Genomic DNA, 72,089 nt, shown 5'->3' with positions numbered 1-72,089 from the left:
AATAAACAGAGTCTTCCATCAATACCTAGACCAGTTCGTTATTGTTTTTATTGATGATGTACTAGTCTATTCGAAGAGCCATGAGGAGCATAAGACGCACTTGAGGCAGGTTTTGTAGACACTTCGAGAAAATAAGTTGTATGCCAAGTTCAGTAAATGTGAATTCTGGCTTGAGAAGTCGTGTTCTTGGGGTATGTTGTATCTGGAGACGATATTTCTATGGATCCTAGTAAGGTTGAGGTTGTAGTGAATTGAGCTGGACCGAGGAATGTCTAGGAGATCAGGAGTTTCTTGGGGCTAGCTGTGTATTACCGTCGTTTTGTAGAGGGATTCTCAGTGTTATTGGGGCCTTTGACATGACTGACTAAGAAGAATGTTATATTTGAGTGGGACGATAGCTATGAACATATTTTTCAAGATTTGAAGTAAAGGCTAGTCACAGCGCCGGTGCTAATCATCCCGTCAGGGGGTGAGGGTTATACTATCTACAGTGATGCGTCTTTGAATGGACTTGGCTGTGTATTGACGCGACATGGCTGGGTGGTGGCGTATGCGTCTGGATAGTTGAAAGAGTATGAAAAGAACTACCCTACCCATGATCTTGAGTTGGCTACAATAGTACACGCATTGAAGATTTGGAGGCATTACTTGTATGACGAGCGGTGTGAGATCTTTTCTAACTACAAGAGTTTGAAATACTTTTTTACATAGAAGGAACTGAATATGAGGTAGAGAAGGTGGTTGGAGCTAATTAAATATTTCCATTGTACCATCAGTTATCACCTAGGGAAAGCGAACGTGGTAGCTTATGCGTTGAGTAGGAAATCGCAGGAATCAGCATTAACGACTATGGAGATCCAGTATCCGATCATGATGGATCTGGAGAGACTCGGCATTGAATTAGTTGAAAGTGGTTCTCAAGCTCACATTTCCAGTTTAGTGGTGCAGCCTACTTTGTAGGAGAAGATTAAAGCTGCTCAAAAAGAAGACCTAGATTTAGTAGAGGTGATAGATAGAGTACAGAGTGGTTAGGGGGAGGAATTTAGTATTACAGATGACGAAACATTGCGGTTCCGTTCCAGATTATGCATTCCTGCCGATACTGAGATCAGAAAGACTATTTTATTGGAGGCTTATAGATCTTTGTACATAGTCCATCCCGGTAGTACGAAGATGTACAGGGATCTGCGAGAGTTATACTGATGGAGTGGTATGAAGAGAGATATCGCCAAGTATATAGCGCAGTGTTTGATGTGCCAGCAAGTAAAAGTTGAGCACCAAAGACCGGTAAGTCAGTTGCAGCCGTTATTTATCCTAGAATGGAAGTGAGATCATATATCCATGGACTTCATGTCAGGATTGCCGATGGCGTTGCATGGTTAGCATGTCGTCTGGGTGATTGTTGACCGTTTGACTAAGATTGCCCATTTCTTACCTATCAAGATCAGCAACTCCCTTAACCATTTGGTAGAGATTTACATTCAGGAGATAGTTCATCCTCATGGGGTGCCAGTATCTATTGTGTCAGATTGAGACCCGTGTTTCATGTCACGTTTTTGGAAGAGTCAGTAGGAAGCACTAAGGTCTCAGTTGTCTTTTAGTACGACATTCCATCCTCATTCAAATGGGCAGATTGAGAGGACGACACAGATATTAAAGGATATGCTCCAAGCGTGTGTATTAGATTTTGGGGGTAGTTTATAACGACCTCTAATTCTTAATATAAAATGTAGCATAATAAATAGAAAAATCAACCCCAACTCATGGGTAGCGGGGATAGCCTGACATAAACAACGGAAACATAAGCAGTAGTAAAAATAAAATCTCAATCATCCAACCATAAAACATAATACCAGAGTTTACTACATCATCAAAATATTGTATATATATACAATCTCCAAAAAGTCAAAATAACACTAGGATCATACAACAAAAATCTTCTGATCCTAGTTCAACGCTTACCTTTCTAGTAGGGAAGCTAAACCCACTCAACGGCGGCCTTGACTCGTCGGTCCCTCTGGGTATCCTAAAAATCATTTAATGTTCGAGGGTGAGACACTTCTCAGTAAGGGAAAATAAACTAAATACCATTGTGTGGCAACATGAATATATATAATGCAGTTATACATATACAATACATTTCATATATCTGTGAACATACATCATAACATACTGAATCATCATATACTTTCATATTTTTATAGTAACTCATATCATTCATAAATCGTCTGTTATATCTGATAATACTAAAAACATACCCAAGATGAATAGCTAGCTGATGTCATGTATTACCCCCCATGATGGGTTGCGCAGCCCCAAGGCAGGACACGACAATGGCTGGCTGACCACTTCCGAGTCAAGAATGTCTATAAGTACGATGGGCCCGCCACACCCTGGTCCGAACTGTCTGGTGGACGTCTACAACTTTACACTGAAAGGCACATCGACTATTTATCTCCCACCCCCTCGTGCGGTGGTTAGCACAAGTCTGAACATAGATATCTGATTTATATAGCTACGGTACTAAGCTTCTGAAATTGAACTAAATTAACATCCGAGTTTTGATAACATACAATACATGATATTATAGCATTTTTTATAAATACGGCCTCGTGCGAACATTTCATAAATACGGCATTGTGCCAAAATCATTTCATAAATATGGCCTCGTGCCGAACATTTCATAAATACAACCTCGTTTCGAACATTTCATATATGATATTCCGAAAATAAATCAATTATCATGCAATTCAAAATTATCATATACTGCATCATTACGTGATTCCTGAAAACATACTTTTCTCGTAGAATTTCCATATCATAATACATTCATGCAAAAATAATATTCATGCCACACATTTGTTGTATAAAACCATACATTGTATTCTAAAAATCATGATTTCTGGCATCTCATACATATATACACGTTTCAATATAATAGCAGTACTTTTCCCAAACGTGCATTTATTCCATAATATTCAAATATCGTACATATTTTCAGGAAATCAACTTTCTCATAAATAATAGTAATTTGCGTGAAAAATAACTGCTTTAGTTATTCCCTTACTTGACTACTGAGAAAGCCCTAAAATATCCTGGTCTAACCCCCGTATGATTTTTTTATCAATACCCTGAAAATGAATACTCCCAGTATTAAACCTTAGTATTTTCACGTGTATAACATTTCCTATAACAACCGCAAGACCAAATTTGGCTTAAAAGGCCTTACATCAACTCAGCAATGATTTCTAACTTACTTTCACCAATGATTTGCTCCGGAAGATTTGGAGAGAACTTCCCCAGGAGCATCGTGGGGGTTTCAGGTTGTCGATCCGGCATAAATTTGACCCGAACTCGAGGAAAGAATGAGAGGGAGCCGAAGGGAGAGAGAGAGGATGAGAGTTTGCTTAATTGTGAAGTTAAAATCCAGATTTTCAGTATTTATAGGGCTCAATTCGTTGATGAGCCAACTCATCCCATCAACGAGTCCTTTAATAATTTTGTCGACAAAACCCACTCCTCGTCAACGAAATTCAGACTACTCAAAACCTCTCTCAATATTTTCTCGTTGACGAAATTTGGCTTCGTCGACGAGGCCCTCTTATGCCCTCGTCAACGAATCCCCTGTGTTCGTCGACGAGGCCTCTGATAATTCTCCTTTCTCTTTATTATTTTAAATATCATTTTATTCAGGTTGTTACATTCTCCCCTCCTTATAAAATTTCGTCCTTGAAATTTACTATTCATGTAATTTATCATCCCTTAGTAGGAAAAATGGTCTACTTATTTTATTACTTACCCTCACTTATGGTGGAGGAATACCATGGTTACATTTCAAGTTCTAGGAGATTACATATATCAAAAGAAAATTTCCCCCAAAACTATAATACCACTTACTACCTAAAACATTACATGTACCTGCGAAAGAAACTTCACATATTTACTCACATTTCTTAATTATGTATGGACTTCTTGGAACAATTGTGGGTATTTCTGTCTGATCTGTTCCTCAAGCTCCCAAGAAGCTTTTTCTACTGCATAATTCCTCCATAGAACCTTTACCAGAGGAATTTTCTTATTACGTAGTTCCTGTTCCTTTCGGTCCAGAATCTGCACTAGTACCTCCTCATATACTAACGAATCACTGAGCTCTAACTCACCATAGCTGATAATATAAGAAGGATCTGGGATGTATTTCCTCAACATAGATACATGGAATACGTCATGCATCCGGAATAGTGTAGGTGGCAAAGCTAGCCTATAGGCCACCGGCCCCACTTTCTCTAAAATATCAAATGGACCGATAAACCTAGGGCTAAGTTTACCCTTCCTACTAAATCTCATAACTCTTTTTAACAGAGCTATCTTCAAAAATACGTGATCACCAGTATCAAATTCAAAATTTCTGCGGCGATTATCAGCATAACTCTTTTGTCAGCTCTGAGCTGCACTGATTCTTTCCCTGATAAGCCAAACCTTATCATAAGCTTGCTGCACCATCTCTGGACCCACAACTTGCTGCTCACCCATCTCGTCCCAATACAAAGGAGATCGACATCTCCTACCGTACAGTGCCTCAAATGGTGCCATACCAATATTGGACTGGTAATTGTTATTATACGCGAATTCCACAAGCGGCATGAATTGAGTCCAACTACCCCCAAAGTCTAAAACATATGCCCAGAGCATATCTTCTAGTATCTGTATCATCCTCTCAGTCGTCCCGTTTGACTGAGGATGGAATGTCGTACTAAACGATAGTTGAGACCCTAAAGCTTCCTGTAAGCTTTTCCAGAACCGTGACGTGAAACGTGGGTCTCAATCTAACACTATGGATATTGGCACTCCATGAGAACGAACTATCTCCTAGACATAAATCTCTACCAATCGGCTAAAGGGATAGCTGATCTTGATAGAGAGAAAATGGGCGGACATAATCAACTGATCTACTATCACCCAAATCGCATTATGGTCATGCGATGTCGACGGCAGCCCTGAAACGAAGTCCATGAAGATATGATCTCACTTCCACTCTGGGATAAATAGTGGCTGCAAATGACTCACTGGCCTCTGGTGCTCAGCTTTTACCTTTTGACACGTCAAGCACTGGGTTACATACTCGGCAATCTCTCTCTTCATACCACTCTACCAATAGAACTCTCACAGATCCCTATACATTTTCGTACTACTGGGATGAACCGTATACAAAGATCTGTGAGCCTCATCTAAAATAGTCCTCCTAATGTCAGCATCAGCAGGAACACACAGTCTGGAATGGAACCGCAAAGCTCCGTCATCTTAAATGCAGAATTCCTCTCCCTGACCACTCTGCACTCTTTCCATTACCTCTACCAATTCTGGATCTTCTTTCTAAGTAACATTAATTCCCTCCTGCAGATTAGGCTGCACCACTAAACTGGAAATGTGAGCCTAAGAACCACTCCCAACTAATTCAATGCCAAATCTCTCCAGATCCATTATAATCGGATACTAGATCTCCATAGTCGCCAATGTTGATTCCCTGGACTTCCTGCTCAACGCATCAGCTACCACGTTTGCTTTCTCTAGGTGGTAACTGATAGTACAGTAAAAACCCTTAATCAACTCTAACCACCTTCTCTGCCTTATATTCAATTTCTTTTGAGTGAAGAAATATTTTAAGCTCTTATGGTCGGATAAAATCTCGCACTACTCGCTGTACAAGTAATGCCTCCAAATTTTCAATGTGTGTACCACTGCAGGCAATTCAAGATCATGGGTAGGGTAGTTCTTTTCATATTCTTTCAACTGCCTGGATGCATATTCCACCACCTTGCCATGCTGCATCAACACACAGCCAAGTCCCTTTAAGGATGCATCACTGTAAATAGTATACCCTTCACCCCCATACGAGATGATCAGTACTGGCGCTGTGACTAGCCTCTGCTTCAGCTCTAGAAAGCTCTGCTCACAGCTATCGTACCATTCAAATTTGATATTCTTTCTAGTCAATCATGTTAGAGGCCCTGATATAGCTGAGAACCCCTCGACAAAACGACGGTAATAACCAGCTAACCCCAAGAAACTCCAAATGTCCTGGACGTTCCTCGGTCTAACCCAATTCACTACCGCCTCAATCTTACTAGGATCAATAGAAATTTCGTCTCCTGAGATTACATGCCCCAAAAACACAACTTGCTCGAGCCAAAAGTCGCATTTACTAAATTTTGCATACAACTTCTTTTCTCTGAGCATCTGCAGAACCTACCTCAAATGTATCTCGTGCTCCTCAAAGCTCCTCGAATAGACCAGTACATCATCAATAAAAATAACCAAAAATTGATCTAAAAATGGATGGAAAATCCTATTCATCAAATCCATAAATATCGCAGGAGCATTTGTTAGACCAAATGGCATCATAAGAAACTCCTAATGCCCATACCTGGTCTTGAAAGCTATCTTCGATACATCCTCTGCTCTCACCTTTACCTGATGGTAACCTGATCTGAGGTCAATTTTAGAATATACCCGTGTACCCTGGAGCTAATCGAATAAGTCATCTATATAGGGTAGAGGATGCTTTTTCTTGATAGTCACTTTATTAATATCTCTATAATCTATGCACATCCTCATAGACCAGTCCTTCTTCACGAATAGTACTGGAGCTCCCCACGGAGATACACTAGGTCGTATGAAGCCTTTATCAAGTAAATCCAGTAACTGATCTTTCAATTCTCCCAACTCTGCTGGCGCCATTCGGTATGGTGCTTTAGAAATTGGCGCTGTACATAGAAGTAGATCAACAGGGAAATCTACCTCACAATCAGGCAGCAAAACTACTAATTCATCTGGGAACACATCTGTAAATTCCTTCACCATAGGTGTTTTGATAAGCTTCAATTCATTTTCGGACATTTCTTTCACAAAAGCCACGAATCCCAGACAGCCACTTTGGAGCATTTTCCTCGCTTGGATAGTTGAGACCATCTGAGGTAAAGATTGCATTCGTGACACTATAAATCTGAATTTTGGTTTCCCTGGAGGTTTGAATATCACTTCCCTTGCACGACAATCTATAATAGCAGAATTAGCTACTAGCCAATCCATGCCGAAGATGATGTCAAACCCGTGCATATCCAGCACCACCAAATCAGTAGAAAAAATCTTCCCCTGAACATCAACTAGACAACCACGGAGTATCCTACTACATCTCACCGCTGACCCAGTCGGTGTAGCCACTAAAAGTTCAACATCTAATGATTGCATTTCCGTCCCACATAATTTAACACACCCTAAGGACACAAATGAGTGTGTGGCACCATAATCAAAAAGTGTAGTAACTTTAAATAAAAACATATTAACCGTACCTGTCACCACATCTCCGGCCGCCTCAGCATTACCCAATGTCAAATCGAAAACCCTAGCTAGGGCCATATTCCTCTGCTGGCCTCCACGTGGCGCCTGGTAGCCTCCTCGAGCAAGTCTAGGAGCAGGAGCAGCACTAATCTGAGCCTGGATATCCTCCATCACATGCCTTGACTCCCCACATCGATAGCAAACATCTCGCCCGGCACTACACTCCTCGAGGTGCCTCTTCCCATAGGTCGGACAAACTGGAGGTGGTTGTACACACTAAAAACTGCAATTCCCAGTCTCCTTCCTTTGATCTCTATAGTAGCCACCTCTCTTCCACGAACCATGTCCAATCCCCTGCTAAGAACCAGAAGGTGTGGATCTCTTCTTCTGCCTCTGCTCCTCAGCCTCCAACCGCTCCTCAATCTCCGCTATAGTGGCTCTATCCACTAGTTCAGCAAAATCCTGCAACTTCAATATCGATACCTGCTTGTAAATTTCCCTCCTCAGACCTCTCTCAAACTGTTGTACCTTCTTCACCTCATCTGGAATAATGTACGGGGCGAAACGGGATAGCTCGATGAACCTCACCGTATACTGCTGTACTAACAACTGTCCCTGCTTCAGATTTAGGAACTCCTCAATCTTAGCCTCCTTAGATGAGGCTGGAAAATACCTGTCGAAAAATATTTCTTTAAATCGCTTCTACGTCATCTCCACAAGAATAGTCCTCTGCTGCTCCAATAATCTCACCGTCGACCACCAACTCTCGGCCTCTCCAGTCAATTTATATGTGGCAAATAGTACCCTCTGCTCCTCTAAACACCGCAGTACTGCAAACACTTTCTCTATCTCCTGCATCCAATTTTCAGTCACTGTAGGATCTGTCCCTCCTGAGAAAATCGGAGGACTCATCTTTATGAACTTCTTTATCAAGCTACCGTGGCCTGTTGATGGACCACCCTGTTCCTTCGAACTCCTGGCAATTTCTGCTATAACCTGCTGTGCCAAGCTGTGTAAAACGGCATCTAAATCACTACCTGCAATGCCTGAGGGTCTAGCACCGTCACTCTCACTAGTGTGGGCACTGTTGCCACCAGGGTTCATCCTGAAAAATAATTAACTTAACTCAGAACCCCTTCACTATACATATCACTCAACTCATATAGTATATTCTCCTAATTAATCCCTCTTTCTTGATCTTAATTCAAGGTTCAATCCAGCAACCTAGATACCCAACCCGACGATAGTTTATAATGACTTTCCTAAAATCGTCACCCTAGGAAAATCATACAAACCACCACGGAAGTCCTGCATCTAGACTACAAAACCAGACCTCAAATTCTCTTATCCTATACTCTGGTATTATTACCGCTGCACTCTAGAGTCTACAGAACCTAGTATCCTAGGCTCTAATACCAAACTGTAACGACCTCAAATTCTTAATAAAAAATGTAGCATAATAAATAGAAAAATCAACCCAAACCCGTGGGTAGCGGGGATAGCCTGACATAAAGAGCGGAAACCAAAGCAGCAGTAAAAATAAAATCTCAATCATCCAACCATAAAACATAATACCAGAGTTTACTACATCATCAAAATATTGTATATATATACAATCTCCAAAAAATCAAAATAACACTAGGATCATACAAAAAAAATCTTCTGATCCTAGTTCAACGCTTACCCTTCTAGTAGGGAAGCTAAACCCACTCAACAGTGGCCTTGACCCGCCGATCCCTCTGGGTTTCCTGAAAATCATTTAATGTTTTAGGGTTAGACACTTCTCAGTAAGGGAAAATAAACTCAATACAACTGTGTGACAACATTAATATATATAATGCAGTTATACATATATAATACATTTCATATATCTGTGAACATAAGTCATAACATACTGCCTCATCATACACTTTCATATTTTTATAGTAACTCATATCATTCATAAATCATCAGTTATATCTAATAATACTTAAAACATACCAAGGATGAATAGCTAGCTCATGTCATATATTACCCCCCATGATGGGTTGTTTAACCCAAAGACGAGACCCGACAATGGCTGGTTGACCACTGCCGAGTTAAGAATGTCTGTAAGTAGGATGGGCCCACCACACCCTAGTCCGGACTGTTAAGTGGACGTCTACAACTCTACACTGAAAGCCACATCGACTATCCATCTCCCACCCCCTCGTGGGGTGGTTAGCGCAAGTCTAAACATAGATATCTGATTTATATAGCTACGGTACCGAGCTCCTGAAACTGAACTAAACTAATATTTGAGTTCTGATAACATATAATACATGATAGTATAGCATTTGACATAAATACGGCCTCGTGCCAAACATTTCATAAATACGGTCTTGTGCTGAAATCATTTCATAAATACGGCCTCATACCGAACATTTCATAAATACGACCTCATGCCAAAATCATTTCATAAATACAGCCTCGTGCCGAACATTTCAAATATAATATTCTGAAAATAAATCAATTATCATGCAATTCAAAATTATTATATACTGCATCATTACGTGATTCCTAAAAACATGCTTTTCTCGTAGAATTACCATATCATAATACATTCATGAAAAAATAATATTCATGCCACACATTTGCTACATAAAACCATACATTGTATTCTAAAAATCATGATTTCTGGCATCTCATACATATATACACGTTTCAGCATAATAGCAGTATTTTTCCGAAACGTGTATTTATTCCATAATATTCAAATATCGTACATATTTTCAGGAAATCAATTTGCTCATAAATAATAGTAATTTGCGTGAAAAATAACTGCTTTAGTTTATTCCGTTACTTGACAACTGAGAAAGCCCCTAAAATATCCTGGTCTAACTCCCGTAGGATTTCCTAATTAATACCCTGAAAATAAAAACTCTCACAATTAAACCTCAGTATTTTCGCGTGTATATCATTTCCTATAACTATCGCAAGACCAAATTTGGCTTAAAAAGCCTTACCACAACTGAAGGATGATTTCCAACTTGCTTTCACCAATGATCCGCTCCGACAAATTTGAAGAGAACTTTCCCAAGAGCGTCGTGGTGGCTTCAGATTGTCAATCGAGCGTAAATTTGGCCCAAAATCGAGGAAAGAAGGAGAGGGAGCCGAAGGGAGAGAGAAAGAGGATGAGAGTTTGCTTAATTGTGAAGTTAAAATTTGGATTTTTAGTATTTATAGGGCTAGATTCGTCAATGAGCCACGTCATCTCATTGACGAGTCCTTCAATAATTTCTTCGACGAAACCCACTCCTTGTCGATGAAATTCAGATTACTCAAAACCTCTCTCGGTATTTTCTCGTCGACAAGGCCCTCTTATGCCCTTGTCAACGAATCTCCTGTGTTCGTTGATGAGGCCTCTGATAATTCTCCTTTCTCTTTATTATTTTAAATATCATTTTATTCGGGTTGTCACATAGTTGAACTCATTTCATGCCCCTAGTGGAATTTGCGTATAATAATAATTATCAGACCAGCATTGGCATGGCACCATTTAAGGCTCTTTATGGTAAGAGATGTTGTTCCCCTTTATTTTGCGATGAAGTGGGTGAGCGGTGAGTAGTGAGTAGTGGGACTGGAGCTTGTTCAAAAAGCGTGTGACAAGGTTCGGCTTATCAGAGACAGAATCAGTGTAGCTCAGAGCGGACGGAAGAGTTATGCTGATAATCACCGCAGAGATTTGGAATTTGATGTTAGGGATCATGTATTTTTGAAAATAGATCCGTTAAAAGGGGTTATGCGATTTGGAAAGAAGGGTAAACTTAGTCCTAGGTTTATCAGTCCATTTGAGATTTTAGATAAAGTGGGGTCAGTTGCCTATAGGCTAGCTTTGCCACCTGTGTTGTCCAGGATCCATGATGTATTTCATGCTTCTATGTTGAGGAAATACGTTCCAGACCCTTCTCATATGAGGAGGTACCAGTACAGATTCTGGATAGGAAAGTACAGGAGTTACGTAATAAGGAGATTCCTCATGTAAAAGTTTTGTGGAGGAATCATATAGTTGAAGAGGCTTCTTGGGAATCCGAGGAATAGATGAAGCAAAGTATCCGCACTTATTCCAAGAAGTCTAATCGAGTAAAATGTAAGTATTAGATAGTATTTCTTTTGCAGGATCATGTAAAAAGTTTAATTTGGGAGAATTTTATTTTGTATATGTAATTTCCCAGGACTCGGAATGTAACCACAGTATTCCTCCGCCATAAGTAAGGGTAAGTAACAAAATAAGTAGACCCTTTTTCTTTTAAGGGATGATGAGTTACGTGAACAGTAAATTTTGAGGACGAAATTTTATAAGGAGATGAGAATGTAGTGACCCGAATAATTATAATATTTAAATAATATTAGAGAGGGAGGAAATAGAAATTGGAAGGGATAAAGAGGGGCAACAGGCCTCATCAACGAACGCGAAGAGTTAGTTGACAAAGTTACAATTGGGCTCATCGACGAGAAAATACTGAGAAAGGATTTTTAGTGATTCTGAATTTTGTCGATGAGGAGAGTGTTCATTGATGAGTCTTCTTCTTGGCCTCGTCGATGAGATGACATGGCTCGTCGACGAAGGCCAGTGTATAAATAGTGGTTAAACACAATTTTCAACTTATTTTGGCCGCAGAATTCACTCACTCTCTCTCTCTCTCACTTTGGTTTCTCCTCCTATTCTCTAAGTTTATAGGTCGTAGTTATGTTGGTTCGATAATCTGAAGCCACCACGACACTCCTGGGAGAGTTCTCTTCAAATATGTTAGAGTGGATCGTCAGTAGGGCTGAGTTGGAAACCATCCCAAATCCAGGGTAAGGCTTTCTACTCAGTATTTGGTTTCTTGACAGTTGTAGGAAGTGTAGTACGCAAAGAAATATTGAACTTTAGTTCTGAAAAATATCATTTTCAGGGTGTTGAGCGGGGAACCCTACGGGTGCAAAGCTGTTTTCTTAAGGGGTTTTCTCAGGAATCAGGTAAGGGGATAAATTAAGTTAGTTATTTTATGACAATGTATGTATGTTATTACAATATCTAATAATTGAATATATATATTTATATATGGTTTATATTTGAGAAATACTGCTGAAAATGATGGTATGTTAAATATACGAAAAATCTGTTTCATGTGGCATGAGTAGAAATTATTATGAAAGACTGTTTTTTGGGAATATGATAAAGATATGGATTTTTATAATGGAAACCAGGCGTACGGGCCAATATTTTTATATGTTTGCTGGCATAGAGGCCGAGCTATGTATATGATTTCTCGGCATATGGGTCGAGCTATGGATATGTTTTGTCAGTGTACAGGTTATACAATAGATATGTTTTGCCGGCGTACGAGCCATGCTATGTATATGATTTGCCGATGTATGGGCCGAGCAATGGATATGATTTGCCAGTGTACGGACTGAGCTATGGATATAATTTGTCGGCGTACGGGCCGATGATTTTCATGATATATGTATATATGTAAAATGATATGATGATATTGATCCAGTAATTAATGGTATGAAATATCCATGTATCACAGTTTCATTATATGTTATATATTATCAGAACCTGGTTGGCTTGATCTAGCTAACACTTGCACGATACCAACGTTATGTGTTCATGATTTATCATGATATTTGTGTTAACGCTGTTGTACAGAGTGGTGTGAGATTGGATGGTTGATGTGGTTTTAAGAAGTGTAGCAAATTCATTACACAAGTCTTCATGAGTTGCTCCAAATATAATATCATCAACATAAATTTGTACTATAAGCATATCATTTTCTTTCGTTTTTATAAATAAAGTGCTATCTATCTTTCCTCTTGAAAAATTGTTTTGAAGTAGGAATTTGCTTATCGTACCAAGCTCTAGGAGCTTGTTTCAATCCATATAAGGCTTTAGTTAGCTTAAATACATGATTTCAATTTTTAAAGTCTTTAAAACCTGGAGGTTGTTTAACGTAAACTTCTTCATTAATGTAGCCATTTAGGAATGCACTTTTTACATCCTTTTGGTATAATTTGAAGTCTTTATTAGCTGCATAGGCAAGAAGCATCCTTATTGCTTCCATCCTTGCTACAGGAGCAAAGGTTTCTTCATAATCAATACCTTCTTCTTGATTATAACCTTGTGCTACAAGCCTAACTTTATTCCTTACAACTACCCTAGTTTCATCCTTTTTTATTTATAAACACCTATTTAGTTCCTATGATTGACTTATCTTTGGGTTTAGGTATAAGTTCTCATACTTGACTTCTTTCAAATTGATTTAGTTCCTCCTGCATAGCCACAATCCAAGAATCATCTTTTAAAGCTTCTTCTATATTCTTGGGTTCATCTTGAGATAAGAAAGCATAATGGCTACAAATATTTTTTAATGAGGCTCTAGTGGCCATTCCTTTTGATGGTTCACCAAGAATTTGGTCTTTTGGGTGACTTTTAGCATATCTCCATTCTTTAGGTAGTTCTAGATTTTCAATGGTGTTTTCCTTTGAAGCTTCATTATTATTTTCTTCTTTTATTTCAGTATCTTTTTCTTTTTGTGAATTATCTTCTTTTTCATCAATCTTAATTTTGTTGTCGTGATCATTTGATTCATCAAACGTTATGTGTATTTATTGAATAATTGTAAGAGTTCTTTTATTGTAAACCCTATAAGCTTTACTATTTGTTGAGTAACCTAAGAAAGTTCCTTCATCAGATTTGGCATCGAACTTTTCTAGATCATCTTTAGTAGTAAGTATAAAGCATTTGCATCCAAATATATGAAAGTAAGAAATATTGGGTTTTCTTCCTTTCCGTAATTCATATGGTGTTTTGTCTAAACTAGATCTTATAGATACTCTATTTACAATGTAACAAGCTCTATTCATAGCTTCTGCCCAAAAGTATTTAGGTAGACTATTTTCGTTTAACATAGTTCTTGCCATTTCTTGTAAGGTTCTATTTTTTTCTTTCTACAACTCCATTTTGTTGTGGAGTCTTAGGTGCTGAAAATTTATGGTTTATTTCATGTTCATTAGAGAACTTTTCAGCATTTTTGTTTTTAAACTCCCTACCTTGATCACTTCTGAAGTTTGTTATATTAAAGCCCTTTTCATTTTGTAATTTCATACATAAACTGATTAGCATGTCACAGGCTTCATCTTTGTTTGCTAAAAATAATACCCAAGTGAATCTTGAATAATCATCCATTATTACAAAAGCATATTGTTTACCTCCTAGGCTTAAGGTTCTAGTTGGACCAAATAAGTCTAGGTGTAGTAGTTCTAGAGGTCTTTTAGTAGATATATATTTTTTTTTATTTTTGAAGCTTGTTTTGAATTGCTTTCCCTTTTAGCATGCATCACACATCTTGTCTTTTATGAATTTGGTATTTGGTAATCCTTTTACAAGATTTTTCTTTGATAATTTGGATAATAGGTCCATGCTAGCATGTCCTAATTTTCTATGCCATAGCCAACTTATTTCATTCATTGCTATTAAACAAGTTACGTTTTGACTTACTAGATTCTCAAGGTTTATACAATAAACATTATTTATCCTATTGGCTATAAACAAGGTTTCATTGTTCTTACATTTTGGATAACACATTTTTCTTTCTTAAAGGTTATTTTGAGCCCTTCGTCGCTTAGTTGGCTTATGCTTAAAAGGTTGTATTTTAATCCTTCTACCAATAACACATTATCAATGGTAAAAGAAGGTTCTTTACCTATTTTTCCAATGCCAAAAATTTTACCTTTGGCATTGTCGCCGAAGGTGACATATCCCCCATCCTTTTGTCTTAGTTTGGTAAACTGGTCTTGTCACTGGTCATATGCCTTGAACATCCGCTGTCCAACTACCATTTATCCATTGACGGTGCAGTCTTAAAGCATACCTACAATGAGGAATTCATTGTGTTAGTCTTTGGAACCCAAATTATTTTAACTTTCTTTGTGTTGTATTTAGTTCCATTATTGACTCTCCATTCTCCTTGAATTTTAACATATTTTCTTTTTAATGGGCAGTTGAACATTATATGCCCTTTAGTTTTGCACATATAGCAAGCGGTGTGTTCATGTTTGTTGTTTGATGAGGTGCTAGCATAGTGCTTGGCTTCCTTGACGAAGTATCACATGTACAATTTTTTATTCTTTTTATTTGTTTTACCATTATAACCTATCCCTTCTTTATTTCCATGTAGCCTTTGCGGTCCAATCATCTTTTCAAAATTTTCTTTACCTTTGGTAAAGTTATATATAATTTCATGCTAATTCTCTACTGATTTCTTAAGTTCATTTACTTCTAAATCCTTTTTATTCAAATAATCTTCATTAGTTTTGCCTAACTCTTGAGTTACTTTATTTACTTCCTCTTTTAACTTCTTAATACAAGAATCTTTTTCTTTTTTAATGGTTTTGAATGAATCAAGTTGCTTCAATAGTTCTTTATTTTGATCCTTCAAGGTTATATTTCATTTGGAAATTTTTATAAATCCCTTATGTAAAGAAACCAACTCAGCTTGTAATACCTTATAGGAAGGCAAGCTGTCACATGACTCATCACACGACTCATTGTAAGATTCTGTAGAGGAATATGAGGAGTTTACCTCTTCATTATTAGCCATGAAGCATATGTTTGTCATCTCTTGTCCACTTGATTCACTTTCTATCTCCCTGAAGTTAGAATCATCCCATGTGGCTTTCATCGCTTCCTTCTTATTTTTCTTGTCTTTCTTGAGCAACGGGCAGTCCGAGTTGATATGACCTGGTTTCTTGCAGTGATAGCATATCGGAGGTTCAATCTTACCTTTATTTTCTTTTCTGCTTCTCTCCTTTTTCAGTTTTCTTTTTGTTAAATTTTCTAGGAAACCTCTTATTTTTCCTATAGAGCTATCCTAGTCTCTTAGTGATAAATGCTAATTCATCTTGATCTAAGTCACTTGATTCACTTTCTTCTTCACTCGAGTTGTTACTAGAGGCTTTTAATGCTATGGATCTTTTCTGTTTGGGTTCAGGATTCCTTTCCTTTAGAGCTATCTCATAAGTGAGTAATGAACCAATGAGTTCATCTAGATAGGTGTTCATAAGGTTTCTACCTTCTGTAATGGCTGTAGCTTTTCGTTCCCATATGAAGGGAAGGCCTCTTAGAACTTTTCTAATCATTTCATAGGTAGTATAGGTTTTTCTTAAGGCACTTAAGGAATTTATTATGTGGGTAACTCTAGTGTACATGCTCGATATTGTTTCATCTGAATTCATCTTAAATGCTTCATATTCGCTTGTCAACATATCTATCCTATTGTCCCTAACATCTATAGTTCCTTCATATGTCACTTCTAATTTGTCGCATATTTCTTTAGCCATCTTGCATGCCATGACCCTATTAAATTCGTTAGCATCTAAGGCACAGTATAAAGCATTTTTAGCGCTTGAATTAATTTGAAGCATTTTATAATCTGAATTGGTCATATCCATTTTCTCTTTTGGAATCTGTTTTCCATCTACTATTTTAGTGGGAATAAGGTCTCCATCCATAACTACTTCCCATGCTTTCCAATCCATGTGTTGGAGATAGATTTGCATTCTCTTTTTCCAAAACGTGTAATTATGTCCAAAAAAAGTTGGTGGACGGGTTGAGGATTGGCCTTCATCGAAGGGTGCTACTCCTATATTTGCCATTTGATCTTTTTATAGTTTCTTATTAGGAATTACTATAACTGGGCTCTGATACTAATTTAAATTGGAATAACTTCCCAAGAGGGGGGTGAATTAGGTTTTAAAACTTTTATTCCCCATAGTCTTAGTTATTTTGACTTGTAAGAACAATCAAAACTTAAACACAATCACAATCAACACAATAAGATCAATCACTCAATCTTTGTAACAATAGCCCTGTATAAATGTGAAAATTTGTTGAACTTGTTAAAAGCCCTATATCACAATTATTCTTCTTCCTAATGTTCAACTTTTAAATAAACTTTCAAATTAATAAGTCAAGGATGATCAACCAACGTAGTCCCTTTCGGTTTCCGCAATCAATGCTGATCAATCCAAAACGAATTACCTTTTGGTCTATTTAACAACCAAACATTCATAATTGAATTTTTTAGTGTCTAAAACAATCATCCTTGAGGGTATTTATAGAGATAAAAAACCTCCTTGCTTGTTCCCCAAGTGTACTTAGAGTTGTTTCCAATTTTTAAAATTATTTAAGCTTCAAATAATTTGAATTTCAAAAAATATATCCGCTGGAAATTTTAAAACTGCCGCAAGCCAGACGACTGTGAAGTTTTGGCAGTTGTCTGTCTATATATTATAACTATAAAATTCATAGGCAGAGAGGTGACAGTCGTCTATCACTTGATTGGCCGTCTTCTATCACCAGGATAATTTAGTTTTAATACAACATAGTAGGGTGATAGTCCTCTGTCCATATGGTGACAGTTTTCTGTCCTTGAACAAGTCAATTTTTTCAATATACACAGAAGGTTGACAGTCATCTGGCAGAACACTCACAGACAGCTCACTACTCACTGACAGTCGTCTGTCCATTACATGACATTCGTCTGTCAGTCTTCTGACTTGTATTAAAACACTTCAAAACATGTCAGTCGTCTATCTCTAAACAAACAGTCATCTATCAGACAGATTTTCATCAGTTCAACATATTTTTGAATTCTCTCTTCTTTTGCTCAATTAATCTTGGAATATGAGTTTGTTTAACTTTGAAAAACGTGTTCCAAGATTTATACTAATGTATCTAAGTCTCCTTGCCTAACGAGCTTCAAAATGAAAGATTCATATTTGAATATACTTAGAAGTACTTACAACGACTTTGTCCTAAGCTTATTTTGACACTTTCTTTGCTTCGAGTCCTTTCAATGCTGCTTATTCAATCTTTCAGTCTTCTATGAGCTTTCATTGTGAATCTTTGGTGTTCTTACATGACTTTCCTTGTTCCTTGATCCTTGTAAGCTTTCATGTCAAGGTATATGTAATTTGAGCAAATCATTTTTGCCTATAGTCATATCATTTGAAAATGCATTAAATAACTTTACTTTGTTATCATCAAAACTAAGAATTTGTAAGCCTAAATAGGCCAACAATCTCGCCCCTTTTGATGATGACAAAGAATGAGCAAAGATATTAAAATTAATGCTCCCCCTATAAATAAGCATAAATTTAAAATAATGTCATTAAGACACATTAAGGCATAAGTTCCAAGATTCAAAGATTTACAAAACTCTTCATAAATCATACTGGAAATACAAACGTAGTACATCATACTAGAAATAAAACCATACATAAGCAAATACATACATAAGTTCATATATTTCGCTCAACACACATACTCCCCCTTTTGATATCAACAAAAAGTCATAAAACATTCAGAAACTGAGCATGTGTAGCAAAAGTGTTAAAATATTATCTTATGTATCAAAAGTCATACATAGGCATTGGCTGCAGCAATTCCTTTGCCTTTGGATTGCTGTAAACCTTCTTCTTCTTCTTCTTCTTCTTCTTCTTCTTCAATTTTTTCTTCATTATCCCCTGCATCTTCCCCTAATTCTTCAGCTTCTCCTTCTTCTTCCCCTTCTTCACTCGCAACTTCTTCTTCATCATCATTGTCAATTTGATTACGCGCCGAAACTGCGTAATTGAACGTTTAACCCGAGCTTTACGGTTTATATTTTTAATTAAATGTCAAAAATTGTCCAATATTTTAATAAAGTGCCAAAATCATCATTCTTGAACTTTATTGCACTATTTATGAAGTTTGGTAATTTTTTGTCGCAGGAAAATTTCCGGGAACCAAAACCGATACCTGTTCGTATTTCATGCATAACTTTTCGTACGAGCTTCGATCGAGACGATTCAAATTTTTGGAGAAAGAGAAAAGGATTATCTACAACTTTTGTGTTTTGAGTTTTGTGAGATACGGGCTCCAGAAGAGTCAGATTTGCGATGAACAGAGAATGAAAAAAATGAAAAAATATAGCAATTCGGGTCAACTCCAATTGGGTCAAGTTGCCGGGTCGGGTCTCCTATCCGGGTCTAGGGCTTTCTTCCCTATCCTATTTAAGCTTTCTCTTCCTCTTCCTGCGTAGGCAACCCCCAGGGCTCCCCATTCTTCTCTTCTCCTTCTTCTTCTCCTTCTTCTTCTTTAGTTTGTTTTTTTTTTTTTTTTTTCTTTTAAATTCTGCTTTGCTCTCTTTCTCTTTTCTCTATTCTCTGTTCTCCTTCCCTTTATCCCTCTCTCTCTCTCTCGCTCAAACCTCTTTTGCCCATTATTGCCACAGCACAAAAAGCTCCTGCTGCACTTTGTTGCTCACTCCGGTGGCCGCCAACAGCACCAGCAGATCCATGAGCCACTCTCCCGCTGTTCCTTGCTCCATGCCACAGCTGCGAACCAACCCACACACAGCCGCAGCTGCTGCCACGGCTCCGTGGATTTGTTTCTCGCTCTCTCTCTCTCTCTCTTTTCCCTTCTTTCTTTCTTTTATTTACTTTTCTTTGAATCTTGGAATATTGAAGAAAGTTTAGTTTTTTTTTAATGTTATTGGAGTTTTCTTTCTTTTTTTTTTAAGTTGAGTAATGTTGGGTATTTCATTATTGTTAAATTAATCTCTTTGTTTATCTAATTCATAGTTATTTTAATTTAGCATTCTTAATTAAATTCAGATATATTTTTTGTCAAAATTCGATTTAGTTAGGGTCTATGATTAGTAAAGGTTGTGTTTTTATTGTGTTTCGTTATTGTTTACGTTTTTTAAATTTCCGTTGAATTCATGTTTGCATTTAAATTGTGAGTCTTGATTTGATCTCTTAATTGTGCTAAAGGTTCGATTTTTAATAGGTTCGGTTTTTTTTTAGTATGTGTCTAGTTTGTGTTTTTAATTCCATGTTCTAGGTTGCCATTTTTAATTAACGCGTGTCCCAGTGTTTCCTTAAGTAGACTAGGGTTTTCATTATTGTTATTTTAATTCCATGTTTAAAGTTTCCATTTTTAGTTAGTATGATCTAGTGTTTCCTTAAGTAGACTAGGGTTATCATTATTGTTATTTAATTCCGTGCGTGATAGTTTAAGGACTTTAATTTGTGTTTTCATTTAAGTCTCCGCAATCTTGAAAACCCGAATCCAAACTCAGTTCAGTACCTTTTTAATTTCGATTGGAAGAAAGTAAAATCTAAGATTAAAACGCATTCCCTGAGGAGACGATCTAGCCCTTGGGCTTAATATTACACGATAGAACTCCTATACTTGGGATAGCTTTCGAGCTGCTCATTTTTTGAGTGAGTCAAGTTTTTGGCGCCGTTGCCAGGGAATGTCGGTCTTAGTCTCCAATTTGCGTTTTTCCCATCATTTTTATTAGTTTTATAAAAACAGAAAAAAAAATAGAAAACAAGAAAAACAGAAAAAAAAAAAAAAAAAAATTTTGAGTTTTGAAAAATGGCTACACCTGCACCGCGCACGATAATGGATTTTTTGCAGCTTGAATATGCCACTGCATCCTCTTCCACTATTTTGCCTTATGACGAGCTTAATTTCATGATGCAACGCGGAAGGACGTCATTGCTACCCGAGTTCTACGGGATGGAATCTGAGTGCCCATATCAGCACTTAGCAGAGTTTGAATTAACCTGCAACATGTTTTTCTCTCATGCTAAAACTGATGAATCTATTCGACTGAATTTATTTCTTGCTACTTTGCAGGATAGGGCACTGATCTGGTTTCATTCCTTGAGACCTCACTCTATCATTAATTGGGTTGATATGGAGCGTGAATTCCTGCATGTATTTTGTCCCTCACAGAAAACTGAATTTTTTCAGGAACAGATTCTTAATTTTTTGCAGCAGGATGACGAGACATTTCGGGCTTGCTGGAAACGATTCAAGGATCTGCTAAGTACTTGCCCACATCATGGGTTTGACTCATGTAGGTTAGCTGATTATTTTTATACTGCTCTTACCCCTGATTGCAAGTGTTTTGTCCAGACTATGTCTAACGGAGAGCCCGTCAGCGAGGATCTAGATCAGGTATTATCATTCTTTGATTACTTAGCTGACAATGTCCCACAGTGCAACACACGATACACTTAGGCACCCATGACTGCACACCCTATCAGCACAATTAGTGGTGGTGATGCAAATGAACCACCAAACTGCCCAAACAACCCTCCGCCTCAATATCAACCATAACAGATCTCTCCGAGATGTACGTCGTCAGACCTTTTCGAGGATAGCATAACACAAATGGCAAACATGCTCCAACAATTCATGTAAACTCAAGTCGATCATAATAATGAATTGCGGGATACCATTAATGTGATAAGCACGCAGTTGGACATCTTAGAAAACGATGAATTGCCCGTGGAACCTCAGCCTAATCCTCAAGAGTACCAGCAGGCACACCAACAAATACACGATGTTTCTTTTGAGACAGCAGCGGCCACCACTACTTCGAGAAGCGAGAAAGAATTTCCCCAACCTGAGATGCTCATCGTCGGACAACCAGTTGTCTCAGAACTAGAAGTCACGGCTGAACTAGAAGAGGTCAAAGAAAAATCAGAGGAAACGGGGCTAGAAGCGGAACAGTTAGTTGATAAGGAGACTGATACTCATACAGAGTACCAACCTGTGGTACCTCACACTCCGAGCTCAGAAATCATGAAACCGTCACTCCCGCCTGAATCAGATGTTAAGGAGCCTAATGTGGAGGCAAACTTCTGCAGTGGTATGATGATATGTACACCTGATAAAGAGGGTGACCAGTCTGGTGAGCATATAATTTTCAAAGAACCAGGTAAAACTTTTAATGTTAATGCTTTTGAAGAACTACAGGTAATTGCTCCAATAACTTCCCATCGCACGTTAGTTCGTAAAGAAGCACACTTCCTGGACCCAATGTTGAATAAAGACCCTTTCTTGTCCAGACATGAGGGTCGACCTGCACACGTATTGTTTGGTATTTTGACACGCATTTATTTATTTGAGGTTGATTTTCGTGCAGGTATGAAGACTGGTCCACTGTGGCGGCTCAAATTTGGAGACCCACCGATGCAATTTATAGACCTGCGGCCACCAGACGAAATTCCTCCTGAGCCTCCGCCAGACAATTGTGATGTTTTTCTTTCCCTTATTTTCCTTTTATTTTATCTTATTTTATTTTTAGTTAGTTTTCAGGTCTATTTTCTCGTAGTTCGATCTTTGTTTTCCATTATTTCGCCACTCAAGTACGCCTTACTTTTCCCGTGCACAGTATTTTCTACTTCCCCTATGCTTTCACATTGAGGACAATGTTCCACTTTAGTTGGGGGGGATGAGCATTTGCATGTGACACTGTGCACATACACGTACTGGGTTTTAAAAACAAAAAATCAAAAAAAAAAAGATAAAAAAAAAGAGAGAGAGAGAGAGAGAGAAATAAAGGAGGAGCACTGAGGAATTACACTGCACTATGTCATGCTTAACACTTTGTATACCCTTCGCATACTTGCATATAACTTATGAATGACACACTTGAGTCAATCATGCGTAGTTTCTCTCTATATGATCTTATGACTCCATGAAAAATTGATTGGTAGTACATTTGTGTTAATTTGACTATATAATTTCCTGTATTTATACGGCATCTCACGAGGCTGAATAAACACATTCACGTGATTCATTGCACTTAGGGTTTCTTGTGAGCACTGAGAGAGCACCCAGGGAGACTATGACACCTTGTGAGATATCCTTGAGCTATTTATCGTCCTTTTGAGCGTTAATATCAAATCAGAGTTCATGGAACTCAATTCTCTTTTTCTAGATGATTCCTTTGTACACTAGTCTATGTTTTGATTTGTTAGCCTAGAGGTGACACCTAGTGGGGAGATAGAAACCTAGGTCTTGTAGCCTACTCAAAATGTGAAGGCTGAGCCACCCCTAGAGATAGACTTAATTCATGAACTTCTATTCGAGCTCAATTCCTATTGATGGTATGAAGATTACAAAAGAAATGTTAATATTGTCCTTATTGCTCAAGAAAAGATAGAAAATAAAGAATGAGCAGAAAAAAGAATAAGCAATACACATGCGCATGAAATGAAATGTCAATGCCGGCCCAAATACATATCACAAAAAGTCAAGGACGACACATATTTTCCACGTATGAAGATTCTTCAACCGATTAATGCCTCAGATGTATTCATGACAAGTTTGTGAATGAGTTGATCTAGGGTGGTCTCAGTCGGATATGGCAAGTAGGTGAGAAGATGCTAGGGTGAAGGACCCGACACCTCATAAATAGGCTAGATCCTTTCCAGACTAGTCCACTCCATATACTTAGCGTTGTTCTTTTTAGTATGTGGGATGTTTGATCGCGACACTCCTCCTCACATATGATGAGTGAACCCATTTTTTTTGAGTGTTCTTGAGGGCATACCAGTTAGGCCGAGTTAAAGCGACCGTTCTGTAGGTGTCCACTAGTGTCCTAGGTGTACTAAGTCACACACATCACACACACCTCGAGAGTTTACCTGTTTATACTCGAACTTATATGATTGCATTAACTCTAAATGTGCCACTAATTAACTTCATGTGAGTATACTGCTCTCAAATCACATATAAACGATGAAACTTGCATGAGTGACGTGCTTTGGAGTCGTGTGTATTGAATATGAACGAGCTTGTGTGAAATTCAGTTATGTTCTTGTATGTGAAGTGGTATAGTTATATCGCATGTGCATTGATTTCATGATCACCGGAGTATTTAGTTTTAGACACCACCCTGAGATTCATTCACGTCATTTGCTAAAGACTAGCAAAACGTTAGTTGGGGGGTGTGATTACGCGCCGAAACTGCGTAATTGAACGTTTAACCTGAGCTTTACGGTTTATATTTTTAATTAAATGTCAAAAATTGTCCAATATTTTAATAAAGTTCCAAAATCATCATTCTTGAACTTTATTGCACTATTTATGAAGTTTTAGTAATTTATTCTCACAGGAAAATTCCCGGGAACCAAAACCGACACCTATTTGTATTTCATGCATAACTTTTCTTTCTAAGCTCCGATCGAGACGATTCAAATTTTTGGAGAAAGGGAAAAGGATTATCTACAAATTTTGTGTTTTGAGTTTTGTGAGATAGGGTCTTCAGAAGAGTCATATTTGCGATGAACAGAGAATAAAAAAAATGAAAAAATATAGCAATTCGGGTCAACTCCAATTGGGTCAAGTTGCCAGGTCGGGTCTCCTATCCGGGTCTAGGGCTTTCCCCTCTATCCTATTTAACCCTTCTCTTCCTCTTCCTACATAGGCAGCCCCCAGGGCTCCCCATTCACCTCTTCCCCATTCTCCTCTTCTCCTTCTTCTTCTTCTTCTTTAGTTTGTTTTTTTTTTTTTTTTTTTGTTCTTTCAAATCTGCTTTGCTCTCTTTCTCTTTTCTCTATTCTCTGTTCTCCTTCCCTTTATCCCTCTCTCTCTCGCTCAAACCTCTTTTGCCCATTGTTGCCGCAGCACAAAAAGCTCCTGCTGCACTTTGTTGCTCTCTCCGGCAGTCGCCAACAGCACCAGCAGATCCATGAGCCACTCTCCCGCTGTTCCTTGCTCCATGCCACAGCTGTGAACCAACCCACACACAGCCGCAGCTGCTGCCACGGCTCCGTGGATTTGTTTCTCTCTCTCTCTCTCTTTTCCTTTCTTTCTTTCTTTTATTTACTTTTCTTTGAATCTTGTAATATTGAAGAAAGTTTAGTTTTTTTTTAATGTTATTGGAGCTTTCTTTCTTTTTGTTTAAGTTGAGTAATGTTGGGTATTTCATTATTGTTAAATTAATTTCTTTGTTTATCTAATTGATAGTTATTTTAATTTAGCATTCTTAATTAAATTCAAATATATTTTTTGTCGAAATTCGATTTAGTTAGGGTCTATGATTAGTAAAGGTTGTGTTTTTATTGTGTTCCATTATTGTTTACGTTTTTTAAATTTCCGTTGAATTCATGTTTGCATTTAAATTGTGACTCTTGATTTGATCTCTTAATTGTGCTAAAGGTTCGATTTTAAGTAGGTTCGGTTTTTTTTTTAGTATGTGTCTAGTTTGTGTTTTTAATTCCATGTTCTAGGTTGCCATTTTTTAATTAACGCGTGTCCCAGTGTTTCCTTAAGTAGACTAAGGTTTTCATTATTGTTATTTTAATTCCATGTTTAAAGTTTCCATTTTTAGTTAGTATGGTCTAGTGTTTCCTTAAGTAGACTAGGGTTATCATTATTGTTATTTAATTCCGTGCGTGATAGTTTAAGGACTTTAATTTGTGTTTTCATTTAAGTCTCCACAATCTTGAAAACCCGAATCTGAACTCAGTTCAGTACCTTTTTAATTTCGATTGGAAGAAAGTAAAATCTGAGATTAAAACGCATTCCCTGAGGAGACGATCTAGCCCTTGAGCTTAATATTACACGATAGAACTTCTATACTTGGGATAACTTTCGAGCTGCTCATTTTTCGAGTGAGTCACATTTCTCTCTTGATTTTTTGTGACATGGCATTCTATTATGGCAATGCAATTATCTAGCAAAGTGTATTTGTCATCAATGTTTGAAATCTTATCCTGAAGAGAAGCAAAATTTTTCCGCATTTCAGAACTAAAGCTGGTATAATTTTAATAAAACGGAACAAACCAAGGTGGCATATCAGCTTCTTCAGGAGCTGGACCCCTTTCTTCTTGTGCTGGCCTTGCCGGTCTATTGCCTCTAAACATCCATCCTTCAGTATACTTTTTGTAACCCATTATTTTTAGTGTAGTAGTGGAAAAGACATGGTAATGGGTTCGCTTTACTATTTTTGAAGATGGAGAGAGAACTTGAAAGTGAGCGAAGAACAAGGAAAGAATGCCACCATATGGAAGCCCAATTCTAGGAGATTCGAGCTTTATAACCATCCATTTCAGTATAATGCTGGCTAAGTCTAATTTCTTCCCTTTTAGTAAGCACCACATTATGAAACAATCGAAGAACGACACATGATCAAAGGATTCGAACCTCGGAATTATATTATACGCAATGATCTTGTGCAGGATTTGTGCTTGAAGATTTAGCTCTTTGTATGGTGGAGGATGTCCAAAATAAACGGGTGCATTGTTCATTACCAGGGGCAAAAATTCTTGTGGTGAAAATCCTTGCTCCATAGTCCACTACTTTTCTACTGGAGTACACTCAAAATCCCCATGCTTGATGTGAAGAATTTTCCGGAAAGAGTGTGGGGTAAGTGTTATTTTTTGGCCAAAAATTTCAGCAGCAATTCCAACTTCTTTCTCTACAAAGTTTGAGTAAAAAATCTTAATCTGATTTGGGTAATACCCCTTAACTTGGTGAAAAATGAACTTATCTCATCCTATATTTTTTAACATTTCAACGATTTCAGGGAAGTTTTCTTCAAAGAAAGTAACATCTATTACCTTGTAGAACATTGGATCAATTGCCGAGATATGGTTTTGATATAATGCCCTCGCATGCGATGAAACCAACCATTTTTCTATGTCATCGTTGCTTATAGGCTTTGAAGAAGACGAGGAGGCCTTTTCTTTTCTTCCTATGGTTTTGGTACGAACCATTTTGAACCAATTGAAGTTTAGAAACCTTAGATGTGTATGGATTAGGGTTATGATGGATGATCGTTGGGAGAAGTTTAGGAGAGAAAGAATTTTGAAGAGAGTGAAGAGGAGTTGATTTAGAGAAGGGGAGACGAATGGACAAACGTCTAGGGGGGTTTAAAAATAGTGTTTTTAAGTGAAATAAACACTACATGACACGAGACAGTCATCTATCACTAAGTTGACAGTCGTCTGTCCACTATCTTTTTACATAGACAGTAGCCTGCCAGTCACTTGCCAGTCTCTTGCCAGCTATCCGGCAGTCGTCTGCCCTGAACAACTTTTCTTTTCTTTTTTTTAGTTAATTTTTCTTATATGTAACATGCCTAATTCCCGTCTGATAAATACAAATTGATCTTTAGCTAATGGTTTTGTAAAAATATCAACCAATCGATCGTTGGTATTAACAAATTCAAGTACTATTTCTTTCTTATCCACATTATCTCTTAAAAAATGATGACGTATATCAATATGCTTAGTTCTTGAATGTGATACTGGATTCTTTGAAATATTTATCACACTTGTATTATCATATTTTATGGGAATGGTTTTGGTATTGAATTTTAAAATCCCTCAATTGTTGTTTCACGTATAAAATTTGAGCATAACAGCTCTCAGCTGCTATGTATTCTGCTTCAACTGTAGATAATGCTACGAAATTTTGTTTCTTTAAAAACCAAGAAACTAGTGAGTGTCCTAGGAAGTGACAAGTCCTACTAGTGCTTTTTCTATCTATTTTGCACCCCGCATAATCTGCATCTGAATAACTTATCATTTCAAAATCAGTTCCTTTTGGATACCATAATCCTAAATCTAGTGTGCCTAACAAATATCTAAGAATTCGTTTTACTGCTATTTGATGTGATTCCTTAGGATCCAATTGGAACCTAGCGCACATACACACACTAAACATGATATCTAGTCTACTTGTTGTTAAGTAAAGTAAGCTTCCCATCATGCCTCGGTAATGCTTGGCATCTACTTGTTTCCCTTTTTCATCTTTGTCAAGACTAGTTAAGGTGCTCATGGGAGTTCCTGTAGGTTTACTTTCTTCCATATCAAACTTCTTTAACATGTCTTTAATATACTTAATTTGATTTATGAAAGTTCCATTTTTAGCTTGTTTGATTTGTAATCCTAGAAAGTAATTTAACTCTCCCATCATGCTCATTTCAAACTCTCTTTGCATAGTTGTAGCAAGTTCATTACACTAGTCTTCATGAGTTGCTCCAAATATAATATCATCAACATAAATTTGTACTATAAGCATATCATTTTCTTTCGTTTTTATAAATAAAGTGCTATCTATCTTTCCTCTTGAAAAATTGTTTTGAAGTAGGAATTTGCTTATCGTACCAAGCTCTAGGAGCTTGTTTCAATCCATATAAGGCTTTAGTTAGCTTAAATACATGATTTCGATTTTTAAAGTCTTCAAAACCTGGAGGTTGTTTAACGTAAACTTCTTCATTAATGTAGCCATTTAGGAATGCACTTTTTACATCCTTTTGGTATAATTTGAAGTCTTTATTAGCTGCATAGGCAAGAAGCATCCTTATTGCTTCCATCCTTGCTACAGGAGCAAAGGTTTCTTCATAATCAATACCTTCTTCTTAATTATAACCTTGTGCTACAAGCCTAACTTTATTCCTTACAACTACCCCAGTTTCATCCTTTTTTATTTCTAAACACCCATTTAGTTCCTATGATTGACTTATCTTTGGGTTTAGGTATAAGTTCTCATACTTGACTTCTTTCAAATTGATTTAGTTCCTCCTGCATAGTTATAATCCAAGAATCATCTTTTAAAGCTTCTTCTATATTCTTGGGTTCATCTTGAGATAATAAAGCATAATGGCTACAAATATTTTTTAATGAGGCTCTAGTGGCCATTCCTTTTGATGGTTCACCAAGAATTTGGTCTTTTGGGTGACTTTTAGCATATCTCCATTCTTTAGGTAGTTCTAGATTTTCAATGGTGTTTTATTTTGAAGCTTCATTATTATTATTTTTCTTTTATTTTAGTATCTTTTTCTTTTTGTGAATTATCTTCTTTTTCATCAATCTTAATTTTGTTGTCATGATCATTTGATTCATCAAACGTTATGTGTATTGATTCAATAATTGTAAGAGTTCTTTTATTGTAAACCCTATAAGCTTTACTATTTGTTGAGTAACCTAAGAAAGTTCCTTGATCAGATTTGGCATCGAACTTTCCTAGATCATCTTTAGCATTAAGGATAAAACATTTGCATCCAAATATATGAAAGTAGGAAATATTGGATTTTCTTCCTTTCCATAATTTATATGGTGTTTTGTCTAAACTAGATCTTATAGATACTCTATTTACAATGTAACAAGCTGTATTCGTAGCTTTTGTCCAAAAGTATTTAGGTAGACTATTTTCATTTAACATAGTTCTTGCCATTTCTTGTAAGGTTCTATTTTTTCTTTCTACAACTCTATTTTGTTGTGGAGTCTTAGGTGCTGAAAATTTATGGTTTATTCCATATTCATTATAGAATTTTTTAACATTTTTGTTTTTAAACTCCCTACCTTGATCACTTCTAAAGTTTTTTATATTAAAACCCTTTTCATTTTGTAATTTCTTACATAAAGTGATTAGCATGTCACAGGCTTCATCTTTGTTTGTTAAAAATAATACCCAAGTGAATCTTGAATAATCATCCACTATTACAAAAGCATATTGTTTACCTCCTAGGCTTAAGGTTCTGCTTGGACCAAATAAGTGTAGGTGTAGTAGTTCTAGAGGTCTTTTAGTAGATATATTTTTTTTTCTTTTTGAAGCTTGTTTTAACTTGCTTTCCCTTTTGGCATGCATCACACATCTTGTCTTTTATGAATTTGGTATTTGGTAATCCTTTTATAAGATTTTTCTTTGATAATTTGGATAATTGGTCCATGCTAGCATGTTTCTAATTTTCTATGCCATAGCCAACTTATTTCATTCATTGCTATCAAACAAGTTACGTTTTGATTTACTAGATTCTCAAGGTTTATACAATAAACATTATTTATCCTATTGTCTATAAACAAAGTTTCATTGTTATTAGGATTTTGGATAACACATTTTTCTTTTTTAAAGGTTATTTTGAACCCTTTGTCGCTTAACTGGCTTATACTTAAAAGGTTGTGTTTTAATCCTTCTACCAATAACACATTATCAATTGTAAGAGAAGGTTCTTTACCTATTTTTCCAATGCCAATAATTTTACCTTTGGCATTGTTGCTGAAGGTGATGTATCCCCCATCCTTTTGTCTTAGTGTGGTAAACTTCGTCTTGTAACGCCCCGACCCCTTAAACTCAGGTCTGACGTGTTATACCTGATAATCCATAAATCAATATATACGCGGCGAAAAACATTAACATAATCTCCATATAACATAATACCAGAGTTAAATAATTCTAACTATAATCCATAATAAATCATTCATCACCTGCATTTCCATAAATCTACGTAACTCCCAAAACATTTCAGTATTCTCACAATCCATCATTTCTCAACAGACTTTAAAACGTATAGACATAAAATATAAAATATTAACATTCCCAAAAGCATCATTAAAATGTTTATACCATTTTTTTCTTATATCTCCCAAAAATATCTTGAGAAAATTCTGAAAAAAATAAGTTCATATTCAGGTGAGACACATCCAAATAAGGGAAGAAACCATATATTAAAATAGCGTGTGGCTAATATAAGGTATATAAATATCATCTTAATAACATTTTTCAAATCATTAACATAACACTGAAATCATTTTCTGAACCTAATCAATCATATGCAGAGATTTAACCCACGAGATTACTTAAGGATAGGGGTGATTACCCGCCCATACAAGTAGCACCCCTCTGCTCAGATATTTAGGTAACCCTAAGGTCACTACTAAAGCATACCAAGGCACTCACCTTGCTCAGTAAGCCCTCAAATGTTAACTTGATCTCATACTCACGCATTCAACAATAGTTTACAGGCAAAGGCCCTAACAATAGGGAAATCTACCTACCCATACAAGTAGGTTCCCTCTGCCCTAGTACGTTATGCAACTACTACCACATCTGAAGCTTCTAGTGCACTCGCCTTTCTCAGCAAGCCCTCAGGCGAAGAGTACGCCCTGCCCAATCACATCATGTTCTACGTACATAGGTACTTCTAATATCATAATACTTTATTCCTTTCCGTCATTATTCAATTATACACATATGTTCATGTTTATGGCTTAAACACTGCATTTCATTCCACTTTAAGTAACTCTTTCCCATTTTACATTGTTCACATTTCACATTTCATTTATATTTCATTCATTTCCATTTTCATTTCTTTTCATTTCATATCCAGCATCTTTCAGCTGTTTTACCCAACATCTTTCAGCTGTTTTACCTAGCATTTTTCAACTGCCATACATTTACCCAGCATTTTTCAGCTGTTTTACCTAACATCTTTCAGCTGTCATACATTTACTCAGCATCTTTCAGTTGTTTTACCCAGCATCTTTCAATTGTTTTACCTAACATCTTTCAGCTATTTACATGGTTGACACACACAAGCAACATAATTCATATCATATTTTATTTTCAATGCATTACTTACTTAACCTACATCTCATACCTTTAACATATATTTGCACAGAATCTCATACCACACAATTTAACAGTAAAATTCATACACTGCCTATAAAATAAGCCAACCAACATTTAATGTTTATATACTGAAAATATCTTTCATTTCTTATATAATTATTCTGAAAATATTTTCCCACTTTCATCAGTTCATTTTCATAAATACGTACCTAATAACAGCCCTAAACTTGGAAAAACATAATTTAAATGATTGGCATTTTAAACCCATACTGAGACATATACACGTAAATATAACACAATTCATTTTTCATTAAATTCATAAAAATTCTGGTTTAATATATATTTTTCCCCTTACCTGATTTCTTAAATTACGCCAACAGGGACCTCAAAAAATACCTGAGGCGCTCACCCGGACCCTATATCAAAAATCCTAATTCAAGGGGTGCAGGAGTGCCTTTCACAAGGTCAGGTGTTCAAACCCTCTCGGGTTCGTTTCCGCCCCTGGACTCCTGAATTTACCCTCCCTTTGGAGTTGTGGGCTCAACTTCAAGGGGCGCAGGATTAGTCACGTGGACTGTAAAATGGACACGTGGATACTCGGTGCGTAATCCAAAAAAAAAATCCTAATTCCATTAAATTATTCCTAAATAATATACTATTTAAATATTTCTTAATGACCATAATTTATAAATTAATAGTTATACCCGCTAATATAATCAATTTTCCAAATTTTTCTAAATTTCCCAAATCTCACTCTCGCTTTAGAGTGAGACCTAGAAAATCTCAATTGAAACTTTACTTATGTCAAATTGATGATGATCACGACTAGGACCCCATGGTGGTGCCTGATCATCGATTCAACAGCAGATTTAATGAGAAATTAGGGAAAATATACCTTTCCCCAGGAGTGGTGCCTACGCCACTCCCACGACAAATCCGCTCCAGTAGAAATGTCGGTGGCGGAGTTAAGAATCCAACGGCACCTTCCGTTTCCCGATCGATCGAATATTCATCAAGAAATTAGGGAAGAGATAGAGGCAGAGATGCAGAGTGGACGACGAGAAACTGGGAGAAAGGAGAGAGGCGCAGAGAGATTAAGCTTCTGCTCTGTTTCTCCAGAAGCTTTAAGCTTTTTTTTTTTTCCTTTACTTTAACTTAACCTATATATATACCATTTTACTTAACTTTATTAATTCAAGTTAATAATGTTTAACTAATTAATTACTAATACATAATTCTAATTTAATCTAATTCTTTTTTTTACTATTCCCTTTATTTGTTTATTTAACACATTAATTTAAAAATCTTTAACTAATTAATTGATTAATAATTTTAATTAATTAATTTTTTTAAAATTTTTTTTTCTTGGTTATTACAGGTCTTGCCACCGATCATGTGCCTTGAACATCCGCTGTTCAACTACCATTTATCCGTTGACGGTGTAGTCTCAAAGCATACCTACAATGAGGAATTCATTGTGTTAGTCTTTGGAACCCAAATCCTTTTAAATTTCTTTGTGTTGTGTTTAGTTCCATTATTGACTCTCCATTCTCCTTGAATTTTAACATATTTTCTTTTTAATAGGTAGTTGAACATTATATGCCCTTTAGTTTTGCACATATAGCAAGCGGTGTGTTCATGTTTGTTGTTTGAGGAGGTGCTAACATAGTGCTTGGCTTCCTTGACGAAGTATCCCATGTACAATTTTTTATTCTTTTTATTTGTTTTACCATTATAACCTATCCCTTCTTTATTTCTATGTAGCCTTTGCTATCCAATCATCTTTTCAAAATTTTCTTTACCTTTGGTAAAGTTATATATAATTTTCTCCTTGTTCTCTACTGATTTCTTAAGTTCATTTACTTCTAAATCCTTTTTATTCAAATAATCTTCATTAGTTTTGCCTTACTCTTGAGTTACCATATTTACTTCCTCTTCTAACTTCTTAATACAAGAGTCTTTTTTCTTTTTCAATGGTTTTGAATGAATCAACTTGCTTCAATAGTTCTTTATTTTGATCATTCAAGGTTATATTTCATTTGGAAATTTTTATGAATCTCTTATGTAAAGAAAACAACTTAGCTTGAAATTCCTTATAGGAAGGCATGCTGTCACATGACTCATCACACAACTCATTGTAAGATTCTATAAAGGAATAGTAGGAGTTTACCTCTTCATTATTAACCATGAAGCATATGTTTGTCATCTCTTGTCCACTTGATTCATTTTCTGTCTCGCTGGAGCTAGAATCATCCCACGTGGCTTTCATCGCTTCCTTCTTCTTTTTCTTGTCTTTCTTGAGCAACAGGCAGTCCGAGTTGATATAACCTGATTTCTTGCAATGATAGCATATAGGAGGTTCATTCTTACCTTTATTTTCTTTTCTGCTTATTTCTCCTTTTTCATTTTTCTTTTTGTTAAATTTTCTAGGAAACCTCTTATTTTTCCTATAGAACTACCCTAGTCTCTTAGTGATGAATGCTAATTCATCTTGATCTAAGTCGCTTGATTCACTTTCTTCTTCACTCGAGCTGTTACTAGAGGCTTTTAATGCTATGAATCTTTTATATTTGGGTTCAGGATTCCTTTCCCTTAGAGCCATCTCATAAGTGAGTAGTGAACCAATGAGTTCATCTAAAGAGGTGTTCATAAGGTTTCTACCTTCTGTAATGGCTGTAGCTTTTCGTTCCCATATGAAGGGAAGGCCTCTTAGAATTTTTCTAATCATTTCATACGTAGTATAGGTTTTTCCTAAGGCACTTAAGGAATTTATTATGTGGGTAAATCTGGTGTACATGCTCGATATTGTTTCATCTGAATTCATCTTAAATGCTTCATATTCGCTTGTCAACATATCTATCCTATTGTCCTTAACATCTATAGTTCCTTCATATGTCACTTCTAATTTGTCCCATATTTCTTTATCCGTCTTGCATGTCATGACCCTATTAAATTCGTTAGCATCTAAGGCACAATATAAAGTATTTTTAGCGCTTGAATTGATTTAAAGCATTTTATAATCTGAATTGGTCATATCCTTTTTCTCTTTTGGAATTTGTTTTCCATCTACTATTTTAGTGGGAATAAGGTCTCCATCCATAACTACTTCCCATGCTTTCCAATCCATGTGTTGGAGATAGATTTGCATTCTCTTTTTCCAAAACGTGTAATTATGTCTACAAAAAATTGGTGGACAGGTTGAGGATTGGCCTTCATTGAAAGGTGCTACTCTTATATTTGTCATTTGATCTTTTTATAGTTTATTGTTAGGAATTACTATAACTAGGCTCTGATACCAATTGAAATTGGAATGGCTTCCCAAGAGGGGGGTGAATTGGGTTTTAAAACTTTTATTCCCCTTAGTCTTAGTTCTTTTAAGTTGTAACAACAATTAAAACTTAAACACAATCACAATCAACACAATAAGATCAATCACTCAATCTTTGTAACAATAGCCCTGTATAAATGTGAAAATTTGCTGAACTTGTTAAAAGCCCTAGATCACAATTATTCTTCTTTCTGATGTTTAGTTTTAAATAAACTTTCAGATTAATAAGTCAAGGATGATCAACCAATGTAGTCCCTTTCGGTTTCCGCAATCAGTGCTGATAAATCCAAAACGAATTACCTTCTGGTCTATTTAACAACCCAACATTCAGAATTGAATTTTTTGGTGTCGAAAACAATCATCCTTAAGGGTATTTATAGAGATATAAAACTTCATTGCTTGTTCCCCAAGTGTACTTAGAGTTGTTTCCAAGTTTTAAAATTATTTAAGCTTCAAATAATTTGAATTTCAAAAACTATATCCATTGGAAATTTTAAAACGGCCGCGAGCTAAACGACTATGAAGTCCTGGCAGTCGTCTGTCCATATATTATAACTATAAAATTCATAGGCAGAGCAGTGGCAGCCGTATGTCACTTGATTGGCAGTCGTCTATCACTAGAATAATTTAGTTTTAATACAACACAGTAGGGTGGCAGTCGTCTGCCCATATGGTGACAGTCGTATGTCTATGAACAAGTCAATTTTTTCAAAATACACAGATGGTTGACAGTCGTCTGGTAGAACACTCACAGAAGGCTCACTAGCCACTAGCAGTCGTCTATCCATTACATGACAGTCATCTGTCAGTCTTCTGACTTATATTAAAACACTTCAAAACAAGCCAGTCATCTGTCTTTGAACAAACAGTCGTCTGTCGGTCAAATTTTCCTCATTTCAACATATTTTTCAATTCTCTCTTCTTTTGCTCACTTAATCTTGGAATATGAGTTTGTTTACCTTTGAAAAACGTGTTCCAAGATTTATACTAAGGTCTCTAAGTCTCTTTGCCTAATGAGCTTCAAAATAAAAGATTCATATTTGAATATACTTAAAAGTACTTACAAAGACTTTTTCCTAAGCTTATTTTGACACTTTCTTTGCTTCAAGTCTTTTCAATGCTGCTTCATCAATCTTTCAGTCTTCTATGAGCTTTCATTGTGGATCTTTGGTGTTCTTACATGACTTTCCTTGTTCCTTGATCTTTGTAAGCTTTCATGTCAAGGTATATGTAATTTGAGCAAATCATTTTTGCCTTTAGTCATATCACTTGCAAATACATTAAATAACTTTACTTTGTTATCATCAAAACTAAGAGTTTGTAAGCCTAACTGGGCCAAACATAAAATTTGATCTGAAATCAAATTTTTTGATAAGATGTATTAAATCTATTTTCTTGTTCAACAACAATATTTTCAAACACTGTACTATACATATATAAGTTCTAAAAATAAATGTTGTATATTAATAAATAATTTCATGAAAAGTGCTGATTTAATTTATCCCCTTACCTAGCTTACTAAGAAGCCCACAAATCTAAACAAACCTACTCCTAAGTGTTCCCAACTCAGCACCCTGAAATTCACATTTTCCAACAAATCAACATATACCAGTATAACACCTTCCAACACATTCCCCTCAGTCCAAAAATACTCAATAACTTATAAACCTTAAAATAACCAACTTACCCAAATTTTGGGATGGTGCCCAAATACTTCAAATCAAAATTCTAATTCAACGCTATTGTATAGAATCCTCCCAGGAGTAACGTGACGGCTTCCAATCATCAAAACGGCGATAATTGAAGCCAAAATTCTAGAGAGAAGGAGAGAGTGAATTTTAGAGAGAGAGAAAGAGAGAGAGAGAGAGAGAGAGAGAGAGAGAGAGAGAGAGAGAGAGAGGGAGAGAGAGAGAGGGAGACGGTTTTGCATGCAATTTCTAGCTAAAAACCCGAGTTTGGGATATTTATAGAATATTGCCTCGTCAACGAGACACGTGGCCTCGTCGATGAACCCAAGAAGTAGGTTCGTCGATGATATCATAACATTCATCGACGAGCTTCACATCCTAAAATCAGCCCTCTAGGTATGTTTTCGTTGACGAGACATGTGTCTACGTCGACGTGCCGAAGAAGGCTATTCATTGACGAACGTTCTACGTTCGTCAACGAGACCTTGCTAAGTCCCCTTCTGGAAAAATCCTTTTTCTCTCTTTTTCTTTATTATTTAATTGTTATAATTCTCTGGTTCTCTACATTCTCTCTTCCTTATGAAAATTTCGTCCTCGAAATTTGCTATCTAAATTATACACCATCCCTTGAGAAAAAATGGGCTACTTATTTTGTTACTTACCCTCACTTATGGCGAAGGAATACCGTTGTTACATATACGGTTTTGGGAGATCACAATAACTAAATAAAATTCTCTCATAACCAACCAAAATAGAAACTACTACATGTACCGATTAACCTACAAAAGAAACATTACTTACTTACCTAATCTTTCTTATTACTGCTGGTCTCCACTTAATAGGTGCGGGTATTTCTGTTATATTTGCTCCTCGAGTTCCCATGAAACTTCTTCCACTACGTGTTTCCTTCACAAGACTTTTACTAATGGAATTTTCTTACTGCACAATTTATGTTCTTCCTTATCTAGAATTTGCACTAATGTTTCCTCATATGCCAAAGTATTATTGAGTTCTATTCCTACATAATTCATCACATAGGAGGGATCTAGGACGTGTTTCCTTAACATGGAAACATGAAATACATCGTGTATTCTGGATAAAGCTAGCGGTAAAGCTAACTGATAGGCAACTGACCCCACTCTTTCAAGTATCTCAAATGAGCCAATAAAACTAGGGCTCAACTTACCCTTCCTCCCAAACCCCATAGCTCCTTTCAACGGTGCTATTTTCAGAAACACATGATCTCCTATATCAAATTTCAATTTCCAACGGTGAGTATTAACATAACTTTTCTACCGACTCTAAGCTGCACTGATTCTGTCTCTGATAAGTCGGACTTTATCATACACCTGCTGCACTAATTCTGTTCCCAAAACTTGCCTCTCACCCATATCATCCCAGTATAATGGAGAACGGCACCTCCTACCATATAACGCCTCATAAAGTGTCATGTTGATGCTGGCTTAATAGCTGTTATTATACAAAAACTCAACCAGTAGCATATACTGGGTCCAACTACCCCTGAAATCCAACACACATATGCGTAGCATATCCTCAAGGATCTAGATCATCCTCTCTGTCTGCCCATCAGTCTGAGGATGGAATGTTAGGCTGAATGATAACTAAGACCCCATAGCTTCCCGCAAGCTCCTAAAAAATCGTGACGTAAAACATGGGTCTCGGTCCAATACTATAGACACTGGCACACCATGTGATTGTACTATCTCTTGAATATATAATTCTGCCAGTCTGTCCATTGAGTAGTTAACTTTGATATGGATAAATTGAGCAGTTTTCGTCAATCTATCTACAATCACCCAAATCGCATTCTGCCCATGCAATGCCAGCGGTAAACCTGTAATAAAATCCATAGAGATATGGTCCCACTTCCACTCAAGGATGTGAAATGGTTGCAACTGTCCCGCCAGTCTCTGGTGCTCACCCTTCACCTGCTGGCACATCAAATACTACTGCACAAATTCAGTTATCTCCCTCTTCATACCACTCCACCAGAATGATTCCCAAAGATCCCAATACATTTAAGTTGCCAGGATGAACTGTATATAAGGACCTATGTGCCTTCTCTAGGATCGTCCTTCTGATATCTACATCTGCAGACATGCACAGCTTGGTACGGAACCTCAGAGCTCTGTCATCTGAAATACTACATTCCTCTCTCTATCCATCTTGCACTTTAGCTATCAGCTCTGCTAATTCTGCATCATCCCTTTAAGCAGCTTTAATCCTTTCTTGTAGAGTAGGTTGCACTACCAAGTTCGCAATAAATGTCTGGTGATCACTCTCTACTAGCTCCACACCGAGCATCTCTAAGTCAATCTGGATCGGGTGCTAAATTTTCTGCTGCTAACTATGCTGCTTCCCCTGATTTCTGGCTTAGAGCATCTGCCACCACATTTGCCTTTCCTAGATGGTAACTAATGGTGCAGTCGTAATCCTTAATAAGTTCTAACCATATTCTCTATCTCATATTCAACTCCTTCTGTGTGAAAAAGTACTTTAAACTTTTATGGTTTGAAAATATTTCACATCTCTCCGTAGAGATAATGCCTCCAAATTTTCAATGCATGAACCACTGCAGCCAATTCTAAATCATGGGGAGGATAATTCTTTTCATATTATTTCAATTGTCTAGAAGCATATGCTATAACTCTACCCTACTACATCAACACACATCCGAGCCCTTTCAAAGAAGCATCATTGTAGATCACATAACCATCACCTCCTAATTGAATGGTCAATACTAGTGCAGTGATGAGCTTCTGCTTCAATTCTAGAAGCTCTGCTCACAATCATCATTCCATTCAAACCTGACATTCTTCCTAGTTAGTCGCATTAAAGACTCTGACAATTCTGAGAATCCCTCTACAAACTGACGGTAATAACCCGCCAATCCCAAGAAACCCCTAATTTCTGAACGTTCCTCAACCGAGCCCAATTCACCACTACCTCTATCTTGCTGGGATCTACTAAGATTCCATCTCTTGAAATGACATGCCTTAAAAACGCAACTTTCTCTAACTAGAATTCACATTTTCTAAACTTGACATACAATTCCTTTTCCTTGAGCATCTGAAGTACTAGTCTTAAATGCGTTTCATGCTCCTCAAAGCTCCTCGAGTAGACTAGTATATCATCAATGAAAATCACAACGAACTATTCTAAATATGGATAAAAGACTTTGTTCATCAAAATCATAAATATAGTAGGAGCATTCGTCAGTCCAAATGACATGACCAAAAATTCATTATGGTCATACTAAGTTCAGAACGTTGTCTTAGAGATGTCCTCTGCCCTAAATTTTACTTAATGGTACCCAGAGTGTAGATCAATCTTTGAATAAACTCGTGTACCCTGAAGCTGATTAAATAAATCATCTATACGGGATAGAGGATACCAACTCTTAACTGTTACCGTGTTTATCTCCCTGTAATCTATGCACATTCTCACAGTTCTGTCTTTCTTTTTCACAAATAAAATTGGAGTCCCCCAAGGCGATACACTGGGTCTAATAAACCCTTTATTCAATAAATCCTGCAGCTAATCCTTTAATTCTTCCGGTTCTACTAGAGCCATTCGATAAAGAGCTTTAGAGATTAGTGCCATCCCTGGAAGTAAATTGATAGCAAAATCTACCTCATGGTCAGGAGGCAACCTGGGTAGTTCCTTTGGAAAAACATTTGGAAACTCCTTTACCACTAGTGTACTGATAAGCTTCAATTCAATTTCACTCACCTATTTTACATATGTCATAAACCCCTGACATCTGTCTAGAAGTAGTCATCTTACTTGAATAGCTGACACTAACTGAGGCGGGGAACATACCCGTGACCCAACCTCACAAATCTGAATTCTTGCTTTCCCGATGGTTTGAATATCACTTCTTTCAAATGACAATCGATACTACCATAGTTAGCTGCCAACCAATTCATACCTAGTATTACATCGAATCCATGCATGTTTAACACAATTAGGTCAGTTGATAACACTCTTCCCTGAATATTTACTGGATAGCCTCTGAACACCCTACGACACTTTACTACTAACCCTATCGGTGTAGCTACTAACAATTCAACATCTAATATTTGTGTCATAACACAAGACAGTTTAACATATCCTACAGACACAAAAGAGTGGGTGGAAACTAAATCAAATAAAATAATAGCTTGACATGATAAAATAGTAAGGGTACCTGTCACGACATCGCTTGCAGTCTTAGCATCTCCCGGCGTCAATGCATAAACCCTCGTCGGGGCTACATTCCTCTGCTAGCCTCCACGGTGTGTTTGATAACCTCCCCAGTAAGGTCTGGGAGCATGAGTGATACCAAGTGGTGTAGGGCAATCTCGTGCAAAATGTCCTGGTCCACCACAACGATAGCATACGCCTCGCCCCACTCGGCACTCACCCAAATTGTTCTTTCCACATGTCTAACAAACTGGGTTGACCTGCATAACCTAAACCTCAAAGTACCTCGTCCCCTGCCTTTGTCCCCTGCCATAATTGCCACTTTTCCACGGGCCCTTACTTGATTCATGCTGAAAACCTGAAGGTGTGGACCTATTCTTCTGTCCCTGCTCCTCTATACCCATTCGCTCACTAGCCTCTACCACAACTACTTTGTCTACCAACTCAGCAAAGTCCTGCACTTTTAACACTACTAACTGTTTATATATTTCACGCCTTAAACATCTTTCAAATTGTCTCGCCTTCTTTGCCTCATCGAGAATGATATACGGGGCGTAGCAGGATAACCCTATGAACCTTGTCGCGTACTGTTGGACTGATTGCTATCCCAGCTTCAAATTTAGGAATTCCTCTACTTTGGTCTCCCTCGTAGTGGCCGGGAAGTATCTGTCGAAAAATAACTCTCTAAATCGACACTAAGTTATAACTATAAGTACTGCCCTCTATTCCTCCAATATTTCTACAACAGTCCACCATCTCTCGGCCTCTCCTGTCAGCTTATAGATGGCAAATAAGACCCTCTGCTCCTCCATGCACTGCAACACCGCCAATACTTTCTCAATTTCCTACATCCAATTTTCGGCGACTGTAGGATCAGCTTCTCCTGAAAATGTTAGAGAATTCATCTTGGTGAATTTATCTATTGTACGCCCATGACCTGCAGATGGGCCTCCCTGCTCCTTAGAGCTCCATGCAATCTTAGCCATGACCTGCTGAGTTACACTTCGTAATATCGCTCCTGAATCACCTCCGCCTATACTCGAGCGCCCTGCACCCTCACTACCGCTCGCATGAGCACTGCCACCCCCAGGGTCCATCCTGAAAATACAATAAACATGGCATAAGGACCATATTCTTATAATTTACGTATCTAACCTCCATCTTAACATCCTTAACTTAATTCAAGATTCAGTCCTACACTTTAGAAACACAACCCGATAATAGTTTACTATAACTTTCCTAAAATCGTCACCCCAGGAAAAAAACAGAAACCACCACGGAAGTCCTACCTCCATACTGAAGAACAAAACCTTAAATCCTTTTCTTATACTCTAGTATTATTTTTGCTGCACTCTAAAGTCTACAAAACCTAGCAACCTAGGCTCTGATACCAAATTGTAAAGACCTGCCTATTTTACCATATATTCTTTTTTTTAATATATAACAACATTCATAATAACTTTGATATTTTGTTAAACTGGTATAGTCATGATCAACCCAGACCCATAGATACCGAGGATATACCTGTCGAACATCTCTGATACCTAAGTAGCAAAAAACATAAATTACATACATGTCATACAACAACAGTCTCTCAGGGTCTCCTGAAAAATTTATTAAGTTCAGGGGTGAGACACATCTCAATAAGGGAAAATAAACTAAATGCAGCTGTGTGGCAACGTGAATATATAATGCAGTTATACATATACAATACATTTCATACATTTGTAAACATTCGTCAAAACATACTGAATCATCATATACTTTCATATTTTTCTAGTAACTCATATCATTCATAAATTTTCTGTTATATCTGATAATACTGAAAATATACCCAGGATGAATAGTTAGCTAATGTCATGTATTACCCCCCACGACGGGTTGTGCAACCCAAAGGCGGGACTCGACAATGACTGGCCGACCACTGCCGAGTCAAAATGTTAGTAAGTACAATGGGCCCGCCACACCCTGGTCCGAACTGTCAGGTGGACGTCTACAACTCTACACTGAAAGTCATATCGACTATCCATCTCCCACCCCCTCGTGGGGTGGTTAGCACAAGTCTGAACATAGATTTCTAATCTATATAGCTACGGTACCGAGCTCATGAAACTAAACTAAACTAACATCCGAATATTTCATAAATACGGCCTCGTGCCGAATATTTCATAAATATGGTCTCATGTCGAACATTTCATACATATCATTCTGAAAATAAATCAATTATCATGATTTCAAAATCATCATATACTACATTATTACGTAATTCTTGAAAACATGCTTATTCGTAAATTGTCGTAACATAATACTTTTCATGAAAAATAATACTTATGCCACAAAATGCTGAATTGAATCATACATTCCATCTAAAATTGTAATTCCTGTATACAGCAGTATTTTCCCAATATACATTTACTCAATAATATTCATATACAATACATGTTTTTCTGAAAATCAATTTACTGAGAAATAATGGTAATTTACGTGGAAAAATAACTGCTTTAGTTTATTCTCTTACTTGGCAGCTAAAGAAAAAAGCCCATATGTATTCCTGGACTCACACCCGTAGGATTTCCTGATCAATACCCTAAAAATGAAAACTTCCAGTACTAAACTTCAATATTTTTACGTGTATATCATTTCCTATAACTACCGTAAAACCAAATTTGGTTTAAAAAGTCTTACCTCAACTCAGGGATGATTTTCAACGAAGTTCCACCAATGATCCGCTCTAGTAGATATGTAGAGAACTTCTCCAGGAGTGTCGTGGTGGCTTTAGATCGTCGATCTGGCAAGCGACAGAGCCGAAATCGAAGAGAGAAGAGAGAGAAACCGTAGGGAGAGAGAGAGAGAGAGAAAGAGAGAGAGAGTTAGATATTTCCAAATTTTTATGTTTAAATCCGGATTTCTACTACTTATAGGGTCAGATTCGTTGACGAGACACGTCACCTCGTCAACGAATTCTGAAGAAAGTTCATCGATGAATCTGCACCTTCGTCGATGAATTTCAGACCCCCAAAACCCTTTCTCAGTATCTTCTCGTCGACGAATCTTGGCTTCGCCGGGGAGGTCCTCTTATACCCTTGTCGATGAATCCCCTATGTTTGTCGATGAGGCCCTAATAATTTTCCTCAGTTATTCCTTCCAAAATGCAAGCGTTCGTCGATAAAGTCAACTTCCTCCTTTTGTTACTGTTTCCATTTTCCTTCCTCTTTATTATTTAATTCCCATTATTATTCGGGTTGTCACATTCTCTCCTCCTTATAAAATTTCATCCTCGAAATTTACTATTCTTATAATTCATCATCCCTTATTAGGCAAAATGGTCTACTTATTTTATTACTTACCCTCACTTATGGTAGAGAAATACCGTGGTTACATTTTAAGTCCTGGGAGATTACATATACCAAAAGAAAATTTCCCTCAAAACTAAAATACCTCTTACTACTAGAGTATTACATGTACTTGCAATAGAAACATTACAAATTTACTTACATTTCTTATTTACATATGAACTTCTTGGAATAATTGTATGTATTTCTGTCTGATCTGTTCCTCAAGCTCCCAAGAAGCTTCTTCTACTGTATGATTCCTCCATAGAACCTTTACTAGAGGAATCTTCCTATTACATAGTTCCTATTCCTTTCTGTCCAGAATCTGCACTAGTACCTCTTCATCTTCCAATTACATAGTTCCTATTCCTTTCTGTCCAGAATCTGCACTAGTACCTCCTCATAGATTAACGAATCACTGAGCTCTAACTCACCATAGCTAATAATATGAGAAGGATCTGGGACATATTTCCTCAACATAGATACGTGGAATACGTCGTGCATCCTGGATAATGTAGGTGGCAAAGCTAGCCTGTAAGCCACCAGCCCCACTTTCTCTAAAATATCAAATGGACCGATAAACTTAGGGCTAAGTTTACCCTTCCTACCAAACCTCATAACTCCTTTTAACGGAGCTATCTTCAAAAATACGTGATCACCCACATCGAACTCCAAATTCCTACAGCGATTGTCGGCATAACTCTTCTGTCGGATCTAAGCTGCACTGATTCTATCCCTGATAAGTCAAACTTTATCGTACGCCTGTTATACCAGCTCTTGCCCCACAACTCGTCGCTCACCCATCTCATCCCAATACAATGGAGATCAACATCTCCTACCGTATAGTGCCTCAAACAGTGTCATGCTAATACTGGATTGGTAACTGTTATTATACGCGAACTCCACTAGTGACATGAACTGAGTCCAACTACCCCCAAAATCTAATACACACGCATGGAGCATATCTTTTAGTATCTGTATCGTCCTCTCAATTTGTCCGTCTGACTAAGGATGGAATGTCGTGCTAAATGATAACTGAGACTTCAGAGCCTCCTGCAAGGTCCTCCAAAATCGTGACGTGAATCGCGGATCTCGATCTGATACAATAGATATAGGCACCCCATGAGAACAAACTATCTCCTAAATGTAAATCTTCTCTAAACGGCTGAGGGAATAGAGGATCTTGATGGGGAGAAAATGGGCGATCTTGGTTAACCGGTCTACTATCACCCAAATGGCATTCTGGCCATGCGATGTCGATGGCAGCCCTAAAACAAAGTTCATAGATATATGATCCCACTTCCACTATAGGATAAATAGTGGCTGCAACTAACCCGCTAGCATTTGGTGCTCAGCTTTTACCTGTTGGCACGTCAAGCACTAGGCTACATACTCGGCAATCTCCCTCTTCATATCACTCCACCAGTAAAACTCTCGTAAATCCCTGTACATATTCGTACTACTGGGATGAACCGTATACAAGGATCTATGAGCCTCCTCTAAAATAGTCCTCCTAATGTCAGTATCGGCAGGAACACATAATCTAGAACGGAACCACAATGCTCCGTCATCTGCAATACTGAATTCCTCCCCCTAACCACTATACACTTTGTCCATCACCTCTACTAACTCTGGGTCCTCTTTCTGAGCGGCTTTAATTCTTTCCTGTAAAGTTGGTTGTACCACTAAACAGGAGATATATATCGGTCACTCTCAACCAACTCGATGCTAAGTCTCTCTAGATCCATCATGATCAAATGTTGGATCTCTATGGCCCTCAATGCTAATTCGCCATATTTCCTACTCAGTGCATTAGCTACCACATTTTCTTTCCCTAGGTGGTAACTGATAGTACAATCAAAATCTTTAATTAACTCTAACCACCTTCTCTGCCTCATATTCAATTCCTTTTGGGTGAAGAAATACTTTAATCTCTTGTGGTCAGAGAAAATCTCACACTGCTTGCTATACAGATAATGCCTCCAAATTTTCAATGCGTGTACCACTGCAGCCAGTTCAAGATCATGGTTAGGGTAGTTCTTTTCATATTCTCTCAACTGTCTGGACGCATATGCCACCACCCTGCCATGCTGCATCAATACACAACTCAGTCCCTTCAAGGACGCCTCACTATAGATAGTATACCCCTCACCCCCAGAAGGGATGATCAATACAGGCGCTGTGACTAACCTCTGCTTCAGTTCTTGAAAAACAACAATCGTCCCATTCAAATCTAGCATTCTTCCTAGTCAGTCGTGTCAGAGGCCTTGATAAAGCTGAGAACCCCTCGACAAAACGACGGTAATATCCAGCTAACCCCAAGAAACTCCTGATCTCCTGGACGTTCCTCGGTCTAGTCCAATTCACTACCGCCTCAATCTTACTGGGATCTACAGAAATTCCATCTCCTGAGATAACATGCCCCAAAAACACAACTTTCTCGAGCTAGGATTCACATTTATTGAATTTTGCATACAGCTTCTTCTTCCTAAGCATCTACAAGACCTGTCTCAAATGTATCTCGTGCTCCTCATAGCTCCTCGAATAGACCAGTACATCATCAATAAAAATAACCACAAACTGATCTAAATATGGATGAAAAATCCTATTCATCAAATCCATAAATATCACAGGAGCATTCGTCAGACCAAATGCATAACAAAAAACTCATAATGCCCATATCTAGTCCTGATGGTCGTCTTCGATACATCTTCTACTCTCACCTTTACCTGATGGTAACCTAATCTGAGGTCAATTTTAGAATATACTCGTATACCCTGGAGCTGATCGAATAAATCATCGATACGGGGTAGAGGATACTTGTTCTTGATTGTCACTTTTTTAATCTCTCTATAGTCTCTGCACATCCTCATAGACCCGTCCTTCTTCTTCACAAATAGCACTGGAGCTCCCTACGGAGATACACTAATTCATATGAAACCATTATTAAGCAAATCCTGCAACTGATCTTTCAATTCTACCAATTCTGTCGGCACCATTCGATACGGTGCTTTAGAAATCGGCATTGTACCTTGAAGTAGATCAATGGGAAAATCTACCTCTAGATCAGGTGGCAAACTTGGTAATTCATCTGGGAACACATCTGCAAACTCCTTTACCACTGGCATACTAGTGAGCTTCACTTCATTCCCTGTTGCTTCCTTTACGAAGGCCATGAACCCTTGATAACCACTCAAGAGTAGTCGCCTTGCCTGAATAGTTTAGATCATCTGAGGTAAAGATTGCACTCGTGACCCTATAAATCTGAATTCTGGTTTCCCTAAAGGTCTGACTATCACTTCTCTTGCATGACAATCTATAATAGCAGAATTAGCTGCTAGCCAATCCATGCCAAAGATGATGTCAAACCCGTGCATATCCAGCACCACCAAATCGGCAGATAAAATTCTCCCTTGAACATCAACTGGACAACCATGGAGCATCCTACTACATCTCACCGCTAACCCAATCGGTGTAACCACTTATAACTCGACATCTAGTGATTGTGTTTCAACCCCACATAATTTAACACACCCCAAAGACACAAATGAGTGTGTGGCACCAAAATCAAAAAGTGCAATAACTTTAAATGAAAACATATTAATCGTACCTGTCACCACGTTGCCGGCTATCTCAGCATCACCCAGCATCAAAGCAAAAACCCTAGCTGGGGCCATATTCCTTTGCTAGCCTCCACGTGGCGCCTGGTAGCCTCCTCGAGCAGGTCTAGGAGCAGGAACAGCACCAATCTGAGCCTGGAAATCCCTCATCACATACCCTGGCTCCGCACATCAATAGCAAACACCTCCCCCGGCATGACACTCCCCTAGGTGCCTCTTCCCATAAGTCAGGAAAACTAGAGGTGGCTGTACACCCTAAAAACCGTAATTCCCAGTCTTTTGCCTCCGATCTTTATAGTAGCCACCTCTCTTCCACGAACCACATCCAATCCCCTGCTGGGAACCAAAAGGTATGGATCTCTTCTTCTGTTTCTGCTTCACAATCTCCAACCGCTCCCCAATCTCTGCTATAGTGGCCCTATCAACCATCTCGAAAAAATCCCGCAACTTCATAATCGACACTTGCTTATATATTTCCCTCCTCAAACCTCTTTCAAACTAGCAGACCTTCTTCACCTCATCTGGAATGATGTACGGGGCGAAGTGAGATAGCTCGATGAACCTCACCGTGCACTGCTGTACTGATAGCTGTCCCTGCTTCAGATTCAAGAACTCCTCAATCTTAGCCTCCCTGGACGAGGCAGGAAAATACCTGTCAAAGAATATTTCTTTAAGCCACTCCCACGTCATCTCCACAGGTATAGTCCTCTGCTTCTCTAATAATCTCACCACCGACCACCATCTCTCAGCCTCTCCAGTCAGTTTATATGTGGCAAATAGTACCCTCTGCTCTTCCGAACACTACAATACTGCAAACACTTTCTCTATCTCCTACACCCAGTTTTCAGCAACTGCAGGATCTGTCCCTCTTGAGAAATTCCAGAGGAATCTTCTTAATAAACTTCTCAATCGAGCTACCGTGGCCTACCGATGGACCACCCTGTTCCTTCGAACTCCTGGCAATTTCTGTCATAACCTACTGTGTCACGCTGCGTAAGATGGTATCTGAATCACCACCTGCAGCGCCTGAGGGTCCAGCACCCTCACTCCCACTGACGTGGGCACTATTGCCACCAAGGTCTATCCTGAAAAACAAATAACTTAACTCATAACCCCTTCACTATACATATCACTCATCTCATATAGTATATTCTCCTAATTAATTCATCTCTCCTGATCTTAATTCAAGATTCAATCCTGCAACCTAGATACCCAACCTGACGATAGTTTACCATGACTTTCCTGAAATCGTCACCTTAGGAAAATCACACAAACCACCACGGAAGTCCTGCATCTAAACTACAAAACCAGACCTCAAATCCCCTTATCCTATACTCTGGTATTATTACTACTGCACTCTAGAGTCTATAGAACCTAGTATCCTAGGCTCTGATACCAAACTGTAACGACCTGATTAACTTATCACATAATAACCATAAATAATGATGACATCAACCCAAACCCGTGGGTAGCGAGGATAGCTTAACATAAACAGTGAAAACCTAAGTAGCAGTAAAAATAATTTACATCCATCAAACCATTAATAACATAATACCAGAGTCTACTACATTCCCAGAATACAGTATTTGAATACAATTTTCAAAACATCAAAATAGACCTAGGATCTTACAACAAAAATCCCCTGATCCTAGATCAAAGCATACCTTTCTAGCAGGGAAGCTCAACTCACTCAATGGCGGCCACGACCCGCCGGTCTCTCAGGGTCTCCTGAAAAATTTATTAAGTTCGGGGGTGAGACACATCTCAGTAAGGGGAAATAAACTAAATGCAGTTCTCCGGCAACATGAATATATAATGCAGTTATACATATACAATACATTTCATACATTTGTAAACATTCGTCAAAACATACTGAATCATCATATACTTTCATATTTTTCTAGTAACTCATATCATTCATAAATCGTCTATTATATCTGATAATACTGAAAACATACCAAGGATGAATAGTTAGCTGATGCCATGTATTACCCCCCATGACGGGTTGCGCAGCCCGAAGGCGGGACCTAACAATGGCTAGCCGACCATTGTCGAGTCAAAAATGTTTGTAAGTACGATGGGCCAGCCGCACCCTGGTCCAGACTGCCAAGTGGACGTCTAAAGCTCTACACTAAAAGTCATATCGACTATCCATCTGCCACCCCCTCGTGGGGTGGTTAGCACAAGTATGAACATAGATTTCTGATCTATATAGCTACAGTACTGAGCTCATGAAGCTGAACTAAACTAATATCCCGGTTCTAATAACATATAATACATGATATTATAGCATTTTTCATAATTTCATAAATACGGCCACTTGCCGAACATTTCATAATTACGACCTCGTGCCAAACATTTCACAAATATGGCCTCGTGCCGAACATTTAATAAATAAGGCCTCGTGTCGAACATTTCATAAATACGGCCTTATGCTGAATATTTCATAAATACGGCCTTGTTTCGAATATTTCATAAATACGGCCTCGTGCCAAACATTTCATACATATCATTCTGAAAATAAATCAATTATCATGTATTTCAAAATCATCATATACTGCATTATTACGTAATTCTTGAAAACATGCTTAATCGTAAATTGTCGTAACATAATACTTTCCATGAAAAATAATACTCATGCCACACAATGTTGAATTAAATCATACGTTCCATCTAAAATTGTAATTCCTGTATACAACAGTATCTTCCTAATATACATTTACTCTATAATATTCATATACAATACATGTTTTTATGAAAATCAATTTGCTGAGAAATAATGGTAATTTGCGTGGAAAAATAACTGCTTTAGTTTATTCTCTTACTTGGCAACTAAAGAAAAAAGCCCCTATGTATTCCTGGACTCACACCCATAGGATTTCCTGATCAATACCCTAAAAATGAAAACTTCCAGTACTAAACTTTAATATTTTTACGTGTATATCATTTCCTATAACTACCATAAAACCAAATTTTACTTAAAAAGCCTTACCTCAACTCAGGTATGATTTTCAACGGAGTTCCACCCACGATCCACTCTAGTAGATATGCAGAGAACTACTCCAGGAGCGTCATGGTGGCTTCAGATCATCGATCCGACGAGCGATGGAACCAAAATCGAAGAGAGAAGAGAGAGAAACCGTAAGGAGAGAGAGAGAGAGAGAGAGAGAGAGAGAGAGAGAGAGAGAGAGAGAGAGAGAGAGTGAGTGAGATATTTCCAAATTTTTATGTTTAAATCTGAATTTCTACTACTTATAGGGTCAGATTCGTCAACGAGACACATCACCACGTCGATGAGTCCTGAAGAAAGTTCGTCGACGAATCTGCACCTTCTTCGACAAATTTCAGACCCCCAAAACCCTCTCTCGGTATCTTCTTATCGACGAATCTTGGCTTCGTCGGTGAGGTCCTCTTATACCCTTGTCGAAGAATCCCCTATGTTCGTCGACGAGGTCCTAATAATTTTCCTCAATTATTCCTTCCAAAGTGCAAGCGTTCGTCGACGAAGTCAACTTCCTCCTTCTGTTACTGTTTTCAATTTCCTTCCTCTTAATTATTTAAATCCCATTATTATTCGGGTTGTCAAATTCTCCCCTCCTTATAAAATTTCGTCCTCGAAATTTACTATTCATATAATTCATCATCCCTTATTAGGCAAAATGGTCTACTTATTTTATTACTTACCCTCACTTATGGCGGAGGAATACCATGGTTACATTTTAAGTCTTGGGAGATTACATATACCAAAAGAAAATTTCCCCCAAAACTAAAATACCTCTTACTACTAGAGTATTACATGTACCTACAATAGAAACATTACATATTTACTTACATTTCTTATTTATATATGAACTTCTTGGAATAATTGTGGGTATTTCTGTCTGATCTGTTCCTCAAGCTCCCAAGAAGCTTCTTCTACTGTATGATTCCTCCATAGAACCTTTACTAGAGGAATCTTCCTATTACGTAGTTCCTATTCCCTTCTGTCCAAAATCTACACTAGTACCTCCTCACAGACTAGTGAATCACTGAGCTCTAACTCACCATAACTGATAATATGAGAAGGATTTGGGACGTATTTCCTTAACATAGATACGTGGAATACATTGTGCATCCTACATAATGTAGGTGGCAAAGCTAGCCTGTAAGCCACCAGCCCCACTTTTGCTACGATAGATATGCAAAGAATTTCTCCAGAAGTGTCGTGGTGGTTTTAGATCGTCGATCCAGCAAGCAAAGGAGTTGGAATCGAAGAGAGAAGAGAGAGAAACTGTAGGGAGAGAGTGAGAGTGAGATATTTCCAAATTTTTATGTTTAAATCCAGATTTCTACTACTTATAGGGTCAAATTCATCGATGAGACATGTCACCTCGTCGACGAGTCCTGAAGAAAGTTCCTTGACGAATCTGCACCTTTATCGACAAATTTCAGACCCCCAAAACCCTCTCTTGGTATCTTCTCTTCAATGAATCCCCTGTGTTCGTCGACAAGGCCCTGATAATTTTCCTCAGTTATTTCTTCCAAAGTGCAATGTTGTCGACGAACGCTTTGTGTTTGTCGACGAAGTCAACTTCCTCCTTCTGTTACTGTTTCCATTTCCCTTTCTCTTTATTATTTAAATCCCATTATTATTCGGGTTGTCACAAAACACACCTGCAACCCCCCAAATCTGAATTCCTGCTTTTTCAGTGGTCTGAATATCACTTCTTTCAGATGATAGTCGATACTAGCATAGTTAGCTGCCAGCCAGTCCATACCCAGTATTACATCGAAACCATGCATGTTTAACACAAATAGGTCAGCTGGTAACACTCTTCCCTGAATATTTACTACATAGCCTGTGAACACCCTACGACACTTTACCACTAACCCTGCCAGTGTAGCTACTGACAATTCAACCTCTAATATCTGTGTCTCAACACGAGACAGTTTAACATATCCTACAGACACAAAAGAGTGGGTGGCACCCGAATCAAATAAATCAATAGCTTGACATGATAAAACAATAAGGGTACCTATCACGACATCGCCTGCGATCTCAGCATCTCCCGACGTCAATGCATAAACCCTTACCGGGACTACATTCCTCTGCTAGCCTCCCTGGGGCACTTGATAACCTCCCCAGTAAGGTTTGGGATCAGGAGCAATACCAAGTGGTGTAGGGCAATCTCGTGCTAAATGTCCTGATCCACCACAATGATAGCATACGCCTCTCCCCGCACGGCACTCTCCCACACTAAAGCCATATTAACTGCCATCTCCCACACTTTATCTGAGATGTGTGGTAGCATTAACATAAACTTGAACTTATACGTATAGCTACGGTACTGTGCTCTGAAAGACTAAACCAAGTCTTCCTGGTTCTAATAACATATAGTACCTTTCATATTACTAATACATAATTGTTTCGTATTTCTAAGTAATATCTGACATGATCATATTTTCATGGATTTTGACATAACATACATAATTATGGCATCTGCGCTGACTATAAATCATAGCATCTATGCTGGCCATATCATAACATATAAATCATGGCATTTGCGTCGGCCATATCATAACATATAAATCATGGCATCTATACTGCCTATATCATAACATATTGAACATGAATTTTCTACACTGTTTAATATAATATTCTAAACCATAGTTTCTGTACTATTTTTATGATTTTTCTGAAAATTGTCATAACATTCTTATTCTGGAAAAATCATATAATTCTAGTATAACCTAATTTTCATGGAAATTTATACTCATGCCACACAAATATGAATAATACTCTAAACATAAAATCTGATCTGAAATCAATTTTTTTGATAAAATGTATTAAATCTATTTTCTTGTTCAACAGTAATATTTTCAAACACTGTACTATACATATATAATTTCTAAAAATAAATGTTGTATATTAATAAATAATTTCATGAAAAGTGCTGACTTTATTTATCTCCTTACCTGTCTTACTGAGATCCACAAATCTAAACAAACCTACTCCTGTGTGTTCCCAACTCAACACCTTGAAATTCACATTTTCCAACAAATCAACATATACCAGTATAATACCTTCCAACACATTCCCCTCGGTCCAGAAATACCCAATAACTTATAAAACTTAAAATAACCAACTTACCCAAAATTTGGGATGGTGCCCAAATACTCCAAATCAAAATTCTGTTCCGGCAGTATTGTAGAGAATCCTCCTAAGAGTAACATATCAGCTTTCGATCATCAAACTGACGAGAATCGAAGCCGAAATATTAGAAAAAGAGAGAGAGAGAGAGAGAGAGAGAGAGAGAGAGAGAGAGAGAGAGAGAGAGAGAGAGGGTTTTACATGCAAATTCTCACTAAAATCCCGAGTTTGGGATATTTATAGAATACTACCTTGTCGATGAGACACGTGGGCTCGTCAACAAACCCAAGAAGTAGGTTCGTTGACGATATCATAACCTTCGTCGACAAACTTCAAGTCCTGAAATCAGCCCTCTCAGTATCTTTTTGTCAACAAGACACGTGTCCACGTCGACGTGCCCATGAAGGCATTAATCTTTTAGAGTTGACACTAAGGCTGCACTAAGCTTATCTTATCATATCATTCAATAGGTATATTGATTATATTGGTGAAAATCTGCTTGATTAAGAAGCATATAGTTTGTATGTCATTTTCATTGTAAATTTGTTGTATTCCAAGCATGGCTTGAGGGGGCAGTAATCCAGTCCAGAAGGATTGTGTAAGTTAAGGTTAGCCCTATGTTAATTTGACCTAATTGTAAAGATTAAGGTCAGCTCTGTGCTAATTGACCTAGTTGTTTAGGTGCTGCTCAACCCGTTAAGTGAGCTTATAGTGGTAATCTTTGTGCTTGTTAGCCAAGGAGGAGACGTAGGCAATTTGCCGAGCCTCGATAACATATCTGATGTCATCTCCTTTACTACTTTATTGTGCATGCTTGGTTAAATTTCTATTGCAATTTAAATTCTGTTGTATATTTACATTGATTTATTTTATATGCACTAGATTGACCTTAGGCTTGTGTAATACTACTGTTAGTGGATTGACCTAAGGGATAAATTTTTTTAAATACCAATTCACCCCCCTTCCCCTCTTGGGATTGCACCAAAGCTAACAATTGATATCAGAGCCTCATTACTTAGACTTAAACGTTATTTTGTAAATGATCATGATGGCTCGAGTTGGTGCATCCCAATCATGTGAGAGTAGATTTTTTGCAAGCCCCCCAATGTTTTCTAGTGAAAATTTTTCTGATTGGAAACTTAGAATTACTATCTTTATAAAATCATTGAATTGGAGGACTTGGAGAGTTATTTCTCAAGGGGATATCGTGCCTATGAAAATTGTCAATAATGTTGATATTCCTAAATCTGAAATTGAGATGAATGAGAATGACATGAATTTATTGCAAATAAATTTTGACGCGATGAATATTCTATTTTATGCCTTAGATACTAATTTCTTTCGTGAAGTAAGGGCATGTAAAAATGCTAAAGAGATATGGGAGGAACTCAAAAAGAAATACGGAGTCACTAAGCAAGAAAAGGTGATCACTCCTTGTGACTCAAGCTCTACAAATCTTGAAGGAGGTAAACCATGCTTCATAGCTTTAACCAACGACGAGGTAATCTCGTCTCCTCCTACGCTATTAGATAACCTTGGTAATGATTCATGTAATGATTTGAATGATGCATCTGATACTGAATCATGTGATAGTTCTGATAGTGAAAGCATGCCTACTTATGAAGAACTGCAAATGGAATATGTTAGAATTCATAAGTCACTTGTTAAAGCTAACAAAAGATATACTTCTTTGAAAAACAAGTATGAGGCATCTGTGAAAGAATGTGAGTCCAAAGTTCTTGTTGAAAGGGAAAATGATTTCAAAATCAAAAAGTTAGTAAACAAGAATGAAAAGTTGGAAGAAGAGTTGAATGTATTAAGATCTCAAACTTCAAGTGATAATAAGAAAGATCTTCTCATTTCAAAACTAGAATGTAAAGCAAACAATATGACTAAAGAATTTATGAAGCTTCAGAATGTTTGCAAAGGTCTAGAGAACTTAAAAATTCAAGATTTAGAAAAGAAAATAGAAGACCAGTCTAAAATCATCCATACATTCACTAGAGGTAAAGAAAACTTTGACAAGCTCTTAGGATCACAGAAGATGACCTTAGATAAAGAAGGTATAGGTTTTAATGGAATTGAAAATAGGAAAAGGAAGAACCTATACATGGGGTACTTTGTAAAAGAATCGAAATATTATGATAGTATCTCCTCCAGTCCATACACTCACACCACATGTGTCTTGTGTAAAAAGAAGGAGCACATAAAATTTGATTGTCCACTTAAAATAAAAGGTTTGAAACCCAAACGAGTATGGAAAGTCAAAGAATCACCGACTCCTAACCCATCGAGAATAAAAGATAGAAAAATGGTATGGGTTGTTAAGAAACAAACCCCTTGAAATTCAAGGAATAATTTACTCAAATAGAAATTACATGATCACATAATTCTTCCTTAGCATTTAGGATTAGCTATAGGGGGTAGTGTCATCTAAAGGCTTAGGAAGTGGCTCGGGCTAAAAATGTAAAAACTTAGTATATGTCCACTATTCAAAATTTTACATACTAAGGATCTTGAAAAAAAAAATTAAGCCAATATGGAAATCCAAGCAAAATAACCAATCTGAACTTAAAGCATATATTCATTGGTTAAATATATGAAATTATTGGTTGCTTGAATAAACATCCATTTCCAAATGGACAAGGATATTGTGCCTAGCATATTATTTTCAATGCTTAATTCATACTTGAATTTACAAATCTTAAGTTAAGCATATATTGTCCATTACACATATTTGAGCTTTAGGGAATCCATCTCAATATATATTATTTAAACCTAAACTCATTTTTGAATATAAAAGCCTTAACCATAGCTTAGTCATCACTCTAGGCTTAAGCACTAATGATCATTAGTCCCTATTCTAATTAGCGCTTACTTAAAGATATCCTTCCATAATCAAAATTAGAGGCAACCACTAAGGGATTCTAGTTTCATTGATTAACCAAAATATTCCCTTTTGTGCTTAAAATATAAAAATCTTCTAATTTTGGTTCATCGTATCCTCCACAGGAAATCTTTACCATACCACGATCACATCAGGTAAAGATCCATCCTCTCATTGGTTCGTATCCTTACTCCAAAATTATGATCATACTTAAAGGATAATTTCCAATCACCAAATAACTATAGTCAAAATTCATATAATCTTTAGCGCTCTTTGCCAAAGCAATTAGGACATTTTCTTTAGAATGGTTATATTGTATAATGTCCTGCTACTACCAAAATACTCTTCTAAACATATTAGTAATTTAATCTTTAAGAGTATTTATCCCTGCTAGCTTCATAAGCTCTCAAACAATAAATCAAATCCATTAGAGCTTCATCTTTGTGAATTAAGCTAAATGGCTAATATGATTGCTACTAGTTTCAACATATATGAAAATGCAATAACTGAGAAACCTATGCATGAACAATAAGAAAGACAAGCCAATTGAACTTAGGTCTCTCACGTATTGTAAATCATAAGAAAAGAGGTAAATATAGGCTTAGAACTCTCAAAGAAATATTTATTGGGACTTTTTGGTCCTTTAAGCCTAAGCATGTTAGGCCAAGATTAAATCACGAAAATATAAAAACACTTCACTAAGTAATTAGAAAATGAAAAAGGGCATTAAATGAGTTGAGTGCATAACTTAGGGGGAGCTTTTATTCTTCATATCTATAAAAATTAAAATGCTCTCATATCCTTATATTGTCTATGCCTTTATGCTTATTTGTGTATAGCATTGCAGCACTATCCATGGCTCAATGAATGGTTATAATCTCTTTGATGGATAGTTTATGTATTTTTTGAGCATGAACTACTATTGAGATATATTGAATATCTTGAGTTGATTATACTACTAGATTGTATGCTTGTATTGAAAGTCTCCTGCACGGCAGATGCAATGATGTGTATTGCATGCTGGTAGTGGATATAGGTTTTCGCGTGCATTGAATTGAATTATAAACTGCTTGATTGAACCTATCAGGTACAGGTTTTATGGGAAAATGTCTGATTTACAGACGACATGCTACCGAAATTTCGACAGGAATTTTCCCGACATAAAACCTTGTCCAAAGATGATTATAATAAAATTAAATTTAAAATATTTTTGAAAAGATGAGTGAAAATCAATTAAATAATTAAAATTCATCCTAGCATAATCATAAGACATTTAGAGGAGCTCAGCTCCATCCCTAAAGAAAGAGCTTAATGGATTCATATGCATCAATTCATATTCTTGAATATTGAGGCTCTTCAGAAAACCCTGAACATCATTTCCAGTGCTTAAAGGTCTATAAATAGATATGGATTGCTCTTGGTTGTGAGTATTAGTTCATGCCTTAATATATACTCTCTGATGCATCTATGATCTATAGGGACAACTATACTAATCAAGTGACAAATGTAATTGTCAAATACTCAGTATAGTTGATTTTAAAGATTTGGATTGATGGCTTATACTACTTGGCATAATGAAATAATTCTCCATCTAGTATAAGCAGCTTATTACATCTAAGTTAGAATTCAAATTGATAGGGGAGCATCTAAAATTAAAATGCCTATCATATTATGCTCTTAAACTTTTAACTTAGATCTGTTTTGAATTCACCATAGCATGTGCTCAAATGAAATGATCTTCATGAAAATGTTAAGTTGATATATATCGCATTGCCACATGTTGTTTGTGTTTGTCATGTGATCTTTGCTTTAATTTGTTTGATATCTTTAGGATCATTGTGGTTGTGTTTTTTTTTTTTTTTTTTTGTGGTTATATTTCAGTTTGTGTGCTTAATTAACAAACCAGAAAAATGTTGCTTGCTTGTTTTCAATTAAAGCTTCTTTTTCAGCAAGCATCTCCCTGTACTTTAAGCAAACATCATAAGGGGGATACATATTTATATATATACATTTATATTTATTTACATATATTTTTATTTATGGCAAGAACTAATTTCAAAACTAATTTTTTTTTCTTACCTTATCATTATTATTATATACATATATGGTTTTAAAGTCGCATAATTGGTTCATTAACTACACATAAAAATGCATGCGAACTATTCTTTATATACTGCATGTCTTTAAATTCAAATTTTTTGCGGGTCTCATGAAATGCTTAAATCACAATGGTTTGAGGATATTTCTGGTTTAACTATGTTTTTCATGTCATTTAAATATTTTAATAACCAGTTATATAGTTTGTGTGCTTAATTGCTAGACCTATCATTGCTTTATACTCTATGAATTTGTTTATGCTATAAAATGCATGACTATCATATCTCTTGCATGATTGATAGTTATGCCTATGTTTTAAGAATACTGAACAAGTTAAGTAGTTGTTGATATCTTGTAAATATATTACTCAATCAGGTCACTATTTTACATAGATTTTTGAGAAATGTTCTATTTTTCAAACGACATGCTGCCGAATTTTCTAAAAACCTTTTCCCAAACATTTCTTGTATTTAGATGATTATTTTCCTATATACTTAAATGCTTATTTAGGCCCTTTTTGTTATTGCCAAAAGGGGGAGAAGTAGGCAAGTACTTGTCATTATAAAAAAAGGGGAGATTGTTGACCTTATAGGTCATATCCCGTTTTTATTATGACAAATACTCTAGTATTTAATGGTTGATGAGTTTGTGTGTAAGAACAATCGGAAGTATCGTATGGTGCACGCACATGGGCTTAAAGAAGACAAAGACCCAAAATGTTTATTCATTGTAATTTAATTAAGTTGTTATTCGAGTCTATAATAATTAAAGCTTAATGGTATGTAACAATTAATGCATTACATGCATGATAAGGTAGATAAGCTTAAATAACCATGGGGAAACCAAATGACCGTAGGGCACCCTTCGGTCGACCGACGCCGGATTTTTTCGATCGGCTCTCAAAGACCTTAGACTGGCCATAGGACACTATTATGCATGAAAATGTTCCCTATTGACTTAAAATTAATCATCATATGTATAGGGACAACATTATAAGTGGAATAGGACTGAAATGCCCAAGGATGACATGTTCGGTCGATCGAACTCAGTTACATTGAGATATTTGGTCAACTGAACCTCCATAAGTCAACAAGTTGACTGCTCGGTCGACCAACCATAAGTATATATTCAAGCCCTGGTTGACCGAACCTCCCTAGGTCAACAAGTTGACCTCTCGATCAACTGACCAAGATTATATGGGCAACGCCATGATCGACCGAACCCTCATGTGGGAATTTCCAACTACTCGATTGATTGAACCTCGTAGTTCAAATTGACCCGGTCGATCGAACCATGCGGATTCGGAAAATCTCCCTTGAACCCTACAAGTCTAGTCGTCCTTCTAGTTCGAATTTCTCTTGGTCGATCAAACCCTGCCACTTGGTCAACTAAACCTTAAGTTTGGTCAACCAGTGCTCTCGGGTTAGCGAGAATTACCGAGGTTAAAATGCAGTTAAAATTTATTAACCTTAGTTAAATATTTTCAAAAATGACTAATATGTCTTGAACGATTATAATTTTGGGGAATTCTATATATACTCCCTCATTTCCAAAAATTAGTCAATGATTAGCAATCTTAATTAGCAAAAATCCTGTGAAATTAAAAAAATCCTACTTCCATTTTTAAGCCTCCTACACTCATTTTTACTCACTTTTATTGCTTCAATATCTTTGTAAGTGTGTTTCAGTGTTCTTCTCATAGGCTTAACCTCTCTCTTGTTCTTGTTGATTGAAAGTATTTTATTATAAAGCAAAGATTTAAGATTCCCTAGAAGACTTTGTTAATAAGTCTTCCTTAGGAATACTTCATTGAGCTTTTGGATTTTGCATTGTCATTGCAATACTCAAGGAGTTCACATTGGATTTTGGTTGCTAAAATATTTTACAAATCATTTTTAAAATATCTCTTGTGCTTATATTTGAGAAATACATTTTGATATATTTGCTTGAGTGCTTGTGATCTTTGCTGCTATATCTTGTTATTGAGATTATCTTCTTAATACAAAGATCAAATAAATTTTACAAATCATTATTGAATATCTCTTGTGGTTTATTTTGACAAAAACTTTTTTCGAGATATTTGAAGCATACTTGTGATCTTGGCTAGTACATTGTGATTAAGAATATCATTTTTGACACAAAGATCCTATCACTTACACTCTCACATACTGATTGCAATATTTGCATTAATATTTGAGAGTAGACACTAAGGCTGCACTGAGCTTATCTTATCATATCATTCAGTAGTACATTGATTATATTGGTGCAAATCTGCTTGATTAAGAAGCATATAGTTTGTACATCATTTTCATTGTAAATCTGTTGCATTCCAAGAGTGACCTGAGGGGGCGGTAATCCAGCCTAGAAGGATTATGTAAGTTGAGGTCAGTCTTGTGTTAATTTGACTTAGTTGTAAAGGTTGAGGTCAGCTCTATGCTAATTGACCTAGTTGTTTAGGTGCTGCTCCACTCATTAAGTGAGCTTATAGTGGTAATCCTTGTGCTTGTTAGCTAAGTTGGGGACGTAGGCAGTTTACCAAACCTCGATAATATTTCTGGTGTCGTCTCCTTTACTGCTTTATTGTGCATGATTGGTTAAATTTCTGTTGTAGTTTAAATTTCGTTGTATATTTACATTGATTTATTTTATATGCATTAGATTGACCTTAAGCTTGTGTAATACTGCTGTTAGTGAATTGACCTAGGGGATAAAATTTTTTGAATACCAATTCACCTCCCCTCTTGCGATTGCACCAAATCTAACATAATAGGTTAGTGGAGACTTTGTTGAACATTAAAAATCCATAATCTCACATTCTTGTCACTCACTTGGATGCTATTTAGGTTGGGTGGTTCTAGCCCTCTAGGACGCATCAACAATTGTTATGCAAATATTGCTTTGGTTATGCTAACTCCTTAATTTCCTATGCTTATGAGTTTAGAGCATAGTTGGAGGCAAACTAATGACAAGGGAATGTGGCTTAGGTTTAGCAGGGAAGTAGTAGCATTGATGGGGGTTGGGGGAATGTTTAGATCCTGAGTTGGATGTATACCCAAAATTAGGAGTGGTCTAAATTCTTGAAACCAGAGGCTATCAATTTAGTTAAAGTTTTGATCCCCAAATAAATTGTTTTTCCATTCAAAATCAAAAGAACGGTTTGAATTTTGTAGGTTGTACTATTGTACCAAGTAACCTGGATTCTAAATCAAGTTAACCAAAATATCAGACCCATTTTATGTCGAATCGACTCAAAACCTAAATTTGGTTTTACCTAAAGACCAAACATGGTAGTACTCGGGTCAACTCGAACCTCTACTTGGGTTTACCCAAGGCCTTAACCCAACAAAATATGGGTTAACTTGAATCATGAATTTGAGTCAACCCATATCTCCAACCCACCTACCCTAGATTACCCCATTACTTATTTGTTTGGTAAAAAAGAAAAAAAGGTAAGAAAAATAAAGAAAAGTGTTGTATATAGAATCGTAATTGCACAATAGAATATCAATGCAGTAATCAATGAAAACCAAATAGAGAACACACCCATATAGTTTATATGAAATCAAATAAAATCAACATAAAGAATTATGTGGTTCGGCAATACCTACATCCACGGGAGCAATCGGCAAAGTACTTTACTATCTTGGTGTCAAAAGACACTTTACAATGATCTTCTTACTTCTCTTACAATGCAAATACACCTAGAATAGTGTATATATAAAGTTCCCCAGAGGTTTCCCTCCAAACCCCAACCAACTTGATGTCCATTATTCAAAATTCAAAAATTTGCACTGGGTTCTCGAGCCAAATCGTCGATGGATAAGGCCAAACCATCAATGGTTTAAGATAGTATGCATTTTCTGAAATCTGCTACCAAACTATAATCTAGCCACACCGTCGATGGTTTCCCTATTGTTCCTTAGTACTCGTGATTTTCCACTATATTTTCTTCTTCGTACATGCATCCCATCAAGTATATGAGCCACATAACACAACAATCTCCACCTTGGCGAGTATATGCCCCTTAGGAGAACCTGGAAACATAGTCAGTTCCTCCACCTTGACCTAAGGACCTTAAGTAAGGGACCATATCCTTTATAGCACTTAGAGACATGAAGCAAGTCCAAGCAATGCTTGAACTTTTCAGTAGTAACTGGTTTTATCAAGATGCAATTGCGTTCTCAGATGTGTGAACTTTCTCAAGTACAAGTTCACTTGAAGAGATCAATACGCAGACCCTATGGAACCTTACATCAATATGCTTGGTTCTAGCATGGGACAATTGATTCTTCACCAAGTAGATGGCACTCTGATTTTCACAACGCAGCACAACTCCACCTTACTGTATCCCTAGCTCCTTGACTAAATCGGTATCCCATAAGGTTTCCTTTTCAACTTCAGTGACTACCATATATTCAGACTCAATTGTAGGCAATGCCACTAGGGATTATACCGTGGACCTCCAACAGATGGTTCCTCCTACGATGGTGAATACATAACCCGTTGTAGACCTTCTATCATCCATTTCCCTTGCATAATTAGCATCAACAAATCCCACAACTGATGGACTACCCTATTGCTTGTTGAACATGAGACCATAATTAGAAGTACCTCATAATTAAGTATCTAAAAATCCATTTGACGGCTTCCCAATGATGTCTACACAGATTAGAGAGAAACTTACACACCACACTTACTGCATGTGCCAAGTTTGGTCTTGTACACAGTATGACATACATTAAACTCCCCACAACACTAGCATAAGAGACCTTTCACATGTCCCAAATTTCATCATCCATCCTTGAGCATTCAATGGTAGACAATTTGAAGTGATTTTCTAGAGGTGTACGTACTGGTTTAGCATCAACCATGCTGAACCTTTCCAAAACCTTCTCCACATAACCGCTATGAGATAACTACAGCCTCCCTGCAATTTTTTCATAACAAATCTCCATCCCAAGTATCTTCTTGGCAACACCAAGATCCTTCATGTCAAACTCTTTATGCAATAGAATCTTCAATTGATCAACCTCAGTTATGTCCTTCACAAATATTAGCATGTCATCAACATACATCAATAATAAAATGAGAGAACCATCATCAAGCTTCTTCACATACACACAAAAATAATATTCATACCTCCTGTAGCCTATCTAGATCATATAGGAATCAAATCGTCTGTACCATTGCCTTGAAGACTATTTCAGCCCATACAAAGATTTCTTCAATTTACAAAATAAGTGCTTTTGCCCACGTTGGCTAAATCCCTCTAGTTATGCCATATAGATCTGCTTCTCCAAGTCACCATGGAGAAATGTCGTCTTCACATCCATTTGTTCCAAATGTAGGTCAAAATGAGATACTAATCCCAACACTACCCTGATGGAAGTGTGTCAAACCACATGTGAGAAGATCTTATCATAATCTACTCCTTTATTCTGTGAGCACCCCTTTGCCACTAACCATGCCTTGAATTTCTTTTCTTCCTTTTATGAAATTGCTTCCATCTTCCAATATACCCATTTGCAGCCTATCGCCCTCTTCCCATCTAAAAGCACCACTAAATCTCAAGTCTAATTCTTATGCAGTGACTCCATTTCCTTAATCATAGCACCCATCCACCTACTTTTCTCCTCACCATGCACTGTCTCTTGAAAGGTATTTGGATCTTTGCAACTATTAATGAAAGCATAAGATAGCAGATCATCAAATCCATACCTGGGCAGTGGTTTAATAGTGCATCTAGATCTCCCTAGAATCAGGGGACTAAGATCATTGTCATTGCCTTGAGTTTCTAACTCTACCTGCACAACATGCTCATCTCTGCACCAATTTTTTGGCTCTTATTTCTCATCGTCATCTGTTTGAGTACGCTTCACCATAGCTTTCTTATCGAAAACTACATATCTACTGATCACCACCTTGTTCGTCATTGGATCCCATAGCTTAAACCCCTTCACACGTTTCTAATACCCCAAAAAACATGCAGCATCTATACTCTGCATCAAACTTTGATATCTCCTCACTAGACATGTGAACATAGGTTGGACATCGAAATACATTCAATCCAGAGTAGTCTACCGCATTTCTCGTCCATACCTCTCTCCCACTTTCCCATCTAGCGATGCCCTTGGCGATCGGTTTACCAAGAAACAAGTCATACTAACTGCCTCAACCCATAAGTTCTTCTCTGGCCCTACATTAAGCTTGAGACACTAAGCTCTCTTAGGTAGAGTTTGGTTCATCCTTTCGGCCACACCATTTTGCTGAGGTGTCCAGCAAATAGTGAAATGTCTCTTAATGTCCTATTGCCCACAAAAATCCATAAAACTAGAATCAGTGTACTTGGTCCCATTGTCTAATCTGAGATATTTAATTTTCCTCTCAGTATGATTTTCCACTTCAACTTTTCACAACTTAAACCTGACAAACGTATCTGACTTGTGCCGCATGAAGTATACCCAGACCTTCCATGAGTAATCATAAAAAAAAAAAAAAAAATCACAAAATAAACATGTCCTCCCATGATGCTACTCTCACCGGCCCCCAAACATCAAAATGTCTGTAATCAAGAATACTTTTAGTCTTATGTATAGCTGATTTGAGCTACACCCTGTTTTACTTCCCAAGAACACAAAACTTGCAGAAGTTCAGCTTACATGTTTTCATAACCTTCAAGAGCTTCCTTTTGTGAAGTTATTTCAACATGCTCACCTATATGCCCTATCCGCATATGCCACAAGATGGTTTCATCAAATTCAGAATCTATGGCTACAGCTCCACCTACAACTGTAGTGCCCAGTAGTGAATAAATGTTTCCATCTAAATTTTTCCCTTCCATCACCGTTAGATTGCCCTTGCACACCTTTACAACTCCACTTTCAGACTTGTAACTGAATCCATTACAGTCCAAAGTGCCTAATGAAATTGGACTCTTCCGTAGGTTCATAATGTGTCTTACATCACATAAAGTTCATACAACACCATCAAACATTTTAATTCGAATATCTCCTATTCCAAAGATTTTACAAGAAACATCATTTCCCATAAGAACTAAACCTGAATTAACCAACTTGTAAATGTTGAACCACTCCTTATTTGGAGTCATGTGGTAAGAACACGCAGAGTCTACGATCCAAGAGTTTATGAGGCGATCTGACCCTGAAAAAACTGAAAGTAAATCACCATCACTGCATTCTAAATTTCCTTCTTCAACTATATTTTCTAATTTTAAAGTGCCTTCTTGCTTTTTAGCATTTCTTTTCTTCCAATTCGGAAATTTCGGTTTTATATGCCATTTTTTACCTCACTTAAAACATTGGATTTCCTTTTTCTTCTTGAGTGAGATCAGGATTTATTTTCACTCGATACATTTCTAAATTTTCCTTTCCCACGTTCATGGTTACCTATCACCACAAGCCCTTCACCATGTGAAATTTCATTTCAGATTTTCATTATTTGATGAAACCTCAACAACGCGCTTGTCACCACTTCCAAATTCAAGGTTTCTTTACCCCAAGTAAAAGTTGTAACCAAGTTCTCATATGTGTGAGACACCAACAGGGAATTCAGTAGCATCAACGCATTGTCATCTTTCTCAAATTTCACATCAACTCACATTAAATCACTTATGTTTTGATTAAATGCATTGATGTGTTAGTTCAAATCTGAACCCTCCACCATTTTAAGTCAATAAAGCCTTTGCTTAAGAAAGAGTTTATTCATAAAAGACTTAGACATGTACTGGCTTTCAAGCTTTTGCCATACAGTCGTAGGAGAATTCTCTTCCATAACGTGATACATCACATCATCTGCCAGAGACAATCTGATAGTAGACACAATTTTTACTTTCAATTCCTTTTGCTTCATCCATGCCTTCCAATGTAACACCGTACAAGGCCTTCACCATCCCTTGCTACACAAGAAAATCTTTCACCTTTCTTTATCATAAACTTAAGTTTTCGATTCCATGAAATTTGACGACATCAAATTTCGCAGACAAAGTACCCGAAGCAATAACAACTAGTGCTTTGATACCAATTTTTTGTATATAGAATTGTAATTGCACATTAGAATATCAATGCAGCAATCAATGAAAATCAAATACAGAACACACCCACACAGTTTATATGAAAGCAAATAAAATTAACATAAGGAATTACGTGATTCGACAATACCTACATCCATGGGAACAATAAGAAAAGTACTTTACTATCTTAGTGTCAAAAGACACTTTATAATGATCTTCTTACTTCTCTTACAATGCAAATGCACCCAGAATAGTGTGATGACCCAGAAAATAATAGTATTTAAATAATAAAGAGGGAGAGAAATAGAATCAGTAACAGAAGGAGGCAGCCGACTTCGTTGACGAGGGTTCTTCTGGACCTCGTCGATGAGGTCCCATTTTCTTCAACGAGAAAATACCGAGAGATGTCTTGGGGGCAGCATGAAATTCATCGAGGAGGGAGGAAGTTTGTCGATGAAATTCCTTAAAGACTCGTCGACGAGATGACGTGTCTCATCGATGAGATGACATGTCTCGTTGACGAACCCAGGGCTATAAATTTCCAAAACCTAGATTTTGATGGAAAAATCAGCGTAGAACTCTCCTCTCTCTCTCTCTCTCTCTCTCTCTCTCTCTCTCTCTCTCTCTCTCTCTCTCTCTCTCTCTCTCTTTCTCTCTCTCTTCTATGACTCCCTCCCCTTCTCTCTTAGATTTCGGGCCCATTTTGTGCCGGATCGATGATCTGAAGCCACCACGACCCTCTTGGCGAAGTTCTCTACAAGTCTGCTGGAGCTGATCGTTGGTGGAGTTGATTTGGATTTCGTCTCAATCTCAAGGTAAGGCATTTTATTCAGTATTTGCCTTTCCCTCAATTATAAGAAATACAATACACGAAGAAATACTAATGTTTTGTTCTGGGGGATTTGATTTTCAGAATGTTGAGTGGAGAACTTTGCGGGCATAGGGCCAAAATTTAGTAAGGGGTTTTCTGAGCTAAGGTAAAGGAAATATGCTATGCTACGAATTTTAATAATGTTATCAAAGATTTTATACATATGTGCATACTAGTTTATTACCCAATTTTATAGAATATGTGTGACGACCTGCTTATTTTCCACATTTTTTTTCTTAAAATATAATAATAAAATCAATATCACAAATTCCAGCTCAACAGATCATAATCCACCTAGACCCGTGGGTACCAAGGATACATCAGAACACAAAATGGAAGCCTAAGCAGTAGGAAACATACAATCATATACATCTCATTATACCATACATCACAATACCAAAGTTACTACAATCACTGTATTTCAGTATATACATCCCAAAAATCATATCTAGGGACATTTCTCACAAAATCTAACTGTCCCTACAAAAACTTACCCTTCATAGAGGACAGATAAACAGCTCTAGATCAGTGGGGCTTTTCCCACTCTCCTATTTGAGGCTCCTGAAAAGTTTATAAAATTTGGGGTGAGACACCTCTCAGTAAGGGAAATAAACTAATACTAGTGTGTGGCAATATGAGTATTCTGTGTCATTCATATACCATATAGAAACATATTTAACAACTGTTATGTCATATCTGGGAAAACATATATATCATCATAACATGACAGAACATACTACATTTTCATAAACATATTTCATCTCATATAATAATAATACAAAAAAACATTCCTAGTAGGTTAGCTGGCTGTTGTCATGTATTACCCCCACATGACTAGGTTGTGTGGCTCGAAGGCGCGACCTGACAACGGTTGGCCGACCACCGCCAAGTCAAAAGTACAGTCTGTAAGTCTAATAGGTCTGCTAGACCTGGTCCGTACACTAGGGGCGCTCACACAAAATTCGTCGATAAACTCTCCCCTTCGTTGACAAAATTCAGAGACCCCAAAATCATCCTCTCAGTATTTTCTCATCAACGAGCCCAATTATATTTTCATCGATGAACTCCAACCCTCGTCGACGAACTCCAACCCTCGTTGACGAGCTCCTGTTATACCCTCGTCGACGAGTACCCTGTATTCGTCAATGAGGAGCTGAAAAATTCCTGGGATTTATCCTTTCTAAAATGTAATGTCGTCGACGAACGCGAAGTGTTCGTCTACGAAATCAACTGCCTCCTTCTGTTTCCAGTCTCCATTTCCCTTTCTTTTATTATTTAAATAACATTATTTTTCGGGTTGTTACAATATGAGTTTTAAATATTTGTGTGGCCTGAGTTGATATTTATGTAATGTAGAACTTATATAGTTTTTACAGTATATCATACTATACCAATTACACATATATAGACAGTGTGTACAGCTTATATAGTTTTTCCAGTGTATAGAATTTTACAAAATACATAGATATAGTTATATATTCATAGAGATTATACAGAAAGATATGTATGCATATGCAGCTTTTATACGAATAGTTTCATAAAACAAATATATATATATATATATATATATATATATATATACACACATATACATGTATACAGTTTTACTCCGATCAGTATGTGATAGTTTTATATAGATTAGTATATCACAGATATTTATCCAAATTAGTATATTATAGCTTTACTCAGATCAGTATATATTACAGCTTTACATAGAAACAGTATATACAGTGTTTATAGTATGTCATGTTTCCTTTTACCATAACATACAGAGTATACAGACAGATATACAGAGATAGCATCAAGATGCTACAAATATAGTATACAGAGATTACAGTATTTACAGTACAAAAAGATAGCGTTATGGTAATTTTGGAAACATGATGAAAATAGTAAAAGAATATATATGTATATATATAGTATCAGATTCCTGAGGAAAATATACAGACAGATATAAATATAGAATACAGAGCACGGTACCATTGCTAGATACAGATAGAGTGCAACCATATATCTCAGACAATGTGTGGTACCATCGACCGTGCTCGGAGAGTATGCAGCTCTCCAGTTTACTGGGTGGAGGGAGCCGGTTTGGTGAGGTAGCAGCCAGTCCCAAGCCTAGGAGTGGATGCAGTTTGGCCGAGATGAGGTAGTGTAGAGTATATTGACTTATCTGGAGGGCCGACCAGAATAAGTCCTGCCTACGGGCCGCACAACCTTGTCATGAGGGGGCAAATCATGACATACAGAGTTCTAGGGATAAAACATAGTTATGTATATGTATACAGTTTTACAGTATATGATAAGTATAGTATGATATTTGTAGTATGAAAAGTAGGAAACACAGATGATACAATTATATTTTAAATTGTGAAAAGAAAGATATGCTTCAAGTGAGTCAGCTGGGCGAGCAGATCAAGCTCGCGGATAGAGAGTTTTTTGATTACCCTAGTTATAGGGTGAGCTTTTGACAGAGTTTTGTATTTTTAGGGTAGATGATGCTGGAGGGACTTGTTTTGTATGGCTATGGTCGATATATACTGGATTCTGGTATTGTACAGTATTTACATAGATATATGGTTATGTGATTTGTGTTCTGCTGCTTAGGTATGGATGTAGATATACAAAAAAAAAATGGTAAGAATTTTGAAGATGTTACATTTTGGTATCAAAACCTAGGTTGCTAGGTTCTGTAGACTCTAAAGCGCAGCGAAAAATAATACTAGAATATAGGAAAAATATTTGAGGTTTTATTCTATGATCTGGATACAGGATTTTGTGGTAATTTATGTGTTTTTCTTGGGATGACGATTCCAGGAAAACCATAGTAAACTGTCAACGAGTCATGTGTTTGGGTTGCAGGAGTGGATTTTGGGGTTAGGATCAAGAGGGATGGTTGATAGAGAATTTGGAGTTTTAGTTGAATAAGTTGGGTCTGTAGGGAAATAGAATTCTAAAACGGTGTTCTATGTGTTTGCAGGATGGACCCAGGAGGCAATAGCACTTACGCTAGTGGGGATGATGGTGCTGGTCCTTCTGGCGCAGCAGGTGGGGATTCAGATACTGTGCTACGTAGTATGGCTCAACAAGTTATGGCTGAGATAGCGTGGAGTTCTAGAGAGCAGGGAGGCCCATCTCCCGTTCAAGGATGTACCATAGAGAAATTTATGAAGATAAATTCGCCAGTTTTTTCTAGAGCGACTGACCCTGCAGTTGTTGAGAATTGGGTGCAGGAGGTAGAGAAAATCCTGACAGTACTTCACTACACCGACGAGTAGAGAGTTATGTACGCTACATATAGGCTAGCAGGGGAGGCCGAGAGATGGTGGGTAGCCACCAGGTTGTTGGAGGATCAGAAGTCTATACTAGTGCCGATGACCTAGGCTTGTTTCAAGGACGTGTTCTTCGATAGATATTACCCTGCCTTAGTCAGAGAGGCTCGAGTACAGGAGTTTCTGAGCCTGTTCCAGGGATTATTGACTGTCCAGCAGTATGCGGTGAGATTTATTGAGCTCTCGCGTTTCTGCCCATATATTGTCCCCGATGAAGTAAAGAAAGCCAGAATGTTCGAGAGCAATTTGAGGTGAGATATCTACAAGCAAGTGGCGGTACTAAGGATCCAGGATTTTATAGAATTGGTTGACAGAGCCACTATAGTAGAGGAGAGTCTATATAGAGAAAAGGAGACATGGAGTCAGAGGAAGAGGACTACACCCTCGAGTTTTCAGGAGGGTCCCAGCCGAGGCCCTTGGAAAGGAGGTAGATCTAGCGAAGGCCAAAGACAGATGGTAAAGCATAGGGGATTTCAGGGCGGATAGCTTTCTGCTATTTGTCCTAAATGCGAACGGAGGCATCCTAGTGAGTGCCGACTAGGGGAAAATGTTTGTTATCGATGCGGGAGGCCCAGTCATATGGCTCGATCGTGTCAAATGCCATCTAATTATGTACAGGCTCCCAAATCGTTTCGAGGTGGATATTAGGCGCCCCGCGGTGGTCAGTAGAGGAACACTGTGCCGGCGAGGGTCTATGCATTGACACCAGGAGACGCTGAGACGACTAGAGACGTAGTCATAGGTACTCATACTACTTTACCATATAAAATGATTGTTTTGTTTGATACATGTGCCACTCATTCCTTTATATCAATAGGGTATGTCAGAATAACTAGGGTAGAGACTCAACTACTAGATGTAGAATTGTCTGTGGGTATGCCGATGGGATCTGTGGTTAGATGCAGGAGGGTACTTCAGAATTTTCTAGTAAGTATTCAGGAGAGAGTGCTTTTAACCGATCTTGTGGTCCTAGATTTGCAGGGGTTTGATGTGATATTAGGCATGGACTGGCTAGCT

This window comes from Malania oleifera, chromosome 7 (assembly GCF_029873635.1).
Source record: "Malania oleifera isolate guangnan ecotype guangnan chromosome 7, ASM2987363v1, whole genome shotgun sequence".
In the NCBI taxonomy this organism is placed as follows: domain Eukaryota; kingdom Viridiplantae; phylum Streptophyta; class Magnoliopsida; order Santalales; family Ximeniaceae; genus Malania; species Malania oleifera.
The sequence above is the reverse complement of the archived record's forward strand: the minus strand, read 5'-3'. Positions refer to the sequence as shown.